The sequence below is a fragment of the Chenopodium album genome, chromosome 25 (assembly GCF_948465745.1).
Source record: "Chenopodium album chromosome 25, dcCheAlbu1.1, whole genome shotgun sequence".
NCBI classification, from domain to species: Eukaryota; Viridiplantae; Streptophyta; class Magnoliopsida; order Caryophyllales; family Amaranthaceae; genus Chenopodium; species Chenopodium album.
In genome coordinates, this window is record NC_137858.1 from 4,485,902 (window position 1) to 4,547,746 (window position 61,845).

Sequence of the window (61,845 nt, forward strand, 5' to 3'; positions counted from 1 at the left end):
TTAATAATCTACTCACCAAGACGAATCAAACTAGATCCCATATGACTATCTTTATTCTTATACATTAAGAGAAATTTAGGAGATTCTCTCTTTCTTAAAAAAGTAAAAGATTCCAAAGAGATATTTTTTACTATTAGTATGTGTATGTGCAATTACATGTTAATATAAATTTAAATTTTTTGACATGTAATGTATGCACTGAACGTCTGAACATATGTAACAAACTAAGGGCCTGTTCCCATTGACTGAACTGAGCTGAACTATGAGCTGAGCTGAACTAAACTGAACTGAAATAAATATTTTATAAGAGAACGAAATTAGGAGCTGAGATGAACTGAACTGAATTTCAACGTATGAGAACATGCCCTAACACTGCCTTATTGTGATGTCAAATGTTGTACTCAATTTGAGTTAGATAAGTACAAGTCTTTTGAGTTAGTCTGTTATAGGGAGAGCACAAGTTTTTAAATAAGGAGTAACAAAGAAAAGGGCCATTTATAAGTAAAATAAGCTTATTAAACAATTTTAAGTGACAGAGAATGAGATGTACATACAACAAGTAATGAAATAATGATTAATTGATAAATGTTACTGTACAACAGAATATCTAGACCAAAATTTGCAAGATAAATTCCCTCTAACTCATTAAAAAAAATGATGTGATAATAAACAAGAATCTGATTTCTAATGTACTCCCTCTGTTTTTATATACTTACTCCATTTATTCATGTGCAGAGTTTTAGGATAAATTGGATAAAGTAATAAAATTATGGATGTAGTGGGGTGGATGGAAGAATAAAAAATTGTATAAAGTAAAAGTAGTGGAGAGAATTGGAGGAGATAATATAAAATTAATAAATGTTGGGTCCACTAGATGAGAGAAATTAATTAAATATTGTTAAAGCATTCCAACTAAGGAAATGGAGCAAGTATTTAAAAACGACCGGAAAAGGAAAGTGACAAATATTTAAAAACGGAGGGAGTAGCTGCTTTTGAAACTAGTATTGAGGAGAGGAGGGAAAAACTTGTTATAGAAATGTAATCAACTACCCACTATGATCATATAACCAACCAACCAAAATAAATAACAAAATTAAAATAAGGAAATAAATCATTAAAAAGATAAATAAATAAAAAAAACAAAGATAATATCTCCTAAACTCAGGCCCTGTTCACTTCACTTTATAAAAATAATGTTAAGTTGGGTACAATTGTCAACAAATACCTAGTAGAAAACCCAAAATTATTGATCGTTAAAGTTTTGCATTGACAAACGTGATAAAAGAAAAAAAGAACAGAGGAAGTATGTGTAGAAAACCCAAAATTTAAAAATTCAAATAGAATTTAATTTTCAAAGCAATGTTAAATAGGGTAGCTTATAAAGGAAAAATATGACATTATCCTTGCTTTTTGGAGGGAAAAAATTAAATAAGAAAGCGACACATAAGCAGTGATGACATCAGCGGTTGTTATTTTAGTATATATATAGTTTTTAATCTCACACTAACTTTTATTTTAACATAATAACCTTTATTTTAATATAGTGAGTGACCTTTATTTTTAGGAAATTTTGTCAGAAAAAACCATTTATAACAACTATTTTACTGGGAAAAACTTATAAAAATTTTTTGGCAAGGAGAAACCAAATTGTAAAATGTTTTTGTTGAAGACAACCTAAGATCTCTAATCACTCAATTAACTTCTAATTTTTCATTAATTCTTCTAATTACTCTTAATTCTTTCTTAACTATTTAATAATTAAGTTAATTTAATAAATTAAAAAAAAACAAAACAAAACAAAAACAAAAACCACCCCTCTCCTTTTCCCCCTCCCATGGCAGCAGCCCCCTCCCCAATCCCCAACCGCGGCCTAGAACCCCCACCCGGCCTTGCCGACCAACCTCCACCGCCGAACCAACCCTAAGCATCGTTCTCCACCACGCGAACCGACCCTAAGCATTCTCAAGCATACAAAATCATTCTCCCAAAAACTGTCATACAACTTCAAACAATTTGAACAATCTCACTCACATTCTCTGTCATCATTTCACCTTCAATCAATCAATCCTCTATTTAATCGATTAAAACAAACAAAAACATTGGTTAATTACATTTTTAGGGTCTGATGAGTTCCAAATTAGAGTAATTTCTTTGAATTTTCCAGAAATTTGCAGAAATTAGTAATGAAAGGAGCAAGATTGTGTGGATTGCATTGTTAGGGGAGCTGGGATTTAAAGGTTACCAAAAATTGGACCCAAATAGTTTTGAATGGCCTTTTCAATACGACGATGCTTGACCCATTCTTGACTGGTTTTGCTCCAAACTGGTGCAGCGAGGGTAAGGGGCCGGACAAGGTTGGTCGGCGGGGGTGGGGGGTTTCTAGGCGGTGGCTGGGGATGGGGGAGGGGGCTGCTGCCACAATAGGGGGGGAGGAAAGGGTGGACGGTTGGTGCCTTGGTGGTGGTGAGGGTGGTGTTTGTTTTTTTTTTTTTTTTTGTTATTTATTAATTAACTTAATTATTGAATAGTTAAATGAAAATAAAGAGAAATTTGAAGAATTAATGAAAAATTAGAGGTTAATAGAGTGATTAGAGATTTTAGGTTGTCTTCAACAAAAATATTAAGGTTTTTTCCAACAAAATAGTTGTTATAAATGGTTTTTTCTGACAAAATTTCCTTATTTTTATTAACAAAACAATCATATTGTCTCTAATGTTGGTGGTCCACGATAAATTAGTGCGAACTAGATCTATTTAAGAATTTAAAAACACGAGAAAAAATCTTTTAATTCACTTAAAAAATCAAGGGAAAAGTCTAAATTGTCCCCAATTGTTAAAAAAGAATCAGCGAACCCACCGGCCACCTCTTCTCTTTCTCCCTCCTCCACTTCCACACCATTCCCAATTTCTCGATCGATCAACCTAGGGTTCCAACTTTGATCAATTCCCAATTACTCACTTCAAATTCCAATCAAATGAACTAGGGTTTCTCAAATTGACTCAAAATGGTGGCAAATCAGCAAGAACAAATCAGCAATTACTTCCTTGAACAAGCGAAACTGAGCGCATCATCAAGCGAAGAACTCGACAATGAAAACGAATCAATTCCGACGGAATTGAACACCATTAACAGTTCCGGCGGATTTCTGGTGGTTTCGACTGATAAACTATCGGTTGAATATACAGGTGTTAATTTGCACGGCCATGATGTCGGTGTTATTCAAGCGAATCACCCTGCTCCGGTGAAACGATTGATGTATTACTTTGAAATGAAGGTGATTAATGCTGGTGCTAAAGGTCAGATTGCTATTGGTTTCACTACTGATAGCTTCAAGATGCGCCGACAACCTGGGTTTGTTTCTTGGATTCTTTTCTTTAATTTTCAATTGCAGTGGAATTTTGCAGAATTAGAATTTGATAATTGATTACTTAGTCGGATATGTTATTGTTAATTGTTGTGTTTGAAGGAATCTATCATGATCATTCTTAGAGGTTTTGTTTGCTTGTTAGGAATCTATTGTTGATTGTGGTAGACTGGTTTTTGACACAATTATATGAAACTAATTTTAGCATTGGGAACCGAAATTGGTTTGCGTATATACCAGTGACGAGCAGTTGCGTTAAGTGTGATAGAGTATGGACTCAATGGTCCATTTCTCGTGTATAATGTATTATACCTCCATATGGGAGATGCTCGCGGTGGTGGTATTCTGGATGAATGTGGTGTTTGTAATTTGCAAAGTTTTGGAGGAACATATTATGATCATATATTTAGTTTTGCTTACTGGCTGGGAATCTATTGTAGTTCTTTAGAGAAACTATTTGTAGGGTTGGGAAATGAAATTGATTTGCCTATGTTGATTGTGATGTGCAATTGTATTACTATTAAGCAGAATTTGTTTGTTAAATGTGATGGGGACGAGCCAGTGGTACTGTAATTAGGATCTTAACCTGATTGCTTGACATAATGTATAATATAAATTTGCGATGATCAAGATGCTTGTTAACCTAATAGTGGTACTGTCTTAGGATCTTCTCAACTTGTTAGTGGTACTGTAATTTGGATCAATTTAATCTGTTAGTGCTACTGTAATCAGGGTCTTCTTAATTTGTTTTGTTTTGTTTTGTTTTGTTGTGGGAAACTTTCAATAATGAACATTATGATTGGATAAGAAGGTTTGAAGAGAAAGGAAGGGAAGGGAATGTAAGGGATACATTTTTCCTTTTTTCAATAGGATAGATTTGGAAGCAAAAAATGGAAGGTCACTTTTACCCTCCCATCCCTCACTCTTCCCTCTTTTTTCCTTTCTTTCCCGTCTTTTCACTATTGTTATCCAAACTCAGTGCAAGAGACCTCAATAAGCTTTCATTATTTTCTTCTCTAAAGAGAAACTTGTGTAACGTATGAGTTTTGGATCCCCTCATGTTTTTATAGCATTTCCTGAATTATTAAATTTTATTTTCATTGTACACTAATCAGATTAGTATGATTTGAAGAGAATTTTTTTTTGTCTTGCTATTCCATCAATATCTCAAAAATGACGAATTTTGTATTCTTTTACCCAAAAATTCTTTATTGTGTACGAAAGTGTTCAAATTTGTTTTTGCTGATGAGGATTCTTAGAATATACAAACTTAAAGTTTTACGTACTATGAAATATTTTAGATTTGATAATTGTTGAAAATTAAGGATTTACATGCTTCTAGCATTTTGTTGCTCAACCTTTTTTTTGAAGTCACATTTGTAGCTGAACCTTATTTCTAAACTAAATCAAATCATTGTGATTTTCCTAAGCACTCACTTTCACAGCTATGTATGCTCATTACCTTTTGAAACATACCTTACAACACCACTTACTTCACTTCATATCTCACTAAATGCATATGATGTTTCGCTTGATGTGATTTTTTTTTTTTTTTTTTTTTTTTTTGGAAAGAGATAGTGGAATAATGATAAATTTGAATTTCTACAGGTTACTTGCATTTTTGCCTATTGAGTTTGACGGCAAGGCTTTACTTTGTATTCCCCAACCTCTCCCTCCCCCCCCCCCCCCCCCTTCTTTATCCCCTACTTGGTCATGAAAGAGTTGGTTTAGCAGTATCATATTTACTGTTTTCCTCACTTTTATTGACAGGTGGGAAGCAAACAGTTATGGTTATCATGGAGATGATGGATTGCTGTATCGTGGTCATGGAAAAGGAGAGACATTTGGCCCTAGCTTCACTACTGGTGATACGGTTGGTGGAGGGATCAATTATGCTTCTCAAGAAGTCTTTTTTACGTAAGACAGCTACTACTTTGTACAGCATTAGAATGAAAGTAGAAGTTCCATCTCAATGAAGTTTGCAAGTAGTTTTATTAATTGGAGTTGTAAGCAATTATTTTTTGCCTGTTTGTAAATGTATTTTTTGGTGTTAGTTCCTTACTTGTCATTGGTTTCAGCTTTTTTTTCCTTATTAAGTACCTGGTGCTAACAGATATTTACTATGTTGAATTTCCAGCAAAAATGGGATTGTTGTGGGAACGGTGTACAAAGATGTGAAGAGTCAACTGTTTCCTACGGTAGCTGTTCACAGCCAGCGTGAAGAGTATGTTTGCATCTCAACCTTTCATCTTCATTTATGAGTTTGGAATTAAATGATATGAATAGTAGATCTAGTCATAATTTTGATTTTGTCTTCTTTTATTTATTTAAATATTTATTTTATATGTGTGGGTGTTGGGGTGGGTGTGTTGGAAATGGGGCTTGGGACCTCTATCATGATGGTTTAAAAATTTGCTCCTCAATACAGAAACAGATTGGTTTTGTTACTGTAAGTTCAGAAATGGCCATTGGCTTCAGTGCCTGGTGATCTGAAATTTTGCTCTACCAAAATATGCTGAAGTTGTAGTTTTGTTTGTCTATGTTGTAATTGATCATGTGCTGGTATAGTGGAAGTGGACTTGTAGCTCTCTTCTATCATCGCTCTTGTGATATTTCAAAGCAGATATTCAATGCCTAACCTCTGTTGTCAAAGCATAGATATTCAATGTCTGTGACCTCTGTTGCACATGTTTTCTATTCCTTTTGTCCTGTCCTACATTTGTGTGTGTGTGTTTAATTTTTTTTACTTCCATGCAACCTTGCCTGTTATGTTCTCTTTGGACCAGCAAGTTAGCAGTTCATGCAAATTCGAAACTAGTGTATGACTATATATATGGATATTATGTTAAACCTATATTTTATGATATTTTTCTTTTTTGTGTGGGGGTGGGATAGGGTGGAGTTAGAAAACTGAACTTTGGAAGTTTCTGACTATGAAGTGCATGACTATATTAATTTTTTAAAACTGTGCAGGGTTACTGTGAACTTTGGGAAAGAACCTTTTCTCTTTGATATCAAGGCAAGTCTTCTCTGATGCTAATGTTTATAATATTTCTCTAATTGGATTCAGTTATCGTGCACATGCTTATTAGTTTCCCTTTAAATCTTATCAAAAGAATGTCTAGACTAGTAGACTGTACCAGAGATGGTTACTCAGTAATTTTGCTTTCTCACTTAACCTTTTCTAAAATTTTATTTTGTTAGGGAAAATAGATTGATTGCTATTTTTATTCTTATTTTTTTAATATAGTACTTCATATATGTAATATTTAGGACTTCTTGTTAGTGTTTCTACATATGATGCTTCTGTATGTTATAATTTTTTCACTCATTTGGATTCCATTCATTAGGCTTATGAAGCGCAGGAAAGGTTGAAGCAGCAAAGCATGATCGAAAAGATATCTCTGCCGCAGAATGTTAGTTATGGGTAAGTGATTGACTTTATTCAAGGAACTGTCATAAACAGAATCTTTGCTGAGCATGTTGTGTTTGGCTTTTGACTAGCTATAGCCTTTTTAAAATAAAAAATTCAAAAATTCTGTAATTGCTTGAATGATATGTGGCTTACTGCTTATAGCTGTTAACTGTCTTTGTGTCATGTTTTATGGCTTCTGCAAAGGTTAAGTGAGATAGATCAGTCCCGCCTTCGGACCTGTCTTGTAGACTGTTGTAATAGATTTGAAGTAATCAGCTTAAATCTTCTATTTCTCTCATTATGTTTACCATGGCATTAAATGAATATTATGCTTTGTGTATCATGATATGTTTGTTCAATGTTAGATCTTTGTCTAATGTGTGGTTATGGAATACCAGAATTGTCCGCTCGTACTTACTACACTATGGCTATGAAGACACACTTAATGTGTTTGACATGGCCACTAGTAATTCAGTTCCACCCATCAGTTTATCTCAACAAAATGGATTTATTGAGCAAGACGACATGTATGCACTCAACCAGAGAAAGACTCTTCGCCAGGTATCATTTCAACAAATCTGTCTATTTTGATTAGCCTTCTGAGCACATTCTAAATTATGTGCTCAGTTCAACCTTTTGTATCTCTAGACAGAATGCCTATGAGTATGCATCCATTAATTCCTTATACTATTAGTAATAATGCTACTAGTATACTTGCTATACCTCGAATCTAGAATGCTTTAGCTTTGACAGAATCCACATTTATACAAATATATTACGGAGTACTATATTCAAAAACAAAAATACTGTACATTTCTTTTTTTCTTGCTTAATCTGTTGAGAAGTGGGATTTTTTTACTAGAAGAATTACCTTGTTTGGTTGTTTTATAATTGTCATTCTTTCTTAGAGTCTAATTTGTTGCCAGATGCTCTTTAAGTCTTGGTATTGACATGTTCATCTTGGTTATGAAGTTGATCAGAACAGGGAAGATTGATGCTGCATTTGATAAACTTCGTGACTGGTATCCTCAGACTATCCTGGTGAGTTGTTTGAGTTTCATAGTTTATCATTATAATCCTGTTGTGTTTTAATTCTATATTGTAGTCTTGTAAGTTTACTCTTCTCTACTCCCCTCCTTCCAGAAAATAATGTACCCATTATGCATCTTCATGTTTGTTTGTTTGTTTTTTTTTTTCTTTTCTTTTTTTTTTTTCTGCTCTTCAATATCCTTAAGAGGAAAGACGTGTATCTTCCTCCCTCGGTTTTAATTTAACAGTTGTACTTCACTTTTTTTTATAACCAAGGAAGTGTAAAGTAAGAGAGAAATGGGTAAAGTTGAATCATGAAGGAAAGCAATAACGAAAAAAATAAGTCATGGACCCAAAAGTGTGATGACATTGATATGTATATTTAGGGTAAGGAAATGTTTTTCAAGAAAAAAAAAAGGGGGGGGGGGGGGGGAATGAATAAAATATGTGGGTCACATCACATGTCATAAATTGGAAAAGGCAATGTGTAACCATTTTTTTGAAACAGCCAAATTAGGAAAGTATAACCATGATTTCGAAACTGTAGTACTTGGCTGTTTGCAAATCCTTTGCATGCACAGAACTTCCTGTTGCTCTGTTTGAATACGTATCAGATTCTAATTGGTTTCTGGTCAATATTTTCCTATTGCAGGATGACAACTCTCCCATTTGTTTTCTGCTTCATTCTCAAAAGTTCATAGAATTGGTCCGGGTATGTCTTCTCTTCTGTTTATTTATTATGCTCGTAGCTGTTTGCAGGAAATCATCTTGCATCCCCCCCCCCCCCCCCCCCTACCGACCTGTCCTGAATAGTTAAAAATGCTTTCTGTCAATGCATTCTTATGTGATGTCCAACTTTGCAATGTAGGTTGGGAAGCTGGAAGATGCTATCAAATACGGAAGGGTAGAGCTGGCCAAATTTTTTGGTCAAGAAGAATATAAGGAACTTGTTCGGGTAACTCTCTATGCCTAGCCTTTTGGAATACAGAATATAATGGAGTCATGTAGTAATTGCATGCTTATTAGTTATTACTTTCCTGCACTAATAAATTTCCACTTACCTACCTCATGAGAGGCTGAGAAATCATGGGTCATTTTGGACAAATCTGTTGTATACTTCTGTCTTCTTTTAAGTTTAAGACTCAGAAGAGTCTTACGTCAGCTATTATACTTCTGTTGTTTTGATTTTTGAATTTCTGAGATTCTTATATCTTCAATTTTCTTTAGGAATGTGTTGCCCTGTTGGCCTACGAAGAACCCTTGAATTCCCCAGTCGGGCATCTTCTCAAAGAATCACAACGTGAAGTTGTTGCTGACGCAGTGAATGCCATGATCTTGTCAACTAATCCTGGCCTGAAAGATTCATTGAGTTGCTTGCATTCACAGCTTGAAAAGTTGCTAAGGCAGCTATCTGCTTGCTGCTTGGAAAGACGATCTTTAAATGGAGATCAAGGTGAAGCTTTCCATCTGCATCGGGTGTTAACCAGCAGTAAAATGGACAAGCATTAGATTTAGGAGTAAATGATCGTTGTTTATAGTCTCAAAATCCTGATGCCGATTCACTGATGGCTGCTACAAGTGGGAATTTGGAATTGGCATTTGGGAGAGCAGTGGACTTGTGATAGTCTTAGCCTTGGCTAGGGAAACAATCCTACACTTGTTCCACTTAGCTGCTACTTTGTAAAGTTGTTACCATAATATTGATCTGATTTTTTTCATTGGTTATCGATATACATCTTGTTGAATTTCACAATCAAATGTAGAAGGCAAATGTGCAATGAAGGAATAATATTTTCTTTTGATGATACGACTCTTAGGAATTTATATGTTATCAGAGTCATTTCTGTAAATCATCAAAATTTCATCTCCAGAATTACCGTATTTCATAGTGATTTCTGTAAATCATCCAAGTTTTATTTTTAAGACAAAATGAAAAGAAGTATGGTAAAAGAATATTAATCACATCTTATACATGTGTATCTAACAATTATACTCCCCTATACCTTACGTTTATCATTGCATTAATGTGAATAAGAGTTAAACCAACTATGCTAATAGACATTCACTATTACGTAATATCTTTTGTACTCCAAGTTGTGTACATTTTATGTAATTTTGATGTGAACTTTTTGTTATTTTGATTTACACAAATTTTATATATGTTATTTTTAAAATAATTATACTTCGTATGTTATTCCATTTGGGCATGTTATAATATATCGGAGTACTTCAGGATTACCTAATACTAATCGTAAGATTATAGACCAAAGTGTATTTTAAGATTCATTTATGTATTTTTGCTCATAAGAGAGTGACACGGAACAATGTTGTAAACAAAGTTTGATTTTTACAACTTTGATATTAATATATTATCCTCACATTTTAACGGTTTTACCAATAAAGTTAGTTAACAACCGTCATTGAAGATAAAGACAATAGGCAATGGCTATTCTGTAGCTTAATTATACACCTCAAATCTATGTAAACCTTAGAATGCACTCAACAAAATATGAGGGAAATCTATAAAACGAAAATGGTGGATCACATTAACAGCTTTTAGCTTTCATTGCGGGGAAAGCGCCCCTTTCTTGCTTTCTCATTAACCAAAACTCTTCTGAATTTTTTTCCTTGTTTTTTCATTTTCCTATAATTTTGCTTATGGCAATATAGGGAAGTCACGGCGATGTGCAAGAAGAGATCATCTGCCGCCTGAACCACCGTGACATCCCACCTTTCTGCTTTCTGGTACATCTCTTTGTTAAACGATGTGGTTTCCCGTCCTTAATGTTCTTCTCATTTGCATTTTACGCGGTCTTTAATAATGTTTAAAATTTTCATGTACTTGTATTATTTTAGTGCTCAAGCTTAACTAGACCTCTTTTGTTATATTATCTTGTATGAACTCGAATTTCTTTCAAATACATTATAAATTAAACATGCATGAATGCATGATGCATGTAAAAAGGTAATGTAAAATTATTACATATCAGTTGATGCAACAGATGAACAGAAGATGATGTCTAAAGGCCAAGAATGTACGCGAACCCAATACAAGGGGAAATTTATCATTAAGAAAGCGTCAGAATTTTGGAAATTATTAGCTAAGATAGAAGTATTAGATTTGCTGCATATTTCTGAATATGGAATATTTCTATCAAATTGGGACTTGAGTTTGCAACGAGGCCAACAGGCATTCTGGGTAGTTTTCCTTTTAATTAAATTGCCGTATTTGGCTGTGTGCTGTTTTTTGTGTTCATGACATCGCCATTCTAGATATATTCTGTTGTAGTGATAAAACTGATAGATTATAAAACATATTCCTGGGCCTCAACCATCAGCTTAAGCTTTTGGTTGAGTTGGTCCTCTAACATGGTATCAAGAGCCAGCGTGACACAAAGGTCACGGGTTCGAATCTCATCCGCCCCTCCTTCGAAGTGGAATTTATTCGCACCAGCCCAAAGGGTCTTTCATGTGAGGGGGAGTGATAGATTATAAAACATATTCCTGGGCCTCAACCATCAGCTTAAGTATTAAAAGACAAAGGAGTTTTCATCTGCTAAAACATGTTTTTTGATGCAAGACTTGATTCTTCATTGCAGTTACTAACCAAGATATGTCTATAGTGAAGACACGTACGTAGGGTGCTCTCGAGGTAGGCAAGCACCCATAGTTGATAGTTCCTTACACCTAATCAATCTTGTAAGATTCTTCAGAATTCCGATTCCTCTGAGAATCTGTAAGGTAATATCATTATTCAAAATTTTCATTTTAGATGAATATGTTTGAATGTGCATATTAAATTTAGTGAAGTTTGGATTTGGTTGTTTGGATTTATAAATCACATGATCTCTTCTCAGGAGAAAAAATGCTTGCTGAATGTATGGCAAACACCCCAGAAGGGTTCTCAGACATCCAAAGCGGCCCGTGCAGGGGTCCAATGGCTCTTCCTCCGAAAGGCCCTTCTCAAGCTCAATACTGTGGTCTAATACCCACTGACAAACAGGTCAATGAGCCAAAATCTTGTTCCACTGATGTTTTATCTGAGGAGCCACCACCTTGGCTTGAGGATCTCCTTAATGAGCCAGAGAGTCCAATTAATAGAACTCATCGACGTTCTGCAAGTGACTCTTCTGCATACTTTGCTGTAGATAACAGCGCGGATGAGTTATGGTTAAGGAACGTTATTGGGGCACTTTCTTGTAGTAACCAAATGACCCAAAATTTCATTGGGATTCCTCAAGCTTTATTTAACACCGAGAAGTCAAATTCTGCGACTGCAAGTAGTAAGCAACAGCAAGATAAGTTGGGGAAATTACCCTCAACTTCTACTCATCCATCATTACCAAATGGCCTTATTAATGCTAAGGAAGATGCTGATTGTCAGGCCTTAGGTATGTCTTGTTCACCTGAACCAGATATAATAAATTCCGTAGGGAGTAAACCAGAAACGGAGAATTCTTCTGGTGGAGGAAGCGACTGCTCTCACTTGAAGCCACCTGCTGCATTGAATACTGATGCAAAACGAAAACAGTAAGACTTAGTTCCTTCATCATATCAGTAGTAATTGATTCTCTACTGAAGGATCGCCTAAGTAAGCATGCACACTTTTATAAAACATTTTGATAAGATGAAATAAAATAAACAATTGAATGCCTGAATTCATGCAATACTTTCAAATAGATGTTATGAGTTGCTTGGAAAACATTCGATCAAGTTCTCAAATTTGCAAAAATGATGTAGGCATAATGCTCGAAGGTCACGTGTAAGGAAGCTTCAATATATTGCAGAATTGGAGAGAAATGCCCAAGTTTTGCAGGTACTCTTTTCTTTTCCCTGCACATTTCCCCTGTCTGACATAACTAATGAAGTACAGTAACGAGTACCTAAGTCTGAGTAACATACTATTAGAATAGAGCATTGTACAAGATTTCATAAAACACCTCATGCATAGTATACATCTACTGATGCAGGCAGCAGGAGCTGAAGTATCAGCGCAGCTAGAATTCCTCGACCAGCAAAATCTTATACTTGGTATGGAGAATATAGCACTAAAACAACGGTTAGAGAGTTTATCACAGGAGCATTACATAAAATCAAGTGAGTAATATGTCACCGATTTGTATAGCCAGATCACTTTCATCTGCTTTGTTCTAACTTGATTTATATGATTTTCTGCAACAATGGAATAACAATATGCTTAAACATACAAAATCATGTTTCAGTGGAACAGGAAATCTTAGACAAAGAACTTGCTAGGCTTCAGTACTTGTACCAGTTCCAGCGAAATTTGAGCCATAATCAGCAACGGCCACGACAGAAGCAGAATCCTGCAGTTCATCGTCGTGGCAAGAGTTATAATGACGTTGATTCTCAGCTTTCCAAGCTCAGTTTACACCCTCCAAAAACTGTTGCTCCCAGCAACGCGGCCCTTGAGTAAATACTCTAGACCCTGATCTTTTTCTGTATGTATAGCTCCTGTGGTTCTACAAGCTTAAGTTAATTAGTTTTAGGTATAGCCTGTGGTCATTTACCTGTATAAATCATTGAAGATCTCCTGCAGACCTAATTTACAGTAGTTCGGATTCTAAGGGAAGGAGATCATACTCGAGTTAAGTGCTATTATATGTTTACTTGTGTAATTATTCTCCTATTACATTGTATTATTTGAAGGGATGATTTATTATGTAACTATTGTATAAAGTACGTTTGCTGTGTGCTTGGCTTCATTTTTAAGCTGAGAATAATTGTCTAGTCACAATACATGTCATTTCAACAGCTTGTAGCGAAAACTTGCATTCAAATGTGCTATTAGCTGAAGGTTAAGTATCGATAAATCCACAAATTTCTTCCCAATCTCATTAATCGGACAAGGAAACCAATCTCTTGCACATAAATTTTGGCATCAAATTAGATGTTGCATCCTACAAACCTAGCTCGCAAAATTATTTTCTACATGTTTGGCCTAAATTTATATGACCTTGAACAGAGTAACACCACTAAATTTTAATCATTTTGATTTAAGAGTTTATAATGACCTTGCCATACGACGCATGTAGTAAATTTAAGTGGTATAAGTGATCCTCCACTATACAACTTGAACGTTCCATTTCGCTAGAATGCTAATGGATATTTGGCCTTAAAATCGAAGGCCAATGTATGAGAAGGAAAAATATGTTAATCACCTTATATATCAAGGGATGATTCATCATAGGAAAATAAACAATCTACATAGCTCACAGAACTTCAAGTTGCCGGAGATTAATAGTTAATAAGGTACATAATCGAGTGTTCTGATAACACTATAATTCAGTCCTTACCAAGCATCTTCCTAGTTGCAGCAAAGTTCAGCAGCTACGTGCCTATGTTAAACCCATCGCAGTGAGTTGATTAAAGAATTCACTAGCATCGGTTTCCCTCTCACAATTGTTTCCCTAAGTAGAGTCCAGAGACATGCCATTGTCTCCAATCACTTTTTCTCTATTGCCGTTGTTAGTGTTAGTAAACATCCATCAGGAGCAAGCATCTATCAGAAACATTTTCTGTGAACAACAGCAGGTCCATGTTCATCATAATCTGCCTTGGTTACATGTTGATTCTGAGGGAAGACAACTTTGGCAAGTATTGCGCCACCTACCCATGCTGAGTATTGGGCCAAATTCTCTGGCATGTATTCTGGAGGCTGCATTTGGATGAAGAATTCAAAACAATAAGCAACGTTAAATAAAGGTACCCCAATGGAGAAAATCGTCAATAATACAAGACATACGGTATATGCCAAGTACACAGATTCAAAATGCAAAAGGAATGGATTACCTTCACCACCGAAGGATGAATAGCTGATGTGCTCATATTAGCTTCTTTCTGGAACCTACTCTCAAAACCTGCAATAACAGGGATGGAAAATCGGATCAGCAGAAGCAATAACAGATCCTGGACATTTCTATTAGCTTTCCTAGGACATCTAAAGTCCATTAAAGGGGCTCCCAGATAGAATTTTATAAGATGTGAAACACCAAGTGCCTAGTTCTAGCAGTATATGCAGATCCATATTTTTGGAAGGAATTTTAACACTACCATGATACAGTTCTCAATAATCACAACAACAAACAAAAATATGTACGAGTGGTTTATAAAAGACCTACTTCCTGTGTCCCAAAATTGTTGCTATGGATTACTTTCTTGGGCATTCCAAATTTTAATAGACAGGAAAAACAGAAGAAGAGAATTTTGGGGGGAAATTGATATGTGGTTGTATTATCAATGCAATTAAAACACCACTAAATAGAATTACAACACCATATCTCCCCCCTTTACTCGCAAAGTACAGGATAGAACAAAGGCAAAATAAAGTTCTTAATTCACTGGTTATCTATTCTTCCTTATGCCCCACAATTTATAGTTGCTACATACCTTCTTTGGCAAGATTTTATACTTTTAATTGAAGGTGTACACATCTATAGACATACTCAACTTTAAATCATACACAGCAACATATTCTAATTTTCTTAACTAAAACACAATAATGAGGCCTTGCCACAATTTTTGATAAGAAATGGCATAAGTTGCTGCATCAGCTTGCTTTTAAAGCAAAGATATATACTATGAAGAGTTAAGGCAAGTGGTAATTTACCTGTCATAGAGGATGCGGCACCACATAGCACAGTGCTCTCCAGCAACTGGCGATGATTCTCTGATGATACAGTAGATATACAACGAACAAGTTGCTCAACAATGCCATGTGCCTCTAAACCCAATATAGAAGGCTGGAAGAGAGCTTCACCCACAGCATATCTTTCTTTTCCAATTTTGATTACCTATAGGATATTCAATCGATTTACACTAACAATCCCAGAACAGATGTATTTTGAATGCAAGTTGAAACTCATTCTGATCATATTCTAGGATATCTAAATTTCAAGTCATATCATCATATCTTGAGAATGGACACCACACTTTTATAAAAGTTGTCCAACAAAAATGAAATTTGAAGAAATAATATGAAACAACAATGTAAATCTAAACCAAGTAAAGCATAGCAGGGTAAACCCAACAGCACCTTTTTAGAGTGGAATCAAGCATTAAAAAGATTCTAGTAGTCCAAAAGGATCACAAACAAAATGAACAGATACAAACCTGGCCATCAGGCAGAATATGCTGTTCATTGGGGCATGATTGCTGGATTTTTTCATAGGCAAGTTCATCTTCAGCACAGCTTGCATATTGCTCTTTAAGTTTTTCTACATCTTGAATTCGGAGATTCACCAGTGGATTAGACTTCCCAAGTTCCTCAGCAAGCAGCTTGGTTAAATCAGCACCCCCAATTTCAAATCTTCTTGAGGCAATATGATGAACCGCTCCTTCAATAACAGGAGCAATATCTGCCAATCATGCAAAACCAAATTTTCCATCAGCTAAGTCTAGTTCTTTAGGAATCTGGAATAATCCAATGCATCAAGCTACTGCTTACAACAATATATGCATGTACATGTACACACACTCGAGAACATATATAGATGCAGACACATGCCCATACAGACATACCAGGAAATTATAAACATAAAGGCACACATACATGCATAATATTGTCAGTGTGAATCAGCAAAGAGACTAAAGTCCAATTATTTATGAGCAACGTAGTAAAGTACCCCACAACTCAAGATTGATGAATGGAATTAAGAGTAAAAAGTAAAGAGCTTTGCTACCAATAAAAAAGAGCACTTGAGCGCACCTATCTTGCCATGACCGATATCAACAGTGCAACCAGAAATACGCCCAGCTGCATAGAGCGACAATACAGCTTGCTCAGTAGCATAAAATCCTGACACGTTGAATTTTTCAAACATCAGTTGGACCAATCGTTCTCTTACAGCCTGTAATCAACAGACATTAGCTGTGGGAAGTAAGAATATATATAAACACAGGCAATAGTCATATTGAATGAGCTCTTTTTGAGTTACGTTACAAAAACAAGCAATAAATTGATTAGAAAGGTTAAAACAAGGGATTCTTCTATCAATGAGCTATGCACACTAAGGGAAGTCACTGACTCAATCCCATCCCAAGTCTCAAAAGGTGATCAAATTTCACCTTTTTTTCCAGCAAATTCAGAGAATTAACATATGGGAAATAGCAGCATAGTCAAAGAATTATAATGTACTTCGTATGTAGTAGCAGATACATTGCCAGTACATGTTGGTCTCAATCTTTCAAACAGTTTGAGAATATTGAAATTTCATAAATTTGGAAAAGTCGCATGGTAAGAAGGAAGAGTTCATATTCCACCTATAAGAAACATTAGACATTATATAGTACAAATAGATTTGCAATAACCTTGGGAGTTAACAGCGGGTCAGCAAATAATATATGGCCTTCATTGCCAATTTCCCATCCAAGGCTTGAATACACAAGATGGTGCAATAAATCTTCCATGGCATCCCAATCACCGACAAAACCACGAACAATAGGATCAACAGTGATGTCCTCGGCCAAAGCCAAACCATTTAACGATTCCTCTTCTGGCACACATTTCATTTGTGTAGGAATGATCTGAAACACAACATAGAAATTAGAATGAGATATTAATGACACCAATGTTAGATAGATTGAGATTACATACTCCAGACTTTCATAAACCTATTGTTTGCTTCTTATTCACTTAATTTAAATCTCATAATGTGAATGCCGACTAGTTTAGTTGGTTAAAGTCATGGGGTGGTACTTACGACGATCAAATACGGTCAACATCAATGTCATTACTCATTAGTGACACCCTAATTCCCTATACTTCCATTCAAATTTCTCACTCCGATGATTTAAAGAAACCCTCAAATTACATACTACAGATTTTCATAAACCTATTGTTTGCTTCTTATTCACTTAATTTAAATCTCATAATGTGAATGCCGGCTAGTTTAGTTGGTTAAAGTCATGGGGTAATACTTAAGACAATCAAATACTGTCAATATCAATGTCATTACTCATTAGAGACACCCTAATTCCCAATACTTCCATTCAAATTTCTCACTCCGATAATGTAAAGATACCCTCAAATTAAAAGAAAAAACTACAAAATTTACACATTCAAAACCCTTCTTCAGAACCCAGAAGCTTACATACTATAGTAACAAGCTCGAATTAACAATTAATGGAGTAAATTCCTAAGAGCTAAAATGGGAATTTGGTCCTTCAAATTAAGTAAAGAACACAACTTTCAATTCAATCCCAAATCTTGATTAAAAATAGTGGGCCTCTACAAAAAAAATGACATAATTTTAAGCCAATGTAGAGGGAATTAAGATGGCCCACAGTGATAAATCGCAAATTTGTCAGTATCCCATAAAAATAGTTTAAATTTGTATGATTTAGCTTCAACCCCATAAAATTTAGAGTGAATTTTTAACATCAAAAGTTTAAGTTTTTGGTGGGGAATAGGAAATTCCGATTAGAAAATGAACAATGAAAAACTTACGACAGGAGGAGGTTGATCGGGAATGGCGAAGCCAGCTTTGAGGAGCTTGGATCCAGCATCAACCACCACTGCTTCCATTCTTTCTCACTTACTTTCTGCTTCTCTCTCCGACTGCCCTCTCAATCGTATCACCCAATTATATTTCGATTTTAGTTACCGAGTATTTAGTCAATGTCTAATGGTAATGACCTATATATTAAAAGGCGTTCCTAATCGTATCACCCCTCTCTTCCACCAAGAGCATGCCACATCACCCAAAAATAAATAAGAAGTCATACCAACTTTGCTATCTAATAATATGGTTAACTTATTCTTCTTAATATATTTAATGTAGACCATGAGAGTATTTTTATTTGTACTTTTACATGTCAAAATTTTTTTAGACTAAATCTAAAATAAAAATATATAACACTATTATGTACATACAAAATATTAAAAGTAAAGTTTATCTACATAAAATATAATATATGAAAACTATAATATATTAATTTTTAATGTATCGATCCGGGGCATCGCCCGGGCTAAACACTAGTTTAATATTAAGAGAGGAACAAAAGGGGGGGAAAAGTAGTAAAATGTGACATGTACATAACGATAATTTTGTGATTTGAAATTATGATCAAATTGTATAAATAAAGTGTTAGTTCAACCTCAAATTATAGAGGTTTGAGGTTCGAATCATGAGGGTGTCTGGGAGAGGGGATTTTCTTATTCTTTTCTCTGCTTCCAAGTGTCTGGCCCGCAAATCTTGGACTAAAAAGTCATAAATATGCCTTACTATTTTTTTGACCCATAATAAAAATTACCGAAAAGCTTACCATAGACCCTAATACACCCCGGGAGAACATTTGGGTGGGTAAAACCAACCCATTTGCCTTTAAGCATCTAATTTACCCGTTTACAACTTGCACCGATTTCATAAAATCAAGCCTACACCACGAACATTTATGACAACATATAATGGTCATATATGGTTCCAAACGTCATTATATGACCTCGAGATGTATCCCCTACCATCACAAGACTTTCTGACACCAGGTCCCGAAACCTCCAAAATTGCTCAAAAAACGTGGATAATAACCTTCAATTTTGACAATTTTTTACTTTTTTTTTCCCAAAAATAAAAATTGTCGAGAAGATTACCATAGACTCTAATACCCTCCGTGAGTCCAATTGGATATGTGGAACCATCCAATTTGTCTTTAAGCATCCAATTTACCCATTTACAACTTGCACCGATTTCATAAAATCAAGCCTACACCACGAACATTTAAGACAACAAATAATGGTCATATATGGTTCCAAACATCAGTATATGACCTCGAGATGTATCCCCTACCATCTCAAGACTTTCCGACACCGGGTCCCAAAACATCCAAAATTACTTAAAAAACGTGGATAATAGCCTTCAATTTTGACAATTTTTTACTTATTTTTGGCCTAGAAATAAAAAATTTCCGAGATGATTACCATGGACCCTAATACCCTCCAGGAGTCCAATTGGGTATGTGGAACCATCCAAATTGCCTTTAAGCATCCAATTTACCCGTCTACAACTTGCATCGATTTCATAAAATCAAGCCTACACCACGAACATTTATGACAACATATAATGGTCATATATGGTTCCAAACGTCATTATATGACATCGAGATGTATCCCCTACCATCTTAAGACTTTCCGACACTGGGTCCCGAAACCTCCAAATTTGCTCAAAAAACATGGATAATAGCCTTCAATTTTGACAATTTTTTACTTTTTATTTGCCTAAAAATAAAAATTGTCGAGAAAATTACCATAGACTCTAATACCCTCCGTGAGTCCAATTGGGTATGTGGAACCATCCAATTTGCCTTTAAGCATCCAATTTATCCGTTTACAACTTGGACCGATTTCATAAAATCAAGCCTACACCACGAACATTTAAGACAACAAATTATGGTCATATATGGTTCCAAACGTCAGTATATGACCTCGAGACGTATCCCCTACCATCTCAAAACTTTCCGACACCGGATCCCGAAACCTCCAAAATTGCTCAAAAAAGTGAATAATAGTCTTCAATTTTGACAGTTTTTTACTTTTTTTTTCCCCGGAAATAAAAATTGTCGAGAAGATTACCATAGACCCTAATACCCTCCGGGAGTCTAATTGGGTATGTGGAACCATCCAATTTGCCTTTAAGCATCCAATTTACCCGTTTACAACTTGCACCGATTTCATAAAATCAAGCCTACACCACGAATATTTAAGACAACATATAATGGTCATATATGGTTCCAAACGTCAGTATATGACCTCGAAATATATCCCATACCATCTCAAGACTTTCCGACACCGGGTCCCGAAACCTCCAAAATTGTTCAAAAAACGTTGATAATAGCCTTCAACTTCGACAATTTTTTACTTATTTTTTGGCCCGGAAAAAAAAATTGCCCAAATAATTACCATGGACCCTAATACCCTCCACTCCTCCAGGATTCCAATTGGGTATGTGGAACCATCCAAATTGCCTTTAAGCATCCAATTTACCCGTTTACAACTTGCATCGATTTCATAAAATCAAGCCTACACCATGAACATTTATGAAAACATATAATGGTCATATATGGTTCTAAACGTCATTATATGCATCGAGATGTATCCTCTACCATCTCAAGACTTTCCGACACTGGGTCCCGAAACCACCAAAATTGCTCAAAAAACGTGGATAATAGTCTTCAATTTTGAAAGTTTTTTTTACTTTTTTTGGCCCGAAAATAAAAATTGTCGAGATGATTACCATGGACCCTAATACCCTCCGGGAATCCAATTGGGTGGGTGGAACCATCTAATTTGCCTTTAAGCATCCAATTTACCCGTTTGCAACTTGCACCGATTTCATAAAATCAAGCCTACACCACGAACATTTATGACAACATATAATGGTCATATATGGTTCCAAAAGTCATTATATGACCTCGAGATGTATCCCCTACCATCTCAAGACTTTCCGACACCGGATCCCGAAACCTCCAAAATTGCTCAAAAAACGTAGATAATAGCCTTCAATTTTGACAATTTTTTACTTTTTTTTTGCATGGAAATAAAAATTGTCGAGAAGATTACCACATTCCCTAATATTCTCCGGGAGTCCAATTGGGTATGTGGAACCATCCAATTTGCTTTTAAGCATAATCCAATTTACCCGTTTACAACTTGCACCGATTTCATAAAATCAAGCCTACACCGCCAACATTTATGACAACATATAATGGTCATATATGGTTCCAAACATCATTATATGACATGGAGATGTATCCCCTACCATCTCAAGACTTTCCGACACCAAGTCCTGAAACCTCCAAAATTGCTCAAAAAACGTGGATATAATAGCTAGGGATGTCAATGGGGCGGGGCGGGGCGGATGTTGGCCTTCCCATCCCCATCCCCGCGGCGGGTCTAATTTTCATCCCCATCCCCGCCCCACCGGGTACAACTCCAAAACCATCCCCGCCTCACCCCCCACTTGGATATCCATCCCCACCCAAGATCCACCTAATCTCCGTATCTCAAATACACAATTCTACATAATTAATATGAATTATAAGATACACGTTCTACGCACATTTTTGTGTTATAATATAAGTGTCGTACAAAGTATTATAATTAATATTGTATTTTACGTAATTATTTTATAAATACTACAAAAGTATGTAATTTTACTTTAAAAGATATATAGATGTGGCCCATGTGGGTATGAGGTGGGGATGGGGCGGGTACGAAGTGGGGCGGGTGGGGCGGGGCGGGGATGAGGTGGGTATAACTTAAAATCCACCCTCGCCCCATCACCCATGGCGGGTATGGTTTTAATCCCCATCCCCGCCCCACCACCCGCCAAACCGAGTGGGGCGGGGATGGGGCGGGTCTCCTACTTGACCCGCCCCACTGACATCCCTAATAATAGCCTTCAATTTTGACAATTTTTTACTTTTTTTTTGCCCAAAAATAAAAATTGTCGAGAAAATTACCATGGACCCTAATACCCTCCGGTAGTCCAATTGGATGGGTGGAACTATCCAATTTGCCTTTAAGCATCCAATTTACTCGTTTATAACTTGCCACCACTCCTAAGGCAACCATCCCTCTTCTGCAAATGATGCATCACACATCGATTTTTATCTTACCTTTATGTGGTGCAAGCCATCTCTTAGGGTTTGTTTGTTACTTGAGTTGCACAACTCTTTAAACGCACTTCTCATTAAGTATAGACCTTCAACGTGTCTAGCCACCCTCCCTAGGATCATCGCATTTGGTGTTTACTTATTGTCAAAAACATTTTTATTTCCTTTGTGCCATATGCACCAGACAAGATAAGCGTTTCACTTTATCTTCACATTGAAATTTACAAAACCTATAAAGTAATTAAATTATTTAAATTCATGAGAAATTTAAAATTTCATTGGCATAATACTCGTATTAGGAGTTGTTTCATAAGAAAAAAAAAACTCTATGTTAGGAGTAGAATGTTTTACGAGAAATTATTTTTCGAGTCAATCAAACAAGTCCTTATTTGTCCCGTACCAGTTTACATTTGAAATCCCAAAATATTTGCCCGCCATTTTAATTATTTCTCCCACTCCCACTCACTCTGTCACTCACCTCTCCAAAAGTCTTCAGCAAGCCTTTTCGTCTTCCATTAATCTTTATCTCCAATTCAATATTTCCGATCTCCGGCAAACAACAATGGCTTCTTCTTCTGTTCAATTAATCATCGACGACGATGAAGAGGTAATTTCTCTATCTTTCTTCTCCATTTTTCATTTTATCCCCAAATCAATTTTTCCAACAATTTTGCAGGATTTCGATTGGGAAGCAGCAGTTCGAGAAATCGATGTTGCATGTCAGAGAACCGCCGCTAAAACCCTAGAAACTCCGCCTCCTCCTCAACCGTCCAATGTTACATTTGGCGGCAATAATTTATGGAAGAATCATCAATTGAACAAAGTCCAGAATAATTCCCGTCAATTAACGCTTGATAGATTTATTAGTAATGGGTCTTCGAAACCGAGTATCGAGGATGAAATTGAATGTCGAGGTGAAGATGAGCAAATTAGGGTTCAGGAAAGGGCGTGTTATGTTGATATTGATCTTGAGGCTGCTAAAACTTGGACTTACCCAGGTAGGTTTCGGAAAATTTTGATTGTTGAAATGTTAGGGTTAGAAAATTGGGGAAAAAAATTACAATTGGATAATCTGGCTGGCACAGTAGCACATAATTTTGTATATTTTGAATTCACTTTGCAATTGTGTGGCTTGATTACTGTATATTGGATTACTTCACTGTATCTTTATTATTCATCTTCCCACAATAAGAGTATAAGTCTATAAATACCCATGTATTATGATTTAGCTGAGTATAGAACTCGGATGCTTCAAATATTTATATAAGCCATTCTTCTTTTAATTATGTATGTTTTGGTTGAAATTGAAGTATTTAAGTGTTTATCTCTATGCCTGGTTGTTGATTTTTTGACTGTGGTACATGTACAATCGTAGCGTGTATGTACTTGACTAGTGGTTCCTTTGATTATTCTTACTTCGGGACAGGGAAAGTTCTTGTTTGTGTTATCTTTATGTGTAATGATTTAGTTAATATTTGTGAGATGAGACCATCAAGTCGTAGATAACTTCATAACTTGGCTCATAGAATCCCATCTCCTTTCTCTGTTTTACAGATAATGTTCCTCGTCGTGAGTATCAACTTGAGATAGCCAGGACAGCTTTATTTTCAAATACATTAGTGGCACTACCTACAGGCCTGGGAAAAACTCTCATAGCTGCTGTTGTTATGCATAACTACTTTAGATGGTTCCCTGAAGGTAATGCTCATTGTGTTCAGTACTTTTACTGCGTGGCCTTATTGAGAGAAAGAACCATGAGCCTTTTGGAAGTTATATATTCTCTCTCTTTTTGCATAAAATCCTCATGTGCTATTTATGACATTAATACCTTAACTCCCTCTTCAATCCCAGGTAAGATAGTTTTTGCTGCTCCTTCGAGACCCTTGGTTATGCAACAAATAGAAGCCTGCCATAATATTGTCGGTATACCACAAGTAAGTTGGTGGCTTTCTTTTGCACTTGTCTTGAGAATTTTGCTGAAAGTTAACTTTGCTTCATATATAGACATGTTTTGAGAAGAATTAAATATAAGTGATTGCAGGAATGGACAATTGACATGACAGGTTTAATAAGCCCCCCCAAAAGAGCATCCTTGTGGAAAGCTAAACGTGTATTTTTTGTCACACCCCAAGTGCTTGAAAAAGATATTCAATCAGGTGATGTAACTCCTGTGTATTGCTTGTGAAAATGGAATCTAAAATTTATGATAACAATGGGTTAAGATTGTGTGCTTTTTTCCCATCTTTATTTATAGGTGGTCCTGTGGTGGTGGGGGGGTTGGGTTGGGTGTGTGTTACAAAAACATCTGTTACTTTTTTTTTTTTTCCCCTCCCCTTTTGGCAAGCTCTTGTTTGTGTGCTCTTGGAACAGGGTGATGGCTTTTCTTGTATTTCATGAAATTTATTTTCCATTTGCATTGTTTTGCTATCTGTAATTTGTCTATAAAGTGATGCTAAAGCTAGACAGTTGTTAATTGGGGATATTTATTTCAGTCTTATCGCTCTCCGATTCAATCTCTCTCTCTTAATCTTTTAATTTCGTTTTCACAAAATTCTTTCCTCAATGTGCTATTATTTTAGACAATCTTGTCAAAAAAGCGGTTTCATTGTATAATTTTGCACCAACTCTTGCTCCCTTCTTTTTTTCTTTTTTATTTTTTTTACTGTGTTGTATGCTTGTTTAAGTCTCTTGAGGTTGTCATTGTTAGTTACAATATTTTGTTATGAATACCAGGGGCTTGTCTTATGAAGTCGCTGGTGTGCCTAGTGATTGACGAGGCTCATCGTGCAATGGGGAACTACTCTTACTGTGTGGCTGTTCACGAGGTTGCTTAAAGTTTCCTGTATATTTGTGATTGTGTCCAGTACGTTTGCACATTATTGTTAACATTGACTTGACACTTAGGTGCAACTTCTTTGTTCTGTTCACAGTTGATGGCAGTTCCTATTGAGATGAGAATATTAGCTTTGACTGCTACCCCTGGCTGTAAGTTTGCCATCCATTTTTCTCCTATAAATTCCGCTGGTCTTCCATAATGTTAACATATTGAGTTTGTTTCAGCAAAGAAGGAAACTATTCAGAATGTAATTGATAACCTGCAAATATCTACGCTTGAATATCGCAATGAAAGTGATGCTGATGTATGCCCTTACGTGCACAATAGGAAGCTTGAACTGATTGAGGTATTAGAAAGCACATGGTAATATGGTGTGCTACTGATTTTGTGTGGTTAAAATTCCCATTCACAGTTGGCCCCACTCTATGTAGGTTCCAATGGGAAAGGATGCTGATGAGATACATAATCTTCTCGTGGAGGTTATACGGCCACTTGCTGCCAGGCTTTGTGCAATGGGAGTGCTACCAGGCAGGGACTTCCAAACAGTATGTCCCCCCTCTCTTCCTTTCTTCATGTATATATTAAGTTAAAGTGGTTAGATGATATCGAATACCTATTGTAAGTATGTAACCCATTGGACTATCAGAGTTTTGTTTTGTTTTTTTTTTTTTTTTTTTAATATTTTTTTTTAAATACTATAACTTCGTGTGGAATTGATGAAGTATATTATCTAGTACCTCTTCTGTTTCAAAAAGTGTATCCATTTTATGATTTTTGAGGTGTATTTATACATAATTCTACTCTCATACCCCCTCACCCCAGAATATTTGCACCTTTCCACTGTCTCAGTTTATTCCCCCTTCTCTTACACTCACCCACCCTTTTAACCATTGATAAATTTATTTTCACTTAGATCAATTAAGCCTACTAGTGCATTGAAATTAAGCATTTTGAAACCTTTGTGGGCTTAAGATCAAACATAACAAGAGCACTTATCTTATGTAGAAACAATAAACACATTGAAATATGGTTATGTGGTGTGTTTACATTCATTATATTCGGATATTCCTCTGTTTAGGTATTTTAATCTGTTTGGATAGACACCCTTGTTTTCTGCCTTCTCCTTGGTCACTGAGCTATTTATTTAATAATTTCTCTTTAACAGTTGAGCCCTTGTGATTTGCTGAATTCAAGGGATAAATTTCGACAAGCACCTCCGCCAGAACTTCCACAAGTGAAGTATAGTGAAGTAGAAGGCTACTTTGGTGTCCTTATTACACTCTACCACATACGCAAGCTACTCTCTAGCCATGGAATAAGACCAGCACACGAGATGCTTGAAGAAAAGCCGCGACAAGGGTATAACTCTCTTGCAATCTCTGTTGTCCACACAGTAGATAGTTGTATGGTAGTTCATGTCTTTATAAATTGGAGACTGGACTTCATATCTGAAACTGTAGCTTTGAGAGAAACCAAGCAATGTTATATGGAAAATATAAGCCACATCTTATTAGGCTACAAATTTTACTTTGCCAGTTGTCATTACTGGCTTTAACCAAGCACATATTCTTTTTATTGATACACTGGTTTAATTTACTGTTTAGTGATTTGATGCTCGAAATTATAACTTAATTGAGATCCAAATTGTTACCTCTTCCCAAACACGTCTTTTTTTTTATTGGTGGCAGAAGCTTTGTTCTCTGAAGATGCTGTTGTTTGATTGACTTGTGGCAGGTATTTTGCAAGACTAATGAGTAGAAATGAAGCCATTCAGAGTGCAAAGCTTTTAATGCAGAAGAGTCTGTCTCATGGTGCCCCCAGCCCAAAATTGTCAAAAATGATAGAAATATTAGAAAGTCATTTCAGTTTGTATCTCTGCTTTATTTCATTATTTGATATACAGAAATTTAGATTCTAGCATCACCATTCACCATGTGTTGGCATTAGTGTGTAGAATGGACCGAGCTAACTATAAAAAGATGCTTATGGATCACACCTTGTGTCATCCATCCTCTGGTAAAGTAGGAAAGCTGCGTGCTTCAAATAAAGACGTGTGCTGTACATTATTGCAGAATAGAGATCATTAGTCAATTGATTGCATAATATAAGGTGTTTTGGTTAGCAAGAAGCACTTTCCAGTTTTCACAATTGCTTCTACACATGTATTCTCTCTGTCTGTTCAGCATATAGCTCTTTTCTTGAGATGTCCTGCAAATTAGTTTGACAGCTGAATCTTCTTAGGGGATAAAGCATTTAAAACACCGCTTTCAGTTTTATTTGGGCACCAACTGAAATCAATAGGAATGTAGGACAAACAGCAAAATTGCAAACTAGGAAGTTAGAGAGGGATTAAGATACAGCAATGATGGGTACTAAATGCAAAAATGAGATAATGAGATTTGAGAGAATATTTCAAGCTCTTCATTCCAGACTTGAAAGCTTAGAAAGCAACTCCAGAGACGCTTATCTCATTCAAATTTGTTTTATTTTGTTGCCAGCAGCTCTTATCTATTCATGATAATAAATGAAATAAGAGACATGGGTGCTTTAAACTAAGTGCCTTTTCTCATCTTTACTTATGTACTAGAACATACCGGTGCTAATGCACCGGGTATATTTTTTGTATACATCATAGAATTTTTAATTATTACTTTTTTATTAAAAAAAAAAAAAAAAGTAGTCAACAAATTTTGAGTAATAAAGGTTTGGAGGCTTGTGGTGTAAAGTTAGAAAATTATCTCCTTATAGGAAATTAATAATTAATATTTGTAACAGTTTTTAGGGGAGGGTTTTGGGCGGGGGGGGGGGGGGGGGGAAGATTTCCATTTGGCATAAAAAGCAATTTTTATCAATATGGGGGATATTATATGTAATTTTTTGCTTTTTTTGCAGCAACAAATGATCCAGCAAAATCAAGGGTAATCATTTTCTCAAATTTTAGGGGGAGTGTCAGGTGAACAAAACTATATTTTATGAGAATTTTGATTTTTTTTTTTTTTTCCTTTGGATTTTGGTTGCCTACGTTTGATTTCTCTATTGCACTTGATTTCTTATAGGTTACTGACTTCGCCATTGTCACATTGATTTTAACAGGGACATATTAGATTCCTTAGCCCATGTTGGTTCAGTCAAAGCCACTCAATTTATTGGCCAAAGTTCAGGTTTGTTCAGATAAGTCCGGAAATTCCTTGCTTTATTTTAATGAGATGTAGGATAAGCTTTAAAGCTTTAATTATTCCTTTTAAGGCTGAAAGCAATATTTTGATTAATGACTCATAGTATCTGTTAGTATGTTTGAAGCCTTAAAAGTGCATATGTGCTACAGTGATAGACGCATTTTGAGTCAGTATTTTTGGTGTGAGTAAATTGTAATTGTGTTTGTGATGTGTACTAGGGAGGCCTTGGGCTTCTTTTGTACATAAATAAGGATTTCATGACTTTGCTCTTGACATTATTATCATTACAATTGGTTTCAAAATTCCGCGAGTTGTTCCAGTTTGAACAATTTTCTCTTGAGGCTATATGTAACCATAAAGTGACTTTAATAGCTGCTTGCCTCACTCTCTCTGGAGTTGTGTGTGGTGTGAAGTTTCAGATGAGTAAAATATCAGATGGAATTGAATCTGTCAGGGTATAGGGATATTCTGCGTGTAGTTTTTCAAAGCACTCTAGGTGCTATGATCACTTATATGAAATTCATTGTCTTCTATCTCTGAACCAAGTAGGCTAAGGGTCTTAGCCTACCGGGCAGAATTTGTGGTTCACTGAGATTCCTTCTTTGCCATATTTTGCTTCTCTGATTGATGCTGATGAATATGAGCTCTATCTCGATTTACTGGTGCAGAATTTTACAGATTTCTAATTTTTGATAATGCCACTGGTTTTGGTTTCTTTTCTGTATGTCTTCTTGTTTTGTTGTGGAATTAAATTTATGATTTCTTTCCTGAAGTGAATTTTTAATAATATGCTATTTTCCAGGAAAAACATTGAAAGGCCAGTCACAAAAGGTTCAACAAGCAGTTCTTGAGGTAACAATCAGCATGTGACATAATCTCCAGATTTTCTGCACTCAATCTTATAATTGCTTTGCCCCTTGGGACAGAAATTCCGTTTGGGTGGATTCAATGTTATTGTTGCCACATCAATTGGCGAAGAAGGGCTTGATATTATGGAAGTTGATCTTGTGATATGTTTTGATGCTAATATATCTCCTTTGAGGATGATTCAGCGGATGGGAAGAACAGGAAGGAAACATGATGGTCGAGTTGATATCCTTGACTACATTCCCTTTCTCTTTATGGTTTATTTTGTGCTTGTTGCCTATAAGTTTTGTTAATGCTTGAGAGTGTTTGTGATCCTTGACCTGCATTACTTGTATTAGCTTGTGAGGGTACTGAGCTAAAAGGTTACAAGCGGAAACTAGCAACTGGTAAGACTGTTGGGCAGCACATGCGAAATGGGGGCATGAATAGTTTCACTTTTCATTGCAGCCCAAGGATGGTAAGTTTAACCACAGGCATTCCTATAGATTGCATGTTTCAGCTGTTGATCTGATGTCTGTACTTTCTTATTTTCTGCGTGATCTGCTGCAGCTTCCTCATCATCTGAAACCAGAACTGCAATTTGTAGAACTATCAATTGAAAAATTTATTCGTCCATTGAAAAAGGTTAAAGTTGATTCCCCCCAACAACCAAAGTTCAGGGAAAGGCTCACTGAAGCTGAATCTGCATTGTTAGGAAAATACTTTTTGTCTAATGAGGCAATAAAAACATCTCTAGTTGCCTTTCCTTTTTTCCAGACATGTCCCTCCAGGGTGCACAGAATAATGCATTCATCTCGAACCGGGTGGTTCATTGATGCAATGCAGCTTCTTCGAGGGTTGCCATCCGATACTGGCGAAAATTTTGGGCTTGATGTACGTCAACAGACTACATCTATGGTCTTTGTACTACACTTTTTTTTTAGTAATTAAAAAAAATCATTTAACCAGCTATGGCGTTATGCTTTACCTTTCATTTTTATATTGCAGTTTCCGAGGAGTACTCGATGCTTGATAACTGGGAGTGTTGAAAAACATGCCAAAAATAGAAGAGGTAATGCACTTTTGTTAATTTATAAACGTATACTCCCTCTGTCCCTAAATATATGCCCCATTTATCTTTTTAGCCCAATTTTGCCGATGTAGGGACCACAATTTTACTCTCACAACAACTACATCTAATTCCACCACTAGAACTTGGCTTCTAGAAATTTTGGTTTATCATGGGACTTTACAACGTGTAATTTTAACTGTTTAATGCATGTGCTGCATGAAAACATTGGCAGTTGATGAAAAAAAAAAACTCTTGTGCAGATATACTTGATCCTGTAGATAATTCTGCTGCACCAAAAGAAAAATCCAACTCTGAGGTCTCTTCATTTGGCCCTTCAGTGGCCGAGGAGAAGCACATGCTCAGTTCTCATGATAGATTACTGGAAAATGCAGTTCCACTTCCAGCTATTTTGCCGTTTAACAAACTTACAATGCTGGATTCTTCCGCTCAAGATGTATGTGAAGCTCATTCAAGAGTCGGTTCTCACTTACCAGCTGGTGACAAGAATTTTGATGCAGCTGAAGTGGATGCAATAATTGTCCATACCCCACCTGATGACCAGATTCGTGTAGATGAAAGTATTGGATGTGAAACTGCTGATGCAACTGAACCCAAATCCCCAGCTACACCGGCTGCAGAATGTGACTTAGATAACGCATACTCTGATTTCAGTCCTCGTCTTACCAGTTTTATTGAAAGTGGTGTTGTTCCAGAGTCTCCTTTGAGTGATGCTGGTAGGTGAAATTGTGAAAAGCCAAGTTTTCATGTCTTCAGAATTTTTTTTTTTTTTTTAAAAATCTTGAACTTCTTGTATACCTCTACTCACTATCTGCAGGAGAAGGTATAGTATCTAAGAAAGAGATCGATGTTGTAGACTTGCACAGTGGTGAAGAGAAAGATAAAAATCATGTCCAAGATCCGGTATTATCTCCTAAAGCTTGTGGAAATTTGTTAACTATTGCTAGTGAAGAGACTGCTGTTGCCTCATCACCTCAGACAAGAGAGGTCAGACCTGTTGGAAGTGAAAAGTCATTGGGACTACCTGATGGTCTCTTGAAATTGGGAGACACCTTTCAACCCCCATCTTCCCCAGAATTTCAAACTCCTTCGCGAAATATAACAAATAGCAGCTGTGCCAAAGATGAATGCATGAGTTCTGGAAAACAGTCAGGATCCAGTGAGCGTCCTTTTAGATTAAAAAGATTGCGCAGGATTGGGGATTTTACCAAAGAGATTAAACAAAATAGTGTAAAAGAAAAGCCAACTCACTCCTATGTAGAAGTTGCATTTAAAGTCACTGATGATCATCATAAGACTGTCAGGAATAACAAAGGTATCCTATTTATTACTATTTGTTGGCTTTACTACCCTCCTTATCATATTTTGAAATGTAAACAGGTTTATGTGGAACCATGAACTTCATGTATACCTTTCATGTATACCTCTATTCACTATCTGCAGATGAAGGTATTGTAGTCTCTAAGAAAGAGGATGATGCTGTAGACTGCCACAGTGGTAAAGAGAAAGATGAAAATCGTGTCCCAGAGCCAGTATCATCCCCCAAAGCTTGTGGAAATTTGTTAACTATTGCTAGTAAAGAGATAACTGTTAGCTCTTCCCCTCAGACAAGAGAGGTCAGACCTTCTGTTGGGAATGAAATGCCATTGGGACTACCTGATGATCTCTTGAAATTGGGAGGCACCTTTCAGCCCCCATCTTCACCAGAATTTCGAACTCCTTTGCGAAATATAACAAATAGCAGTTGTGATGAAGATTGGCATATGAGTTCCGGAAAACAGTCTGGGTCCAGTGAACGTCCTTTTAGATTGAAAAGGTTGCGTAGGATTGGGGATTTTGTCAAAGAGAAGCAACAAATTAGTGTAAAAGAAAAGTCAACTCGCTCCTCTACAGAAGTTGCATTTAAAGTCACTGCTCTTCATAAGATCAGGCATAACAAAGGTATCTTGTAAATTACTATTTGTTGGCTTTACTACCCTACCTTATCATATTGTGAATGTGAATATATTGTCTCAGCCTAAGTTTTTGCAGGGAAGCATCTCCTCTGATGCTTGTATGTATGCAACAAAATCTCTCTCTGACATACTAACAAGTCCTCTTTCATTGATTACTATTGCTGCAGTGAAAAAACCATTTGAAGATGCCAGAGACTTCATTGATGAAGAAGCTGAGTAAGTGAATAGTTGAAATTTCTGTGCCACCCCTTTGTCCTCCCCCCCCCCCCCCCCCCCCCCCCTTACATTTTTTTTTTTAAAAAAAGAGTAATTTTAATTTCAATGCTTTTTTATATTTCAGTTGTCCTAAGATGCCTCCGTTTAAAAATAAAATAAATTTGAAGCTTTAATGGATCTGTGGACTATTACGGAGTGTAATTTAACCTGTGAGAGGATCTAAATTTAGTGGTAATGCAATTGTTGTTGGAAACCAATTGACTTTATTTAATTGTTGATTCTCAGGGTGTCTTCGGAAGATGTGGTACCAGATTCAGAAGATGAGGTTAATAATGAAGATAGCGATGCATATGAAGAGAGTTTTATAGATGACCAATCTGATCCAGCAGTTGGTAGTGGTCAAACAGAAGACAGTAAAATGGATATGATGGCAATTTACAGGTTCCTCCTATAAACTCAAAACTGTCAGCCTGTGCATGTTAAGGCCCATATATTGTGAAGCTAACGGTTATGTTCTTAGTAGCTTTTTAATTGCACATGCAATTATTGGGTGCATCATAAAACTACCATAAACATGATTCCAAGTCTGCCTTTTGCTCAATGTTCTTGGGCTTTATGCCAAAATTTTGCTCAAAGTGGGTTAAATGCTCTAAAGTCTAAATGCTTGAAATTTAGAGTGTAAGTCATACCATTTAACATTTTATGATCCCCATTTGAAACAGGCGTTCCCTACTCACTCAATCACCATTTCAAGAACAGCAGAGACATTCTAGTGTAGTAAGTCCAGAGTCTCTGCCTTCTGCTACCACAATGACAGAAGGTGGAGAATCCTTTGGGAAGGCTTGCACTCTACAAACTCCTCAAGGCTGTTTGAAATCTCCAAATATATCTACAAAGAACTCAGTAGGTTCTTGTTTGAATTCGATAGCATGTGAAGGTATGAAAAGCGGCAGCAGCAATGCTCTGGTAAATGTGGCTAATACTGAGAGTTCAAAAAGAAAAGTGATTTCAAACAGAGCTTTTACTCTTCCTGCAAAGAACCTGGAGAAGGAGTTCTGCTCTGATTCAGCACTTCCGAGCAAAGAAGCACCATTATCATATCAATGCAATGGTATTGATGCAGGCTGTGATTCTTTCTTGGATGATCAATTTTATGAAGGCCTTGATCTTGATGAATTGGAGGCCCAGGCTGCAAAACTTCTTAGTCAAAGAACAGGGTCATCTGTGCAAAGTAGGAAAATATCTGAACCCTTGCCACAGGACTCTGCTGTTTTAAATCCTCCATCATTTGATCTTGGAATCTCATGATTCTATACAAAGTTCCATTGTGTTACTGGTTTGTGATTGGTTCAGTTCTGCTAGAAGCTTTCTTTCTAAACATACAAGTTACAGAAATAAGAAGACGCATCATATCAGCCTCCTAAACTCGGCTCCAACCTGATGTGATTCTTAAGCTTTAACAGACCATCTTTAGTTGCTAATAGTATCACAGCTGTAAGATATAGTTGCATTAACATGAGTTAATTACTGTCTAGATGCCCAATGGCCTTCTATTAAGTTATGAAAATGTAACTGTCTATATGTGAGAGTTATTGTGTATATCCTACCTGTACAGTCGGAGAAGATATACTATATATTTTTTTTGTATCTGTAATGAAATTTTGAAGTGTATTATTTGAAACGTGTTCTGGAATAAAAATGCTCATCTTTCTCAATGCATACATGATACACCTTGTCTGTCATCTTCAGAAAACTTATGTATTATACTTCGTATTTGAAGTGTGCTCTGGAATTAAAATGCTTAAATTTTACAAAAAATTTGTTAGATTATTGTTGAGCAGCTTACTCCCCATAAAATTTATTACAAAAACATACTCATTCACTTATATTTGCAAAAACATACTCATTCACTTATATTTGCACACTTTGTGCCTATTCCAACACTACCATTCAAATAATGGCACATTCCATTATTTGAATCACAGCCCAGAGGTAAAGTAATAACCTTTTATTAATATTACCTCAAAAGACAATAATATACTTCAATGAAAGCAGGATTTCAAAGAATTAGACCTATGCATCTGTTTAGTTGAATTCTAACCTCTTTTTTTTTTTTTTTTTTTTTTTTTTTTTTTTTTTTTTTTTTTTTTTTTTAGTGTGGTATAAATTGTTTTAATGAATTTAACCGAAATGTTTGTTGGTATTCTTGGTAACATATTTTAATGGAATTAGGAACCATTTTGCGGGGAGGAGGTTGTCAAATCACAAGTAAATATCATATTTATACAAGCAAAGAAATGGCATCACTAAGGTAGACTTTTAAACTACACCAAATGTTATTCTGCGTGCAATGAAATAGTCAACCAAGAAGCTGTGATTCCAACTACCGTCTGCAGAGCAGGAAAGTGCAGTTCTACAATGTACAGAACATAACATCTATTAACCAAACCATCTACTATGAACAATGCTTGAACAAAGAGGCAGAAAAACATTGAACTCCACCGGAACATCACAGCATCCAAGACCAAAACAACCCTATCTACATCTCTCCAACACAAAGGTTAAGGGTTAGGACAATCATTTAACACGTAGAAAGCAGTGTTATCTTAAGGCTCCATACTACACAAAATTGGTGCCTCTCGACACCTCTAAAAGTTCGGCAAGACTGAATGGAGAGAGATTAGCCAGAGAAAAGTGACATTGCCTGCCTAAAATCCAAGGATTGAAGAGCAGACTTAGGAAAATGTTTTCCTCCAGGCACCCATAGATCATCCTTATTGGGAAGCAGAACCTGTGGCTTGCCAGCTTCTTCACCAGCTTGGGGAAGAGGTTGAAGCTCTTTGTTTTTCTTCACAAACTCAAAAAATTCAGCAACTTGTCGGGCATAGCTGCAAAAGATTATGAATTGAACATTTTAGCATGTGAAAGGGAGCATGTAATATTATGAATCAGAATGCATAAAGGTTAGTGTTAATCTTTGACAGGCTTAGTCACACAGAAAATTTCTTATGTTGACCAGCAACAAAGATATTGTTTATAGATGTTCCATCTAAGGTAAAGTACAGGGACAACCTACAAAGCATATGAAATCACAAAGTACTCTTTAACAGGCATACACAATCCAAACATCAAGATTTTAAAGAAAAAGGTGGTTAGCCAAGTACAATTATTCCATAAATCAACTGAGAAAGCAACGTAAGAAACAGAGCAATCAAGGAATGACAAGACAGAGCCTTACCCTCTCTTTGCATCAATATCTCTGTTAAAATCAATGTCATTCTCACAGTCAAGAATTAATGCAGGAACCTGCATGACAACAAACAAGGGGAAGTTCTTTAGTCTATTTTGCATGTTTTATCTTGGAATTGCAGTTTATCTTGGAAAAAAGGAGGGAAGAAAGGGGGGGTCTGAGAGACATGTACTTGATATTACCTTTTGAATGCTAGAATGCATGTGAGCACCCTCCAGGAAGCATACACGTTCATTTATAGTAGGATACGTAGTACTATCCAATTGAAAGAAAGGCTTAGTGACTGACAAAACTCCATGATTTCCAGTTTCTAAAGGAAATAGCCAGCTCTCATGCTTTTCATGCAGACCTCGCAGATAATCCAAGCTAACTCCACCTTCTTCTTCTCTTTTACGTAGCATCATTCTTTTATGGCATGTGTCAGGGCTCGCTCTAAGGTAGATAAAACCATCAGGAATAAGCCCCGGCAAACATGAAACAACTGGATCAAACCAAGAGTCATATATGCTTATCTCCATCTCATTCATCCATTTTGCTTCATGAACTGCACGTACAAAAACCTACAGCAAGCAACAGTGAGAATTTATTTTTATTAAGAAAAATAATATTTCTAGCTGCTCCACTGTAACTATTTTTTTACCACTCATACTTAATGACATAATCAATTTTAAATTACTTAATAGTTCCAACTCCAATAATCCATGTCCCTTTAACTCTTTAAGATCCCATTCACAGACAGCATTGTCCTAGATTTAAATTTATTGATACAGTTCTTGACATAAATCCTAATCATTGCAATTTCATAATGATTAATTCAAAACAGAGTGAAAATTCAAGAAGTCCTTACCATCCTGTCACTGAAGATACTTCTCTCCATCAGCCTCAAAGGTTGGATTCCAGCTGATGAATCTCTCTCTTGCATGACCCTCGTAACAAATACATAATTCTGAAAGGTGTAGGCATACCTCTGAGGATCAGCATAGAAGGCATCCAGAATATTAAAGTGATCAGGTCCAATATCTTGCCATTTATCAATGGGCTCTGGAACAATCTCAACAAGATCACGTAGCTCAACTGTTTCATTAACTATTCTTTTCAGGAAGGTCGTTTTTCCAACACTGATATTCCCCTCCACACAGAGGGTGATTCTGTTTTGTGATCTAATGCCCGAATCAGATCCATCCTTTAATTCCTCATCTACACTCTTTTTTATATAGGTAGTTATACTTTCAGCATGGTTTCTGTGTATAATTCCCACTGAACTCTGTAGATATTCAACCATTGTCTGATTGGACTTGCCAAAGAACTGTTGAAATAAAACAATGATGCAATTAAATAAAAAAAGGGTTGCAAAAACAAAACATTAAACAAGTGACATGGATGAGTATCCAAACTGGATGTGGTTCCACATAGGAAGTAAGACAAAAGAAATATCAGCAGAAGCCAACTAATGACAATATACACTACACGTCCACAGATTTGAGGACCTTTTCTTGAAAAGCCATTCATAACTCATAAGCAAATTTAGCATACTGAAAAAAAAAAAAAAAAAAAAAAAAAAACTGAATCCCCTTTCCCCAAAAAGTTAACATCCTCGGCAGCAACTAATGAAGGAAACACCCTGTAAATTTCTCCTCCAAATTACTGATCTCACAACATCGATCTTATATACAGAACAAAATAAGAGATCTCAAAGAGACAACAGACAAAAGTACACGTTTACAGCAAAACCATTCATAAGTTCCATACTCCTCTCCACACCAGGAATTTCATATGCAATGACGACATTCACAAGTCCAATGAACAGCAAAACCATAATCAACAATTAAACTCTACAATAAACTCCTAATAGTTTCAACCACATTGACCAAATGAACTCTATTGATATCAAATTGCAAATAATAACACAGCCAAGGTCTTGAGGGCATATATCTTTGAATTTGACAAACCATCTTCTGCGTCAAGAAAAAATTAAAACTACCACTTCCTCACCAGCTACAAGCTTCAACAATTATATACACAAGGACCAATAAACTTGCACAAAACAACAACAATAATGATGACCAGCACAACAACAATATAGACTACCAGACATTAGCCTTGCAAGATTTAGTCGTACTCAGCCATGCCCTTAACCAATAATACATGCGTCAACAAACTAGGTCCTCTCCTATTCCTTACAAAGTGTATAAGTTCTGATAACTCAACCAAGTTCAGCTTAGAGCTATAAATTCAATATAGAGCTACAAATAAGTTAAACAACTTTTCAATTCAAGACTTCAAAGTTCATAGCTCTCGCATGAAATCAACACACAATCTTACACCCACAGCATCAATCCACATTACACAACTACAACCTCGAATCGATACATACAAATTATACTTTGATACCCATATATAATTTCACATTAACTATCAAACAAATTGACACAAAAAAAAAAAAATTTAAAAAAAAAAATCCCATAATTTAAACTAATCTCAACACAAAACAGAGACTAAATCAAATTGAGAAACAAAGCTTAAAGATAAGAGCAGTAACCTTATCTCTATAAAGCTGCTTAAGATCATCAACACCACCAATACCCTTCTCAACCAGCTTCCTCAAATTCCTCGGCCCAACACCCGGTATTGTCAACAAATCAGGGCTTTCCACGAGCCCGGAAACCGAGCTATTACCACCTAATCCCCTTGTTCTCCGTTGCATCTTCGCCGGCTTCTCGCCTTCCTCCGTCTTATCTTCCCTCTCCTCAGCCTCGGCTTCAGCTCCAACCTCAGCCGCCACCATACCCTTATCATCTCCACTCCCAGCAGCATTGTGCAACCAAGCTAAGCGAGACCCGTTTCGCATTCCCTTCAAAACAACCCATGGCCGCTGTAAGTCCCGCCCATCCTCAACCGAACACCGGCATACCCGGCAACTCCCACCTCCGCCGGAAAATCTCTGAGAAGAGAATGAAGCAGTTTTAGTGGAAAACGACGAAGTGGGGATAAAATTAATACAAGGGCGAGAGTAAAAAACGGCGGAATTTGAAACAGGCATGAATTCAGAACCAATAACAGAGGTGGGTTTAGCGTAAAACCCTAGTGGGAAATTAGAGGAGATAGAAAGGGGTTTAAAACAGGGTTTTTTGAGGGTTTTTGAAGGATAAGGAGAGAGAAAAAGGGGATTAACAGAGGAAGAAGATGAAGACGAAGAACAAAGAAGGAGAGGAGAGCCAGGTGGGCTGCGACGCAGTAGCTTCTGCATTGGAAGACAAAATTAGCATTTCCTGCAACTTTTTGCAGAATTTTAATGATAACCCAACAAAATCATGAAGAAGAAGAACCCAAAAATGGCAGAAAAAGGTCCAATTGTAAAGGGAAAGGGCGGGAAGACGAAGAAGAAAAGGGGATGAGGAGGAGAGAGAAAAATATATAGAAGGGGTTTTACGTAACGGCGGAATTTAGGGTTTTAGGCGGAATTAAAAATTAAAGAAGATGGTCCCAGAGTTATTGCAGTAGTACAAGTTTAAAATAATAAATAAAATTGGGGTTTTTCAAATTTAAAAAGCTTCCATTGATTTGCAGAATTCTGGGGAAGAATGCTGGGTTTGAAGAGGGAGAAAGAGATGGGGGATGAAGAGAGAGAAAGTGAGGTTTTAGATGAAAGCGGTGTGGTAGAGAGTTTAGGAGACAGCTTCATGCTCGGTTTATGTACTTACCAAAAAAAAAATCACATTATGCATTTAACCTTTTTTCTGAATACCTTTTTTTTTTTTTTTTTAAAAAAGAAATTTATTCAACTTTTATATGTTTTTGGTGCATATTCAACTTTTATATGTGGCTGATCATACCGTATTGTCAGACATTAGAAGTATTATCTCAGCTAGTGATTCAAAGCTTACTTAATCAATATTATACTCCGTAGAAGTTACTCTCGGTGTTATGAGGGTTATCATTTGTTTTTTTACAAACAGTCACTTAGTGTGGCCAACCGCATACAAAATGCGTTGTTTTTTGTAATTTAACTTGAATTTTTCCCATTTATCAATTTAAACTACATAAAATATCAAGTTAACCTTACAAACTAGGTCTTCACTAGTGACAATTAGTAAAAAGATGAACACCTTCTACTATAAAGTTGAAGATTTGATCCTCACTAGTGACAATTTGGGGATGAGATTCCCTCACCTTCTCCCGGTTCTCCCAAATTATCTAGTCTATAAACTTAAATTGACTCGTGAAGGGTTTCATCTTACCAACAAAAAAAAAAACATAAAATTATAGTTTGCGAAAAAAAATTAAAAATAATTTTATGTGGTCAAACATACTTTTATGAATGTCATATTAATCTCATGTAACAATGACCCCATCTCGACTTCTCGAGTGGTTATTATCATATTTTCACAAGTTTTGAGATAGTATTATCTTACTTAGCCATAGAGTTCTTTTCTTCTTTTGGACTTGGGTCACTAGAGTTCTTTTCATTATCGTGTAGACTGAAACCTGGAGTTATTCATCTTTTTTGAAGTACACAAAAGGCAAATCCAGCACCTTATAGACTGGTCTTTGGGCCCATTTGGAATTGATCATTTTGTCATAAAATTATGAGTGGGCTGCATTATTAAATTTGGGCTGTTTTTAGTGCTACACTCGTGCAGGGCGCAGCCCACTAAAAAGGGGAAACATTTTGTCATTTTTTGATGATTGATGAGCTGTGTTTCAGCATTTGCATGCTCAACAAAACAAAACTAAAGGTGGGATAACTGGATAATTATGTTTTAGTTGCAACATAAATGTTAATGATAAACAAAAAAGGAGATTTAGATTCTCCTAAGCATCAATGAACTGCACTTGGTGTTTGTGTTAAGCTTTCAAAATTATTTTTTAGGGGTAAGCTTTTTAAGTTATTCTGTATTATACAAACATGCAAAATAATAGAATTTTTTGTGTGCAAATGTATGTATTTAAATTAACCTTTGTATATCATATATGTTATCTGTTTAAATCTTATTGAGAGTCATATTTGAAAATTAAAACATAAGTCCTATGACGAAATCTAGATATAATCAAGCAGAAAATTAACCAACTCTCCTTATTTGGAATAACCTACTCCGCATTATTTTGCTGCTTCTAAGTTTTCACCATTATTATTTTGAGGTTGGAATAACACGGAGAGGTATGGCTTTTTGTATGGTAATTCCAAACTTATCATTCATATCCAAATCTTCTGGCTTTAAACCATCTCCAATTTTCCAATTAAAACCTTGAAGAAGACTCCCCAACATAAGATTCAACATTCGAAGTGCCAATGTATCACCAGGACACGCCCTTCTTCCTGTTCCAAAAGGTATAAGTCCAAAATCTTGCCCTTTCAGATCAATTTCGTGCTCCAAAAATCTCTCAGGCAAAAACATATCTGGATTTTTCCAATGCTTGGGATCTCGTGAAATAGCCAAAAGGTTAACGAATACTTGTGCATTTTTAGGCACAGTGTAACCATATAATTCAACATCACTGCTTGCTTTACGTGGTAGTAGAAACACAGTCGGTGGGTGCATCCTTAACGTCTCTTTCACTATTGCTTGTAGATAAGGAAGCTTTGAGATATCAGACTCTTCAACTACCTTGTTCCCACCTAGCACTTGTTTGAGTTCATCTTGAGCCTTGGCCATTTTTCTAGGGTTGCGCAATAGTTCTGTCATTGCCCACTCTAATGTGCTAGAAGTAGTATCTGTTCCTGCTGTAAAAAAGTCCTGTCCAATCAACATGCCTAATTAGTACATGCAACTAGCAAATTAAATCCTGAAGTTTCACAACATGTTTTCCATACCTTTATTTTACAAAGTCATAATATAAACGAATATAACATATGCATTTATCCATTTTAGCTATTACTCTAGTCGATGAATTAAGTTTATTTTCTCTAGTTATAGAAAAAAAAAATTTGTAGTAGTTTCCAACTATTAGACATATATATCTTGTTTTTCAAAAAAAAAAAGTACAAATGAAACTCACCATGAGAAGATGATTAATATCAGCAAGACTTAACTCAGACTCATTCTCTTTCATTAGTTTAAGAAGGGTGTCCAATACATCACCACCACTTCCACTAGTGGCAGAATTTTTCAACCTCTTATGTATGATATCCTCAAAAACCTTATTTAATTTATTCCCATAAACCATCAACTTATAATTCACACTAAACACACGTAAAAACCTTAACATAGGAAAACAATCTACCAAATTAGGTTTTCCAATCTCCACCATAATCCTCCAAACAAGCTCCTTAAACTCTCCTGAATCACTAGAATTATAGCTAGCCAAATCGAACGAAAAAAACGTGTTTGACAACAAATTTAGCGAAGTTGTAAATGCTACTCCTCCGACATCAATTGCTTCCCCTACCTTACTACACTCCTTTACGTACTCAATAAGTTTAAACACTTTTTCTTGTCTAAGGGCTTGACTCGCATCAAGCCTTTGACTAGAGAACAAATGAATGGCCGAGATTTTCCTTAACATTCGCCATTTTGGACACATGGGTAGCCATGCTATGGAGTATTTGTCATGCCCATTTGCACGCACCGCGGCAGAAACTTGCCTATCAGATAGCGCAAGGTCATGTTTTTGGAACATTTCTTTGGCTACTTCCGCAGAGGATACAACAATAGTTGTGATAGTTCCGAATTTAAGAGAGATTAAGGGGCCATAAGTTTTGGCTAGATTAGCCAACGTATGATGAGGTAAATCTCCAAGATGTGGCAAATTCCCTAAGATTGGTACAGGTTTAGGCCCTGGAGGAATCCTTGCATTTTTATTATTTGTGGTGAGAGTTGAATTGAGCTTGAAAACATACATTAAAACCCAAAGAAAAGGAACTGCAACAAACAATATTGTGTAGTAATAATCCATTTTGGCTATAATTATATGGTTGGTATTATGGCTTAATTAATGTGGGATGATCAACTGTGTTGATGGACGGCTTTATATAATTAGTGAGTAGCTGAGTATTACTTAGTTAAGCAATTAGCTAATATACACAGATTATATACAACTATATAGTAAGGCTCTTGGATTTGATCTTCGGTTAGAAATTAAATCAAGATAGTCAACTTCTATGACTTTATTCTTGAAAACGGATAATATACTTTTCTTCTTTTTTTTTTTTCTTTTTTCTTCTTTGGTGAACACGAGGGGCAAGCCCCAAAAAAACAAAGAACAAGCTAGAACAAAACTACAAAGGAAGAAACAAACATAACGAAACAGAAAGTAGAAAAAGAAAAATAAAAACTAAAACAGCTCCTTTATTCAAACATAAAGTCTTCACGCTGCTTCGGTAGGAACTCTCCTAAGCCTCGTGACTCCCCCCAAGTCCTCCAATAAAATGGCACGAAGGTCCTCTGGGACCGCCTCAAAGAAGACTATTTTCTGAGTGGACGTTGTACCAAAATTAGCTAGCCAATCTGCAACTCGGTTAGCTTCCCGGTAGCAATGCCCAATTCTAAGTTACCAATCTCGGTTTGAAATTAAGGCCTTACATTTACGAATTAAGTGAATAAAACGGATATATATACTACAGAGTATCATTTTCTTTAATCTATTAATTGTATTTACATGGATTAGGCAATTATAATAAGGCTCTTGGTTTGAAAATTAAAATAGTTAACTTAGGGTTTGTTTGGCATCGCTGTGATTTACTAGTTTTTTAATAGTATATTATTTATATCACATAATGAATCAAAATTTATTTAGACTTATTAAAATCATGATAATTTTGAAAAGTGACAACAGAAAATTGGAAACACTTTTTTTTTTTCCTGTTTTTGGTTTTTAGTTTTTTAAAAAAAAACAAAAAACTGAAAACCAAAAATGACGCCAAAAAAGCCCTTAGTTATCTTTGTCATTGAATTTATTAGCCCTGTAACTTGGTAAACCAAGAGAAAATTAAGAATTAGGGAAAATATTGTTGAAAAATTGTAATTTAAGATACGTAACACACCAAGGTTGTTAGAGTCAGCTTGGGATCATGTATGTGTTGGATTGAAAAGGGGACGTGTATCATCTGATGATCAATAATTTTACTCATATATAATGTGGTGTTTAGAAATTCAAGCATATACTAGTCATCGTTATCAATAAATTTTATGCAAGATTGTCAAAATTAGGATTATAACAATGATCAACTTTAATTTTTACTTTTATAATACAATTTGAATTCCATATAAATATACATGTAAGATGTAGTAGACTAATAGAGTAATTTGTCTTGGTAGGGTGATCAAATCAAATAATAATAAAATTATTAACAATTAATTATAAATGACGATACAAGGACGGAAGAAAAGAAGGTTACGTTGGTGTAAATTAGGAAAAAATTCTTCTATATTGACAAAGTATAAATGTTGACAATTTAACATGCATGCACGTCCACATTATCTCTATACTCACAATCACTGTGATAAAAAAAAGTCTTGCTTCCAATATTGATCTATTTGAGTCCTTAACGTAATATTATTCTTCCTAATCGAGCAATTTGATTTCAATGTGAAAACAAATTAATTTTCATTGCTTAACTACTAATAAAAAGTCAAATTTCCAACATCTACTTAATCGTTAATAGAATATATCGTTGGGAATTTTAATTATTCCCTGCTCGTGTGAAAATGCATTCATCTCGCGTGAAATGATTTGTACGAATGTAGTTAATAAATTCATAACATAAATTGGTATGTTATGTACAAGTACTTTTCCTATTATTATCTGAAGTACCGAGTTTTTCGTTCACATTCTCGCTCCCTTTACTTATAACTGTATAAGGCTAGTTTTGTTATGATCCGTCTCTCTTATTTTATTCTTTGGAATGTTGATATACATCATACATGAAAGTATCCTTTATCTAGTGGAAGGGATTATCTAATTTCAGGTAACCATATATTATAGTATTTCTTTTTGTAGTCCAAACTCTACATACTCAATACACCTTTATATACAGAACAGTTTGCCACTAATTTTTGTTGCTTTATTGGGCCTTTTTGTTACCTTTCCAACTATCATAAAACCTTTTGAAATGGGCTTTGTATTATTTTATAATGGGCTTTATCTCAGTGCTATACTCGTGTAGTCCCTAATATGAGGCAATTAAGTATGTTGCACCCACCAAATATACTTTTTTGATGATTGATGAGTTGCTTGTTGGAAGCTACGCAAAAGGGAAAAGTGAAGAGATTTGTGGGACGTACACAAAATATTATTACTTGTACAATTTCTGATTGTTTATGTATGCAACTATAGTTTGTTTAATTTTTCGATCGGATCATCGTCTAACATGAAAGATTAAAGTATTAATTTATTTTTAAATGTAGTTGTTAGTTTGATATAGTACTTTGTGCTTTATTAACGTATAATTACATAGATGACGACAAGTATAGTTTATAACGCGGACATATATATTTGAAAGTAGAACGGGATCAGATCAACCAATAATAATGACACAGTACATGCAACTATGCAAGACACATTTCAAACTATTGCAAAACAATTACACTAGGCAGTCTTTAACATTCCTCCCTTATTATCATCTTATATTCTGATGTAATGTTTGCAAAATACACACGTACGTACTATAACTTCTATTCCTCGTAGTCGTGCGTGTTACCTTGCCGCCATCTTAGACTTTGCTGCCACTCGCATTTACGGCCCACCTTTGTTCTCTACCACGATGAGTTATATTGCATACAATTTTTACTTTTTATTTGGAATCAATCAAATTCATTATTTGGCCATTTTATGAGTGCTAAGAAAATTTAAAATGCAAAGATTACAATTTTATTTTAGTTGACTAGTTCTACTAATTAGGTTAGATGTACACATAATCAGTGAAAATTTATACAACAATGGGAGTTACAATGAATATGAATATATACAATTATAAGAAATAGGATATGAAATTCAAATTTTACTCCAAAGTTTTCTTAAACTTAAAGGAGTATTCTGCATTTATCATTTAAGGGTACAACTTCTAACGTAACTAGTAGTTCAAGAGAATATTTTTCAACATAAAAATGTATGGAAGTTGTGTAAGATGACTCCGCATTATGGAAATCAATCTAGGTAAATAAAAAGTAATCAATTGAACCAACCCTTTTAATTTTATTTAGCCTATGTTCCACGTCTTTCCTACTTTTTTTTTTTATTTTTAATTTACTTGGAGAGAGGAATGGCTCGAAGAGGTATAGCTTTTTGTATAGTAATTCCAAATTTATCAGTCATATCTAAATTTTCTGGCTTGAGCCCATCTCCAACCTTCCAATTAAAATTGTGAAGAAGATTCCCCAACATAAGATTCAACATTCGGAATGCCAATGTATCTCCCGGACATATCCTTCTTCCAGCTCCAAATGGAATAAGTCCAAAATCTTGTCCCTTCATATCAATTTCACGCTCCAAAAACCTCTCAGGTGAAAATAAATCAGGATTTACCCAGTGATTGGGATCTCGTGAAATAGCCCAAAGGTTAACAAATACTTGTGCATTTTTAGGCACAACATAACCATATAGTTCAACATCACTTGTTGCCTTACGTGGAAGTAAAAACACGGTTGGTGGGTGCATCCTTAAAGTCTCCTTCACTATCGATTGTAAGTAAGGAAGCTTTGAAATGTCAGATTCTCCAACAATATTATTCTCTCCTAGAACTTGTTTCAATTCAGCTTGAGCCTTTGCCATTTTTTCCGGGCTATGGAGGAGTTCAGTCATTGCCCATTCTAACGTACTTGAGGTAGTATCTGTTCCCGCGGTAAAGAAATCCTATCACATAAAATATTATCATAATTAGTTAACATTTAAACTTTATTTATGACTACTGACTACTTTAAGACTAACACGCGCTACTAACAGTACACTCTAATAAAAATAATTTAACCATACACAAAAAGAACCGAATGTACTAACATCCGAGTTTAGTTGACCGATTATGAGGCCATGACTATGACAGTATGACCATCTGAGAATATGCAACAACAACCTAATATTTGACTATGTACTGATCTGATGATGTATGTTTTATACTATTGTTTATTGTTCACTCGGTATTATTCTCTTGAAGCAACAAACTATATTAAAAGTCGTTAGGTCAAACGATCAAGATATATACCCTCTTTATTTTTTTTTCCTATTATTAAGACGGTGATTGTCTCATAAAAAAATTAATTTAAAACTGAAAGAATTGAACTTAGCTTTTAAAAATATAGGGAGTAAATATTTTTCTTAATTATAATCAAAAAGATTAAAATTTTTTATATGATCAACTTATTAGAAAAAAAGAGTTCATAATTAAGCAAGATAGTTAATTTATAAAAAAATGAATTTAAATTTGACTTACCATGAGAAGATGCTTAATATCATCAAGACTCAACTCAGATTCATTCTCCTTCATGATCTTAATAAGTGTATCCAACACATCACCACAATTATTATCACCACTAACACCAAAACTTTCCAACCTCTTGTTTATAATATCCACAAAAACCTCATTAAGTTTATTACCATACCCCATTAAACTGCAATTAACACTAAACACACTCAATAATCTTAACATGGGAAAACAATCAACCAAATTAGGCTTTCCAATCTCCTCCATAATTTTCCAAACAAGCTCCTTAAACTCCCCGGTATCACTAGAGTTATAACTAGCCAAATCGAACGAAAAAAACGTGTTAGACAACAAGTTTAACGAAGTTGTAAATGCTACACCACCAACATCTATAGCTTCCCCCGTTTTACTACATTCCTTAACGTACTCCATAAGTTTAGACACTTTTTCTTGTCTAAGGGCTTGACTCGTGTCAAGCCTTTGCGTGGAGAACAATTGAATGGCCGAGATTTTTCTTAGGGTTCGCCATTTTGCACACACGGGTAGCCATGCAACGGAGAACTTGTCGTGCCCATTAGAACGTACCGCGGCAGAAACATGCCTAGTAGAAAGTGTTAGGTCATGTTTTTGGAACATTTCTTTGGCTACGGTAGAAGATGATACAACAATAGTTGTGATACTACCAAATTTAACCGAGATTAAGGGGCCATAAGTTTTGGCTAGGTTAGCTAAGTAACGATGAGGCGAATCGCCTAGATGAGGCAAGTTACCAAGGATTGGTACGGGTTTAGGCCCCGGAGGAAGCCTTGAATTCTTATTAGAAGTGAGTTTTGAGGAGTTGAAATAATGTTTGAAAAGATGTAAGAAAACCCATATAAAAGAAAATAATATTAACAAGGTTGTGTAATAATCCATTTTATTTGGAGTGATTGATTATATTATGTGTTGGTTTTTGAGTGTTTATTAGCTTATCTTTAATTTGATAAGCTTGAAGAATATAGAGAGGTTATGCATGTATATATATAGGCAGGAAAGAAAGATATTTTAAAATATAAAAATTGTTATCTAAAATGAAAATGTAGCAATTCAAGGAGTTTCCGGTTGTTGACTTATAAAATGGTCAACATCGATGTCTTTTATTATTGAGCTCAGCAGCCTTGTATATATGCAATTAAAGGTCAAGAAAAATTGCTGTTCTACGTACATACGTACTGATCGAGAGTACTATACGCGTACATTTAACTATCTTTAGATTTCAGATCCAATCTTTGCGCACGATATCCTCCCGCTACGACTATGAGGGTGTGATAGATATTATTGTTAGATAATATTTGTCGGATATATTTGTTTATTTTGTATCTTTATCATTCTAGATCTCCTATCGTGATGAGGACTAGTCTTGTATCTCTATATATATTGATGAATAGTACACACTCCAATGAGAGGAGTTTTCCCGAAATCTAACAATTATTTTACTCTTGGAAAAATGTGTCTAGAAATCTTACAATAACTTACTGTGAGAAAGCAATATGATAACCTTAACAAGTCATATACTCTGTATATTTATACGTTTCATAGTAACTATTAACTAATCTTTAGTCATTGATTCTCCCGAGAGGCTACTTACAATTACCATGAATATGTCAAGGTTTTGGAAAATTGTCTACAATGTTGAGACTATTACATATTGACAATGTACGTACACAAGTAACAATGTATGGTGGGGTTGGTGCTAAATGGATTGTCCTTGTGAAAAGAAAGGGTGCAGTGAACACTAGTGAATGAAACAGAAATAGTGCTAGAGTGATTAATAATGTATAATTGTATATGAGTCGATGAGTGGCTTGTGCTAAGTTTTGGGTTGATATACGCGTATTAGAATAATCAATGCAGTTTGAAAAATTCTTGAATTTTGAGGGTTGCTTGTCTAAAATTAATTAGGGGTACAATCGGATATTTAATAGTATTTGAAGTTTGGTCATTTGCGAATCCAATCTTATTATGATGCTTTGTAATTTGTACTTGAACGTTATTTTACAAGTGATTCTTGTAATTTGTACTTAATTTGTTGGACCATATATTATGTATAGCTAATGGGCCGGTGTTATGTTCCGCCCTAATCTCTTAGGTTGTATATATACTTGTGTATACGCTTATACGAAAGACAACACTCTATTCTCTTTACATTGACATAATTACTTCTTATGGAGTATTATTTTATTTACGTTGTTCATCTGAAACAAATTAAAAAAAATTTAAACAAGAGAGAAAGTTGTGACACTCGTCAGACTCATGACGGTTAATAAATGTTTGATTCCTCTAATTTAGCTAAAGTGTATCGGCAATGTTGCAATTTTTTTTTTTTTTTCGAGAGAGGTACAGAGACCAAGCATAGAAAAAGAAAACAAAACGCAAATAAAAAACAACCTAAACACCTACTTAGGGAGGAATAAACCGTGGCATTGCCACACCCCTAGCATCCTCCTCTAAGATACAATTAGACTCTACCGGACCATGATTAAAATATTCTAATTGAGAGTCTTGAACAACTCCGCGGTTGGCCAACCAATCCGCCGCTCGATTGCCTTCACGATACACATGAGCTACTCGCACTTGCCATCTTGGGTCGTTTAAGAGCTTTCTACAATAAAGTATGTCATGAACATTCTCTCCTCTAGGCACTTCTTGCTTATGTAATGCTTGAACACACGAAAGATTATCCATCTGCACTTCCAATTTCTGGATTTGAAGGTTTTGGGCTAGCTCTAAGCCTCGAGTCAAGGCCATGACTTCAGCTCTGAAGGCCGAACAATAACCAAAATTACTAGCAAATGCTGACACCAATTTACCTGTGTAATCTCTGATTAGCGCACCACCTCCAGCAGGACCAGGGCAGCCCTTGGCTGCACCATCGCAGTTAAGTGCATACCACCCGTATTCAGGTGCTGGCCAAGCAATATTGGTCTGGACTTTCAGATTCTTGCTTGAACTCTCATCTTCAGCTAGGCTTCTCAATGCTCTCCTTGCCTCTTCATATCTAACCTGTAGAAAGGCCATGAAATCAAAGGGCATCTCTTCACGTTTGTTATGGACGAAACAATTTCGCCATCTCCAAATCCACCAAACCATGATGCCAAAATAAGTAACCCAACTTTCCTCATCATGAGTATCAGGGTCTCTCATATTTTTTGCAATCCACTCCTTTATACTACCTTGGTAGAATTGATTGAACACTTCAGGAGTGAGGGTCTTTCGCCAAATTACTTTGGCTGCTGGGCAATCTCGCAATATGTGGATTGTACTCTCTTCATGAGCACCACATATGTAGCATTTGGGATTATCAGTGAGGTTACGCTTGAATAAATTGAGGTTACCAAGAATCCGATCGTGGCAAGCCAACCAAAGGAAAGCTCGAATTCTTTGTTGCACGGGGGCTTTCCACACTATGTCCCAGCAATCATCATCAATAACATCGGTTTCATGCCTCATGATTTTCAGAGTAGAGCGAATTGAAAACTTCCCCTGCTTTCCATCATTCCAATATACTAAATCACCCATGCTTGAATCAATTCGGAGCTCGTGATTTTGGATAATTTTGAGAGTGACTGGGTCAAGATAGTGTGAAAATTCACTCCACTTCCAGCCATACCCTGTCTCCCACATTTCGCCTACAGTAGCACCCGCAATTTCCTCTGGCAAGTCTTGTGTAACCATATCACTAAGGGGGGGATCAGTACACCACTTGTGATCCCAAAAAAGAGTCCTTTCACCATTGCCAACAGCCATCCTTGTGCCTTCACTTATAAGCTTCGCACTTTCCGTTATTCCGCTCCAAACATTAGACATTCCCACTTTAGGCTCGAACATATCAAGGTCGCATCGACCTTTACAATACTTAGCCCTCAAGACCCGAGCCCAAAGAGCGTTGGGATTTTCTAAAATTCTCCATCCAAGCTTGGTTAAAAAAGCACTATTAGCCTGTCTTGCGGACATAATACCAATGCCTCCTTTAGCAGTAGGTTTTTGTAACATCTCCCATGAGAGGAGGTGAACCTTTTTGTGCTCATCATTGCCACCCCAAATAAACCGCCTCGTTTTTTTGTCAATTTCATCACATACACCTCGAGGTATTTTGGCTGTTTGCATAAAATAGAGCGCCATGGTAGAAAGGGTGGATTTTGCTAAAGTGATTCTACCCGCAAGAGAAAGATATTTTGACTTCCACCCCGCTAACCTTCTGTCAATTTTTTCACAAAGATGGCTATAAGTCTCAAGAGTGACACGGCTTGTCAAGGTAGGCATGCCCAAATATAAGCCCAGATCGTCAGATTTCTCCATTCGAAGTGCAGCGCTGATGCTATCTTGATCTTGGATAGTCATGTTCTTCGAAAAATACACCCTCGATTTTGCAAGACTGACCTTTTGACCTGAAGCTACACAAAACCGAGTAAGGCAGTCATGGATTACTTCCGCTTGCTCCACACTCGCTTTTGCAAAAAGAACTATGTCATCCGCAAAAAACAAATTCGAAAGCAAGGGACCATTCCTACTTGCACGAATGGGTTTAAACCTATTTTGAACAATCGCTTCCTCAATTGTTTGATAGAAACGTTCCATACACATGACAAAAAGATAAGGAGAAAGGGGATCTCCTTGCCTTATACCCCTACTAGGCTTGAAGCTTCGAGAAGGTTCACCATTCCATAAGACTTGTAATGATGCCGTCGAAATACACTCCATGATTACTTCAACCATAAAAATTGGCAAATTCATTTGAATCATGGTATCACGGATAAAGGACCACCGAAGCCTATCATAGGCTTTTTCGAAGTCAATCTTGATCGCCATATAACCTTTGCCTCATTGTTTGCGCTTCATGGTGTGAAGTACCTTTTGCATTATAACAATATTATCAGTTATTTGACGACCCGGGACAAAACTAGCTTGAGTATTGGATATCACATGAGGTAGAATAGGTTTTAATCGATTAACTAAAACCTTGGTTACCACTTTGTAGGCCACGTTACACAAACCAATGGGTCGAAATTGAGAAGCCAGTTCGGGATTATCCACCTTAGGAATTAAAGCAATGAAAGTTTCATTCATATGAGGTAGAATAGGCAATGTTGCAAATGATTGTTAATAAAAATATACATTTGAAATATGAGGAATTGAGGATGTAATGTGTACAAAAAAAAAAAAGAATAATTATATACATGTCGGGAGTATATTTCGCGTGTTGTTTGCCTTGTCTTTCTATACAAGAAGTAAGTAATTTAATTAGTACTCCAATAACTATACAAGAAGCCAAAAAAAAAAAAAAAAAAAAGCAAATTAAAATACTTATTTATTTTTAATTTTTAGAAAAAAGTTAGTAAAGTATGCGCTTACCAAACAGCTAACAATCAGTCAATCATATATAAAAAAGCAAAGTGCATGAGCACCACGACGGTGTTTACCAAACACGGCCCCATAATATTTTTGCTAGGTCGATAATTGCTCTAATTTTTTTTAAAATTTAAATTAAATAAATAAACGTGAAGCTAAAGCTAGCTACTTTCAATCTAATTTCGATATTTATTGTCTTTAGATTTAGTAATACTCACTAGAACTAGAACGTAGTTTTACTAATACACAAAATAAAATCTTAACGAAATATAAATATATAATAATCAACGTCATTAGAAAATTTATTAATTATACTACCTTTGTTTCTTAGGAGTATTAATTATAATAATAAATAATTTTTTAAGTCTTACAAATGTTATCTTTTGTTGGAATTAATAAAAAAAAAAACGAAACTAATATAAGAATTAGATATTATTAACAATAGTAGTAAAATTATACAAGTATTAAATTGGTTTGTGCAGTTCATACACACATAAATTAGTTAGCACCCGCCCACCAATAAGAACTGTAGGCTACTTTATATTTGTCACCTTCATATCTTTTTCTATCGAGTTAAAATTCTTCTCCACTTCTTCAACAAACAAACATTAAACTTTTTAATTATTAGGTGGCGATTCTTGATTCATGCCCCTTGTTCGATCTAGCCAAGTCTTGTTAGGCATATAGTTATTGCTAAACACTACTAGACAAGGATAGGGCCGGGACTAACTAGGGTTAGATTAATTAGTTGTAATGCAACAACGTAACTAGTTAGGTTACAAATTTGTATACTTCAACTTTAATTGTATTAGCACATGCCAAAAAAAAAAAAAAAAAAAAAAAAAAAAAAAAAAACAAACAAACCTAACCTTTAATTGTATTATACCACGTAAATATAATTGATCTTGGTTGAGAATGATAGTCCATCCCGTGGTCAAGTTATGACACCCCATTAAAAGATAAGCGGGTCAATCTGGGTCAAACCAAGATATATAAATCGATGAACTACCTCGACCTCTTGGAAGAAGGGGAAAAAAAAAAGACATGTGAGACTTTTCAATAACAATTATGCTAGCTTGAATAGATAGTTGATCCGGTGCATGTACAAATGCACAATACATGCGCTTGTTTGTTACACTTAGTTGCTTGAGGTACATTGTCACATCCGAGGTTGATTATATGCAAATCAAGTGTCAAGAAAAAGAGCACGCACTAGGCAACTAAATGATTAAAGTGTAAAACATCTACATTACAAGATAGAACATGGGTACAAGAAAACTCCACTAGATTTCAAGTGATATGTATACAATTCAACAACAATAATAATTGGTAGCATTTTCCACATTCGAAGTTACTATCCCTACATTATACCACTATCAATAATTATCACGACAAATCAATCAAAAGATAAGTGGAATAAAATTTGAAGACTATTTTGTAAATTAGTAAAAAAATTGAAAATAGAGAAAGAGACATCCAAGTAGTTACGCAGCCGGTGGGCGGTGGCTAAGCCACTCATATTAATAGCGACACGCACGAACCACCCAATTTCAATTGACGAACCCTAAATGGGGTGGGCATGCACCACGCACCATTATACAAGTATTATTTTTTACAATGGCGAATAATAATGCAACATTACATTCATTTCTTCTTCTTCCACTTTGTTTTGTGGCAAAAAATTAGCTTAATTATAATGATTATTAGTATATCAATTAATACTAAGTATTTCTAGCTATATCATTAGTCACCAACAAACAAGCATGGATATTATGGATATAATGATAACACAAATGACTAGATATTGGCCATTAGGAGGAGTGTATGGATCACAATTATTTAATTATATATATATATATATATATATATATATATATATATATATATATATATATATATATATATATATATATATATATATATATAATTGAATGAAATTTACTTATATCATACTCTAAGATTAATTTAGAATTCCTTCCCAGTAAAAATAAAATGGAAAAAGAGGTCAAGAACTTTTATATCACAAAGCTTTTTTTTTTCAAGAAAAAAAGGGAATTTAATCATTTTATTAATTAAAAAAAAAAAGTAGTCAAACGATAGTTACATATATTTCCTAAGAAAATAAGAGTTCCAGCACAAGTACATAACAACTTAAAACTAAATACATCATGAATTCGATCAACAATTATCTTAATAAGATTTCTTCACTTACATATAATAGGTATATATATATTTCTATATAACTTAATTACACTTCATAAATATATACAGAGTATATACATTAATACATACCAACAATTCGGAAATTGATTTTGGCACACCCTTAATTGATTTTGGCACACCCCTATGTGAGAAGAGCATAGAAAACTGTGCTCTCATATAGGGGTGTACCAAAATCAATTTAGGGTGTGTCAAAATCATTTCCCCAACAATTCATATAAGGATCTGTAACATGTAAACCATCAATGATGTAAAATTTCTAGGAACAATAATACTCGTAATATTTAGGACACAATGATACCCCCGTGTTAATTAATTTAGACATATAGTACATATATGAAGGAGTACATTATTTTCGCTTAGTATATTGTTATCAATTAAGGGTTCCCTACTCCAATTAACTATGGAACACATAACTATTCCAGTATTCCTTAATTAAGATATGAATCCCGACGTACAACTACTAAGAATAGTAATAGTATGATTCAAAAACACATTATAAAATATAAAAATGACTTTATCAATTAGTGGGATGGAAATAATTTGCTTTTAGCTAGGAATCTTCTATGTTTCTCAATTTCGACAAGTATAATCATATTATGGTCTTAAAGTTATCACTTTCTATTAATAGTCAAGTACACTTCGCATTATCTTGACTAATTATTCATAGAGTGATTAACTTTATTTCTTTGTTTTGTTGTTTTAATTCTATTCTAATTTCTCTTATCATGGCCTCCATGTTTATAATGTACTAGTACATGTTATTTTATTAATTCTCTTTATCTAAAGATTTAAAATTAAACGTAATTACGTGTAATTATTCACCAATTGCCGCCAATAATCACAGTTAGGTATACACTTCTACGTACTTTTTATGGACTTGCTCAAGTGACGAACAAACTTTTAGCTAGGGCTGCTATACTGATCGAAGAACCGTGATTGAATTGCTTCACTCTTAATTTACTACTACAATATAATACTATATTTTTCTAAGCTTTACCAAAATCATGAGAAAGATAATTCGCTAATTAATTATAAAATGTTTGTCTAATAATATTAATATTATACACTCCTCCACCCGACTCAAGCTTTAGGAACGTACTAGAATCATACATACATGATATAATTTAAACTTATTATTATTATTATTATTATTATTGCTAAAACTACCTCCGTTAATTATTATTATATGCAACTTTGGAGTATTATTTGTGAAACATTAAATATTCCAAAGTTGCACATAATAATTAACGGAGGTAATATAAATTAAACTTTGATAATCTTATTGAATTTTATATAAACTTGTTAAAAGTTGTCTAAACTTATTTCTTATGAAATACTTCGTAATAAATAAGCCGTCGTGTATTAAGGGAATTGAGGATAGCTGAGTATTCAAAGATGATGCAACATCAATTCAATGCTTGATTAGGGTTTAGGGTTTAGGGTTTAGGGTTACAAAAAAAACAATATAATCCTTGGAACGATTCTTTGGCCACCTATAAATGATGTTATCCGATTATGATGCATGCATGTCGCATGTGAATACGTGAGTAGTTCACTAAATTTACAACACTTGCCGTATTTTTTACAACCCCTCCAAAAAAAAAAAGAGTTCCGAAATATTGGATTATAAAAATCAAACATACTAAGTACAATAGTTTAATTTAGCTTTATACTCATAAAGTCATATTACTTATAGACTTAAGCCGAGAATTGGCCGACTAGTCAATAGTCTTATTACTCACATACTCATATCAGCCATATGCATGACATGGAGTTCTCTTATTTATTTTCATTAGATCGAGTGAAGGAAGCCTCATTTATCACTTTATCGAGTGATAAAACGGTAAATTTACAAAATTTTCAATCATTGTAACTTTTTTTTTTTCCAAAATATTTTTAAAATTACTTTAACTATTGCAAGATCGATAATATTTATTTATGTAACATTTTACCACTTTGATAAACAAATTTTATTAATCAAAGTGATAACTTGTTGCATAAACTTTGACATAATAAACTCTATTATTGCATAAGCTTTCATACAATGACACAATAATAACTTGAAATAGTTTTGAAAGCGGCTAAGTCTTGGGAAGTAAAGAACCTCACAAGTCATAAGTATTTAATGATACTAGCTGAACTAGATTGACTGGTGACTAAAGACAATTCTGAATGTAAATTTACAAATAGTACATGCGATTAGTGTATCCTTAATTACTCCTTAGCTTGTTTGATTTTTAATACGAGTATTATTAGCGTTTGATTAGCTCCATAAATATTAATTCAAACGCCAGAATAATTCTAGAAAATTATCATATTTTCTAAAACAGACTTTACCATAATAATACTACCCAATTAAGATTATAAATAAAAAAAGATATTATTGTGATCGATGATAATCATATATATTCGACAATACAAAACGTGAGTAAAATCTTGTCATATTCTTAATCAGAATTTTGTAGAGGTGTTGTGGCTAGTCAAGCACCTCAAAATTATACGGCGGTGACAAGTATAAGCTCTCTACGTAGCGTGAGCGCGTTGCATGCATATGCATGTGATTTGACGACGTAGGTTCGCTGACTAGGGGGCACACCGCACACATCATACAACTCGTACAAATAAACTTCAACTAATCTGATCTTATAGTCCTGGCCAATTGGGCATTACTTAGCTTCAAAGTAGGAAGTATCGATCATACCCTAAATAAATACTACCTCCGGTTTTATTATTTGCAACAAAGGGGTAGCAAATAATAAGAAACGGATGAAGTGATTTGCTTATTTTATAATATTGATGTGCAGCTGCTAAATGGCTACACTATCATACTCCATATTAATTAGTTGGTGGATTATTTATACTTGCATATAATAACCATTAACTTACACAATATTTTCTCTGTTCTCATTTGACATTATTACATAGGATATTTTATTTAAAGAGAGAAAAAGCTAACCATCCGTATCAAACTTTATACGAAGTATATTAAAAAAAAAAAACTCATGTGAGATTTTTTTTTATTTTTTTCACTGAATTTTTTCTCGAGTTAAGTCCCACATTCATTTTTTTTTTTTTACTTGTTTTGCATTAAATGATACAGATCATATGCAAATCATACACAAGATGTATCGGTTTAAGTATAAGTATAAACTTGGTGGAGTACTACTTCTAGATGGGATACCGGATCCTGTGATGAACTTGTTTGTACTAGACCTTTTCCGCAGAGTATCATCACTCTTGTGGAATTGGATTTAATTTAATAAAAGCTCGTACTACCGTTCCCTCAAAAAAAAAAAAAAAAAAAAAAAAAAAACTTGGTGGAGTACTACTTCTACTACTCAAATCTTTAGGATTTGGATCAAAAAATATGGGCCTTGGCACGTTTCCGAATTCAACCACACGCTTCTTCGCCAGATAAATCATGGTTGAATGACAGCAGCCCCTTTAAAGTTTATAAGGCCAGTTAATTAATGGGCCAAAAGTTTTGGGTTTATTACCTAACTAAATTGTAAGTTTCAAGAAATTGGACTTGATGTCACCTTTATATGGATTGGCTCCTTAATTATGTCATTATGTTTGTGAGATATCAATACCATCATTTCTTGCATAATTGAATGGGTGTAGTCATGTATTTAATCTGGGTTTACTTACCACTTGAAAAAGTGAGTTTAGGTCAAGATGAATCCTGATAAGTTTAGACAAGTTTAATTTATGTGTTGTTTCTTTTATACCCTGTCAAAAAATAAATAAATAAAATAAAAAATAATTAAAAAAAATAGTGATATCAATTGAATGATTGAATCTCACATTTACCTTTTCCAACTCGATCTGATCCATCTATTGACCGATTATTTCAAAACAAGCATGTAATAAAAGTTAATTTAAGCTAATCTTATATAGATGAGTGAGCAGTCATTGTGGTGATTACGTGCTTGAAATTTTAACATGTACATTTTAAATTTAAATATCTAACTCTTTTTTTTTTTTTTTTTTTTTGGTAAGGAAATTTTTTGTTACAATTGTTAAATCAAAGGACTATCTCAACTAAAACATTAAGTTGATGGTTGAAGTCCATAATCGGTTTTGAGTTGTTTCCAAAACAAAAAATTGACATATTGAAAAGTTTATTGCTAAATTGGAAAATGTGTACGTGTTTTTTAAGGAGTGGTAAAGAGACCGTAGCTACATATCTAGATCTAACCTTAGAAAGTTAGAATCCATAGAGGGAGTAGTTTTCTATGGATATTTAGACAAGTAATAATTAGTACATAAAATAAGCCAATAATTTTAGCTGAGCATGTAATATTCCTTCTATCTACTACTAATTCAGCTTCTAATATGATCCATTGATCCTACAATCCTACATCCAATTAAATGAATAATTATACATTGTTGTAATATTACTCGTATAAAATAAGCTTAGTCATTAAAATCTGATTGTTAACTAACAAGAAATTATAACCAAGTTGTAATTGAAATTAATATTCTATAATAATAATTTAATCTAATGTAGACTTTACACAATATCTGTAAAAAGGCTTCTCAGTTACTATAATAGATAGCACCTTCCCCAAAGGAGTATTATATTACATAAAATATAATTAATTAAATGTTGATTAGTGGATCTAACGTTTGATTAATATCTGATATTAGCGTAAAGAGCCACAAGAATAAAATGTTAGATAATATTCCTTATTTTATTTATTGAATTAATTAATTAATTAAGCAAAGGACGAAACAAGTTAGGTAAGTGTAACATGGGTTCGTGCAATCGTGCCTGGACTTCTAAAATTGGGGGTCACCTCGTCATGTTGACTATCTTAGCTTTCAGTTCACTATGTATGTTGACAAACATGTTGTCATCTTTTATACTCATTATATAATAATCCCTCCGTTTCATAATTAACATCATTTCATACTTATTTTAATTTTTAATTTAAAAGTTAATTTAAGTATAACATGTACATGTTGAATGAAAAAATTTACTATATAGGAAATGAGTCAAACTTAATGAACAATATGAATTGAATACAAGGCCCGTCAAATAACAAAATATCTACAAATTATTAAAGGGGTTTGTTAACATGACACAATATGTAAAATGTGGTCATGTTCAAACATGCATGAACTCAATACAACAACGATTTTCTTAATCTTATTTCGAACACAACTCAATACAGCTCGAGACTCGCTAAAATAACATATGACATGGGTCTTGATAACCCGGCCCACACCCAACTCTAGATAGAGGGAGAAGTAAGTCGTACGTACAACTGTACAAATACAAAATATAAATAAAAGAAGGCCAATAAATGACGAAGGATATGGATATAAATATATAATGCAAGGAAATAATTAAATTAAAGATAGTAAAAGGGCCGACATATAAGGGAATGGGAAGAATATGACAAAGTTAGGTACACTATCTGAGCGTAACCCCAAGCTACCAACCATCACCCACCACTCTCGATCATCACTTCCCAGAGTTCCAAATCTACTCTTCTACCATCACTTTTTTTTGTTAATTTTTTTTTTTTTTTTTAGTGTATTGTTTAAAAAACGATAAAGGTGAGTGATGAGAATCGATTTCAGAATTATATTGGAATTGTAAGAGGATTTTTAACCGTTTGAGTTATCCCTTACTCTCAATAATACTCCTTACGTTTTAAATTAGAAATTTTTTTACGAGCATTATTATTATACTGTAGTAAATTTTTTTTGACTTTTTAAAGTATTTGATTCATATTATTAAGTACAATATTTACTACGAATTTGTTGTTTTGGATAAATTTTAAAGGATTTCAGTTCAATCAATTCAATTCAGTTCTATTAATTATTCCTTATTATTAAATGTGTGTTTGAGGTGATAATACTATCAATTGGGGTTTTAATTTGCTGAGTTGGCTTTTAAGTGTAAGAGAAGCCGATATATATGTTTTTTTTTTTTTTTTTTTTTTTTGAGGAAAGAAGCCGATATATATGTTGGGTCTTGACTAGTAAAAGCTAAAAGCCTAAGGAAAATGCTTTTGATTTCATCATCAAATGCCTTTTAGCAGATTTCATGGGGTAATTATGTATCAATGTATCATAACTCTACAATATACAATTATTATGAAAAACAAACGTGCATACAATAGTTGGATTATTCTTGATAAAACTGAAAAACTCCCTTAAAAAATTAGCAATTTTTATGAACAAAATTGAGACACACATGGATGTACTCTCTATATGCTAATAACCATTACAGTTTTATAGGATCGATATCTATTCGAATCTAATAAAATCCAATCAAAAATGTGTCTTGAAATTGCTTGATTGAATTGATTCTAATAAGATTCACCAAGTTACTATTTTTTTTGTTACTTAAGCTAGAGTCTAGGCCAAGAAGATTTAATAATGAGCTTATGGTCTGTTTTCTTCAGCTTAATTTCAGTCCAGTTCAGTTCAGTTCCTAATTTCCTTCTACAATTCAGTTCAGCTCAATTCAGTTTAACCCAGTTCAGTAAATCTAAACATGTCCTTAAATTAGTTAATTTAAGTACAAAAACAAACAAACCCTTTTTTTTTTTTTTTTTTTTTTTGGCATTTGACTTTGTCATTTTCACCATGTGATATGCTCAGAGTCTTTATTCTCTATACCAAGAATTAATTGGTTAATTAATTAATCATATTAGTCTCTTCACAAAGAATTTAATTAGCTCACAATCCAGATGCATGCATGCTAATAATTACAACCCTGAATTTGTCTACTTGAAATGTAAGATACTCCAAAGTCTAAAAACTAATCTTAATTATCTAGCTAGGCAAATGGGCAGTAGTAGACAGTATTAATAACCTTATTAGAGTTCATATTATTGGGCAGAAACTTCAAAAGAATTTAATTGCATATTGGTCCCACATGTCATTTATATGAATGATAAGTTTTATCTAAAAATTACTTTATCTGTTTTAATTAATTGCTGATGTTCTGATTATGACTATTAACCAAACTAATTATCTGCATGCAGCTGTGTTTTGTATGTGAACATAATATATATAATTGCTGGATTTTGATAAATTAATTAACGCGGAGG

The 61,845-nt window shown here is 34.8% G+C and overlaps 7 protein-coding genes across 8 annotated transcripts; 3 read left to right on the plus strand and 4 right to left on the minus strand.

Moving 5' to 3' along the window:
* The first annotated feature begins 2,530 nt into the window (after positions 1-2,530).
* On the plus strand, positions 2,531-9,533 carry LOC145614744 (ran-binding protein M homolog). 2 transcript variants are annotated; one of them, XM_081669814.1, is made up of 10 exons: positions 2,531-3,351; positions 5,135-5,281; positions 5,502-5,588; positions 6,338-6,383; positions 6,715-6,791; positions 7,178-7,340; positions 7,752-7,820; positions 8,461-8,514; positions 8,677-8,763; positions 9,036-9,533. In XM_081669814.1, the coding sequence occupies exons 1-10, from the start codon at positions 3,005-3,007 to the stop codon at positions 9,315-9,317; spliced, it is 1,359 nt and encodes a 452-aa protein (XP_081525940.1). In that variant the 5' UTR covers positions 2,531-3,004; the 3' UTR covers positions 9,318-9,533. The 2 variants fall into 2 exon arrangements, with proteins under 2 accessions (XP_081525940.1, XP_081525939.1); XM_081669813.1 differs by having other exon boundaries at positions 2,540-3,351; positions 8,461-8,520.
* A 2,140-nt stretch (positions 9,534-11,673) lies between these two features.
* On the plus strand, positions 11,674-13,323 carry LOC145613090 (uncharacterized protein At4g06598-like). Its single transcript, XM_081668147.1, has 4 exons — positions 11,674-12,338; positions 12,549-12,624; positions 12,779-12,905; positions 13,031-13,323. Exons 1-4 carry the CDS (start codon positions 11,674-11,676, stop codon positions 13,243-13,245), a joined length of 1,083 nt encoding a protein of 360 aa, XP_081524273.1. The 3' UTR covers positions 13,246-13,323.
* Positions 13,324-13,965: 642 nt separating this feature from the next.
* Positions 13,966-18,416, minus strand: LOC145614955 (actin-related protein 7-like). Its single transcript, XM_081670035.1, has 7 exons — positions 18,277-18,416; positions 17,139-17,354; positions 16,537-16,678; positions 15,942-16,186; positions 15,439-15,622; positions 14,622-14,689; positions 13,966-14,487 (listed from the first exon to the last, which is right to left on the minus strand). The coding sequence occupies exons 1-7, from the start codon at positions 18,352-18,354 to the stop codon at positions 14,335-14,337; spliced, it is 1,086 nt and encodes a 361-aa protein (XP_081526161.1). The 5' UTR covers positions 18,355-18,416; the 3' UTR covers positions 13,966-14,334.
* A 4,957-nt stretch (positions 18,417-23,373) lies between these two features.
* Positions 23,374-34,244, plus strand: LOC145613045 (DEAD-box ATP-dependent RNA helicase FANCM-like; the record flags this gene model as incomplete). Its single annotated transcript, XM_081668110.1, has 23 exons — positions 23,374-23,437; positions 23,994-24,137; positions 24,291-24,373; positions 24,481-24,595; positions 25,173-25,264; positions 25,370-25,424; positions 25,500-25,621; positions 25,707-25,820; positions 26,441-26,634; positions 27,010-27,140; positions 28,168-28,228; positions 28,369-28,436; positions 29,254-29,303; positions 29,378-29,543; positions 29,648-29,775; positions 29,868-30,191; positions 30,306-30,369; positions 30,630-31,103; positions 31,205-31,702; positions 31,831-32,328; positions 32,510-32,558; positions 32,844-32,999; positions 33,281-34,244. Coding segments are annotated over 23 exons (4,236 nt in total), but the record flags the coding sequence as incomplete, so codon positions are not given.
* A 424-nt stretch (positions 34,245-34,668) lies between these two features.
* LOC145614190 (uncharacterized) lies at positions 34,669-39,489 on the minus strand. The gene is made up of 5 exons (XM_081669202.1): positions 38,348-39,489; positions 36,656-37,114; positions 35,991-36,368; positions 35,797-35,864; positions 34,669-35,446 (listed from the first exon to the last, which is right to left on the minus strand). The coding sequence occupies exons 1-5, from the start codon at positions 39,053-39,055 to the stop codon at positions 35,239-35,241; spliced, it is 1,821 nt and encodes a 606-aa protein (XP_081525328.1). The 5' UTR covers positions 39,056-39,489; the 3' UTR covers positions 34,669-35,238.
* A 1,448-nt stretch (positions 39,490-40,937) lies between these two features.
* On the minus strand, positions 40,938-42,702 carry LOC145615080 (cytochrome P450 monooxygenase 76AD131-like). The gene is made up of 2 exons (XM_081670153.1): positions 41,806-42,702; positions 40,938-41,543 (listed from the first exon to the last, which is right to left on the minus strand). The coding sequence occupies exons 1-2, from the start codon at positions 42,700-42,702 to the stop codon at positions 40,938-40,940; spliced, it is 1,503 nt and encodes a 500-aa protein (XP_081526279.1).
* Positions 42,703-45,750: 3,048 nt separating this feature from the next.
* LOC145613392 (cytochrome P450 monooxygenase 76AD131-like) lies at positions 45,751-48,135 on the minus strand. The gene is made up of 2 exons (XM_081668490.1): positions 47,171-48,135; positions 45,751-46,596 (listed from the first exon to the last, which is right to left on the minus strand). Exons 1-2 carry the CDS (start codon positions 48,074-48,076, stop codon positions 45,991-45,993), a joined length of 1,512 nt encoding a protein of 503 aa, XP_081524616.1. The 5' UTR covers positions 48,077-48,135; the 3' UTR covers positions 45,751-45,990.
* Positions 48,136-61,845: the final 13,710 nt, after the last annotated feature.

What these genes read in the sequence shown, in the direction of transcription:
- LOC145614955 (XM_081670035.1), bottom strand. Translation starts at nt 18,354, where the DNA reads ATGGAAGCAGTGGTGGTTGATGCTGGATCCAAGCTCCTCAAAGCTGGC. An exon ending in ACCCGCTGTTAACTCCCAAG is followed by an intron (nt 16,679 to 17,138) that starts GTTATTGCAAAT and finishes TGTTGATTACAG; the next exon opens with GCTGTAAGAGAACGATTGGT. An exon ending in ATATTCTGCCTGATGGCCAG is followed by an intron (nt 15,623 to 15,941) that starts GTTTGTATCTGT and finishes AATATCCTATAG; the next exon opens with GTAATCAAAATTGGAAAAGA.
- LOC145614744 (XM_081669813.1), top strand. Translation starts at nt 3,005, where the DNA reads ATGGTGGCAAATCAGCAAGAACAAATCAGCAATTACTTCCTTGAACAA. An exon ending in TCTCAAGAAGTCTTTTTTAC is followed by an intron (nt 5,282 to 5,501) that starts GTAAGACAGCTA and finishes TTGAATTTCCAG; the next exon opens with CAAAAATGGGATTGTTGTGG. An exon ending in AGAGAAAGACTCTTCGCCAG is followed by an intron (nt 7,341 to 7,751) that starts GTATCATTTCAA and finishes TTGGTTATGAAG; the next exon opens with TTGATCAGAACAGGGAAGAT.
- LOC145613090 (XM_081668147.1), top strand. Translation starts at nt 11,674, where the DNA reads ATGCTTGCTGAATGTATGGCAAACACCCCAGAAGGGTTCTCAGACATC. An exon ending in GAAATGCCCAAGTTTTGCAG is followed by an intron (nt 12,625 to 12,778) that starts GTACTCTTTTCT and finishes CTACTGATGCAG; the next exon opens with GCAGCAGGAGCTGAAGTATC. An exon ending in GGAGCATTACATAAAATCAA is followed by an intron (nt 12,906 to 13,030) that starts GTGAGTAATATG and finishes ATCATGTTTCAG; the next exon opens with TGGAACAGGAAATCTTAGAC.
- LOC145615080 (XM_081670153.1), bottom strand. Translation starts at nt 42,702, where the DNA reads ATGGATTATTACTACACAATATTGTTTGTTGCAGTTCCTTTTCTTTGG. An exon ending in ATATTAATCATCTTCTCATG is followed by an intron (nt 41,544 to 41,805) that starts GTGAGTTTCATT and finishes TTGATTGGACAG; the next exon opens with GACTTTTTTACAGCAGGAAC.
- LOC145613392 (XM_081668490.1), bottom strand. Translation starts at nt 48,076, where the DNA reads ATGGATTATTACACAACCTTGTTAATATTATTTTCTTTTATATGGGTT. An exon ending in ATATTAAGCATCTTCTCATG is followed by an intron (nt 46,597 to 47,170) that starts GTAAGTCAAATT and finishes TTTATGTGATAG; the next exon opens with GATTTCTTTACCGCGGGAAC.
- LOC145614190 (XM_081669202.1), bottom strand. Translation starts at nt 39,055, where the DNA reads ATGCAGAAGCTACTGCGTCGCAGCCCACCTGGCTCTCCTCTCCTTCTT. An exon ending in GTATCTTCAGTGACAGGATG is followed by an intron (nt 36,369 to 36,655) that starts GTAAGGACTTCT and finishes TGCTTGCTGTAG; the next exon opens with GTTTTTGTACGTGCAGTTCA. An exon ending in GATATTGATGCAAAGAGAGG is followed by an intron (nt 35,447 to 35,796) that starts GTAAGGCTCTGT and finishes AATCTTTTGCAG; the next exon opens with CTATGCCCGACAAGTTGCTG.